Raw genomic sequence first — 72,089 nt, forward strand, 5'->3', positions numbered from 1 at the left:
CCAGGGAACGATCAAAGCGTAGACTGTTTGAGACATTACTCCAATGCAGGAAAGTGTGCATGGTGACTGTTGTATTCGATCCCGATGCAATATCTTTGTTTCATCAACACTTTAAAGGTCCACAGATTACAGATTGCCTAGAGATGTAAATCGGAAACTACTACTGGTCTTGCAGGGTACGATCAAAGCGTGGACTGGTTCAGACATTACTCCAATGGAGGAAAGTGTGCATGGTGACTGTTGTATTCAATCCCGATGCAATTTCTGTGTTTCATCAACACTCTGATAGTCCACAGATTTCAGAATCCCTCCAGATGTGCATCGGAAACTACTACTGGTCTTCCAGGGAACGATCAAATCGTAGACTGTTTAAGACGTTACTCCTATGAAGGAAAGTGCGAATATTGACTGTTTTAATCAATACCGATGGAATTTCTGTGTTTCATCAACAGTCTGATAGTCCACAGATTACAGAATGCCTCCTGATGTGCATCGGAAACTACTACTGGTCATCCAGGGAACGATCAAAGCGTAGACTGTTTGAGACATTATATACATGGAGGAATGTGTGCATGGTGACTGTTGTATTCAATCCCGATGCAATTTCTGTGTTTCATCAACACTTTGAAGGTCCACAGATTACAGTATGCTTCCAGATGTGCATCGGAAACTACTACTGGTCTTCCAGGGAACGATCAAAGCGTAGCCTGTTTCAGACTTTACTCCCATGGAGGTAAGTGCGGATGGTGAGTGTTGTATTAAATCCCGATGCATTTTCTGTGTTTCATCAACACTCTGATAGTCCACAGATTACAGATTGTCTCCAGATGTGCATCAGAAACTACTACTGGTCTTCCTGGGAACGATCAAAGCTTAGACTGTTTCAGACATTACTCCCATGGAGGAAAGTTGGCATGGTGACTGTTGTATTCAATCGCGATGCAATTTCTGTGTTTCATCAACACTCTGATAGTCCACAGATTACAGGTTGCCTCCAGATGTCCATCCGAAACTAATATTTGTCTTCCAGGGAACGATCAAAGCGTACACTGTTTGAGACATTACTCCCATGGAGGAAAGTGCGCATGGTGACTGTTGTATTCAATTCCAATGGCATTTCTGTTTTTCATCAACACTCTGATAGTCCACAGATTACAGAATGCCTCCAGATGTGCATCGGAAACTACTACTGGTCTTCCAGGGAACGATCAAAGCGTATACTGTTTTGAGACATTACTCATATTGAGGAAAGTGCGAATATTGACTGTTGTACTCAATCCAAATGGAATTTCTGTGTTTCATCAACACTCTGATAGTCCACAGATTACAGAATGCCTCCAGATGTGCATCGGAAACTACTACTGGGCTTCCAGGGAACGATCAAAGAATAGACTGTTTGAGACATTACTCCCATGGAGGAAAGTGAGCATGGTTACTGTTAAATATTCAATCCCGATGAAATTTCTGTGTTTCAACAACACTTTGTAGGTCCACAGATTACAGAATGCTTCCAGATGTGCATCGGAAACTACTACTGGTCTTCCAGGGAACGATCAAAGCGTAGCCTGTTTCAGACGTTACTCCCATGGAGGAAAGTGCTGATGGTGACTGTTGTATTCAATCCCGATGCAATATCTGTGTTTCATCAACACTGTGATTTTCCACAGATTACAGGTTGTCTCCAGATGTGCATCGGAGACTACTACTGGTATTCCTGGGAACGATCAAAGCTTAGACTGTTTCAGACATTACACCCACGGAGGAAAGTTCGCATTGCGACTGTTGTATTCTATCGCGATTAAATTTCTGTGTTTCATCAACACTCTGATAGTATACAGATTACAGATTGCATCCAGATGTGCATCGGAAACTACTATTGGTCTTTCAGGTAACGATCAAAGCGTAGACTGTTTGAGACATTACTCACATGGAGGAAAGTGTGCATGGTGACTGTTGTATCCAATCGCGATGCAATTTCTGTTTCATCAACACTCTGATAGTCCACAGATTACAGATTGCATCCAGATGAGCATCGGAAACTACTATTGGTCTTCCAGGGAATGATCAAAGCGTAGACTGTTTGAGACATTACTCCATTGGAGGAAAGTGCGCATGGTGACTGTTGTAATCAATCCCGATGGAATTTCTGTGTTTCATCAACACTCTGATAGTCCACAGATTACAGAATGCCTCCAGATGTGTATCTGAAACTACTACTGGGCTTCCAGGGAACGATCAAAGCGTAGACTGTTTGAGACATTACTAGCATGGTGGAAAGTGTGCGTAGTGACTGTTGTATTCAATCCCGATGCAATTTCCGTGTTTCATTAACACTCTGATAGTCCACAGATTACAGAATGCCTCCAGATGTGCATCGGAAACTACTACTGGTCTTCCAGGGAACGATCAAAATGTAGACTGTTTGAGACATTACTCCCATGGAGGAAAATGCGCATGGTGATTGTTGTATTCAATCCCGATACAATTTCTGTGTTTCATCAACACTTTGAAGGTCCACAGATTACAGAACGCCTCCAGATGTGCATCGGAAACTACTACTGGTCTTCCAGGGAACGATCAAATCGTAGACTGTTTCAGACGTTACTGAAATGGAGGAAAGTGCGGATGGTGAATGTTGTATTCAATCCCGATGCAATTTCTGTGTTTCATCAACACTCTGATAGTCCACAGATTACAGATTGCATCCAGATGTGCATCGTAAACTACTATTGGTCTTTCAGGTAACGATGAAAGCGTAGACTGTTTGAGACACTACTAGCATGGAGGAGAGTGTGCATGGTGACTGTTGTATTCTATCCCGATGCAATTTCATTGTTTCATCAACACTTTGAAGGTCCACAGATTACAGAATGCCTCCTGATGTGCATCGGAAACTACTACTGGTCTTCCTGGGAACGATCAAATCTTAGCCTGTTTGAGACATAACTCCCATGGAGGAAAGTGCGAATATTGACTGTTGTATTCAACCCCGATGCAATTTCTGTGTTACATCAACAGTCTGATAATCCACAGATTACAGAATGCATCCAGATGTGCATCGGAAACTACTACTGGTCTTCCAGGGAACGATCAAAGCGTAGACTGTTTGAGACATTACTCCAATGCAGGAAAGTGTGCATGGTGACTGTTGTATTCGATCCCGATGCAATATCTTTGTTTCATCAACACTTTAAAGGTCCACAGATTACAGATTGCCTACAGATGTAAATCGGAAACTACTACTGGTCTTGCAGGGTACGATCAAAGCGTGGACTGGTTCAGACATTACTCCAATGGAGGAAAGTGTGCATGGTGACTGTTGTATTCAATCCCGATGCAATTTCCGTATTTCATCAACACTCTGATAGTCCACAGATTTCAGAATCCCTCCAGATGTGCATCGGAAACTACTACTGGTCTTCAAGGGAACGATCAAATCGTAGACTAATTAAGACGTTACTCCTATGAAGGAAAGTGCGAATATTGACTGTTTTAATCAATACCGATGGAATTTATGTGTTTCATCAACAGTCTGATAGTCCACAGATTACAGAATGCCTCCTGATGTGCATCGGAAACTACTACTGGTCTTCCAGGGAACGATCAAAGCGTAGACTGTTTGAGACATTATATCCATGGAGGAAAGTACGCATGGTGACTATTGTATTCAATCCCGGTGCAATTTCTGTGTTTCATCAACACTCTGATAGTCCACAGATTACAGAATGCATCAAGATGTGCATCGGACAATACTACTGGTCATCCAGGGAACGATCAAAGCGTAGACTGTTAGAGACATTACTCCCATGGAGGAAAGTGTGCATGCTGACTGTTGTATTCAATCACGATGCAATTTCTGTGTTTCATCAACACTTTGAAGGTCCACAGATTACAGAATGCCTACAGATGTGCATCGGAAACTACCACTGGACTTCCAGGGAACGATCAAAGCGTAGACTGTTTGAGACATTACTCCCATGGAGGAGAGTGTGCACGGTGACTGTTGTATTCAATCTCGATGCAATTTCTGTGTTTCATCAACACTTTGTAGGTCCACAGATTACAGATTGCCTCCAGATGTGCATCGGAAACTACTACTGGTCTTCCTGGGAAAGATCAAACCATAGACTGTTTTAGACATTACTCCCATGGAGGAAAGTGCGGATGGTGACTGTTGTATTCAATCCCGATGCAATTTCTGTGTTTCATCAACACCTTGATAGTCCACAGATTACAGATTGCCTACAGATCTAAATCGGAAACTACTACTGGTCTTCCAGCAAACGATCAAAGCGTAGACTGTTTCAGACATTACTCCAATGGAGGAAAGTGTGCATGGTGACTGTTGTATTCAATCCCGATGCAATTTCTGTGTTTCATCAACACTTTGAAGGTCCACAGATTACAGAATGCCTTTAGATGTGCATCGGAATCTACTACTGGTCTTCCAGGGAACGATCAAATCGTAGACTGTTTCAGACGTTACTCCCATGGAGGAAAGTGCGAATATTGACTGTTGTACTCAATCCCGATGGAATTTCTGTGTTTCATCATCAGTCTGATAGTCCACAGATTACAGAATGCATCCAGATGTGCAACGGACAGTACTACTGGTCTTCCAGGGAACGATCGAAGCGTAGACTGTTAGAGACATTACTCCCATCGAGGGAAGTGTGCATGCTGACTGTTGTATTCAATCACGATGCAATTTCTGTGTTTCATCAACACATTGAAGGTCCACAGATTACAGAATGCCTCCAAATGTGCATCGGAAACTACCACTGGTCTTCCAGGGAACGATCAAAGCGTAGACTGTTTGAGACATTACTCCCATGGAGGAGAGTGTGCATCGTGACTGTTGTGTTCAATCCCGATGCAATTTCTTTATTTCATCAACACTTTGAAGGTTCACAGATTACAGGATGCCTCCAGATGTGCATCGGAAACTACTACTGGTCTTCCTGGCAACGATCAAATCTTAGACTGTTTGAGACATAACTCCCATGGAGAAAATTGCGAATATTGACTCTTGTATTCAATCCCGATGCAATTTCTGTGTTACATCAACAGTCTGATAATCCACGGATTACAGAATGCCTCCAGATGTGCATCCGAAACTACTACTGGTCTTCCAGGGAACGATCAAAGCGTAGACTGTTTGAGACATTACTCCCATGCAGGAAAGTGCGCATGGTGACAGTTGTATTCAATCGCGATGCAATTTCTGTGTTTCACCAACACTTTGAAGGCCCACAGATTACAGAGTGCCTCCAGATGTGCATCGGAAACTACTACAGGTCTTCCAGGGAACGATCAAAGCGTACACTGTTTGAGACATTACTCGCATGGAGGAAAATGCGCATGGTTACTGTTGTATCAATCCCGATGCTATTTCTGTGTTTCATCAACACTCTGAAAGTCCACAGATTATAGAATGCCTCCAGATGTGCATCGGAAACTACTATTGGTCTTCCAGGGAACGATCAAAGCGTAGACAGTTCAAGACAATACTCCCATGGAGGAAACTGCGCATGGTGACTGTTGTATTCAATCCCGGTGCAATTTCTGTGTTTCATCAACACTCGGATAGTCCTCAGATTACAGAATGCATCCAGATGTGCATCGGACAGTACTACTGGTCTTCTTGGGAAAGATCAAACAATAGACTGTTTTAGACATTACTCCCATGGAGGAGAGTGCGGATGGTGACTGTTGTATTCACTCCTGATGCAATTTCTGTGTTTCATCAACACTTTGAAGGTCCACACATTACAGATTGCCTCCATATGTAATTCGGAAACTACTACTGTTCTTCCAGGGAACGATCAAAACGTGGACTGTTTCAGACATTACTCCAATGGAGGAAAGTGTGCATGGTGACTGTTGTATTCAATCCCGATGCAATTTCTGTGTTTCATCAACACTCTGATAGTCCACAGATTACAGAATGCATCCAGATGTGCATCGGAAACAACTACTGGTCTTCCAGGGAACGATCAAATCGTAGACTCTTTCAGACGTTATTCCCATGGAGGAATGTGTGAATATTGACTGTTGTACTCAATCCCGATGGAATTTCTGTGTTTCATCAACAGTCTGATAGTCCACAGATTACAGAATGACTCCAGATGTGCATCGGAAACTGCTACTGGTGTTCCTGGGAACGATCAAAGTGTAGACTGGTTGAGACATTACTCCCATGGAGGAAAGTGTGCATGGTGACTGTTGTATTCAATCCCGATGCAATTTCTGTGTTTCATCAACACTTTGAAGGTCCACAGATTACAGAATGCCTCCAGATGTGCATCGGAAACTACTACTGGTCTTCCAGGGAACGATCAAAGCGTATACTGTTCGAGACATTACTCCCATCGAGGAAAGTGCGAATATTGACTGTTGTACTCATTCCCGATGCTATTTCTGTGTTTCATCAACAATCTGAAAGTCCACAGATTATAGAATGCCTCCAGATGTGCATCGGAAACAACTATTGGTCTTAAAGGGAACGATCAAAGCGTAGACAGTTCAAGACAATACTCCCATGGAGGAAACTGCGCATGGTGACTGTTGTATTCAATCCCGGTGCAATTTCTGTGTTTCATCAACACTCGGATAGTCCTCAGATTACAGAATGCATCCAGATGTGCATCGGACAGTACTACTGGTCTTCTTGGGAAAGATCAAACAATAGACTGTTTTAGACATTACTCCCATGGAGGAAAGTGCGGATGGTGACTGTTGTATTCAATCCCGATGCAATTTCTGTGTTTCATCAACACCTTGATAGTCCACAGATTACAGATTGCCTACAGATGTAAATCGGAAACTACTACTGGTCTTCCAGGAAACGATCAAAGCGTAGACTGTTTCAGACATTACTCCAATGGAGGAAAGTGTGCATGGTGACTGTTGTATTCAATCCCGATGCAATTTCTGTGTTTCATCAACACTCTGATAGTCCACGCATTACAGATTGTCTCCAGATGTGCATCGGAAACTACTACTCGTCTTCCTGGTAACGATCAAACCGTAGACTGTTTTAGACATTACTCCCATGAAGGAAAGTGCGGATGGTGACTGTTGTATTCACTCCTGATGCAATTTCTGTGTTTCATCAACACTCTGATAGTCCACAGATCACAGAATGCATCCAGATGTGCATCGGAAACTACTACTGGTCTTCCAGGGAACGATCAAAGCGTAGACTGTTCCAGCCATTACTCCAACGGAGGAAAGTGTGCATGGTGACTGTTGTATTCAATCCCGATGCAATTTCTGTGTTTCATCAACACTTTGAAGGTCCACAGATTACAGAATGCCTTTAGATGTGCATCGGAATATACTACTAATCTTCCAGGGAACGATCAAATCGTAGACTGTTTCAGACGTTACTCCCATGGAGGAAAGTGCGAATATTGACTGTTGTACTCAATCCCGATGGAATTTCTGTGTTTCATCATCAGTCTGATAGTCCACAGATTACAGATTGCCTCCAGATGTGCATCGAAAACTACTACTGGTCTTCCAGGGAACGATCAAAGCGTAGGCTGTTTGAGACATTATTCCCATGGGGGAAAGTGCGCATGGTGACTGTTGTATTCAATCCCGGTGCAATGTCTGTGTTTCATCAACACTTTGATAGTCCACAGATTACAGAATGCATCCAGATGTGTAACGGACAGTACTACTGGTCTTCCAGGGAACGATCGAAGCGTAGACTGTTAGAGACATTACTCCCATCGTGGAAAGTGTGCATGCTGACTGTTGTATTCAATCACGATGCAATTTCTGTGTTTCATCAACACTTTGAAGGTCCACAGATTACAGAATGCCTCCAGATGTGCATCGGAAACTACCACTGGTCTTCCAGGGAACGATCAAAGCATAGGCTGTTTGAGACATTACTCCCATGGAGGAGAGTGTGCATGGTGACTGTTGTGTTCAATCCCGATGCAATTTCTTTATTTCATCAACACTTTGAAGGTCCACAGATTACAGAATGCCTCTAGATGTGCATCGGAAACTACTACTGGTCTTCCTGGCAACGATCAAATCTTAGACTGTTTGAGACATAACTCCCATGGAGGAAAGTGCGAATATTGACTGTTGTGTTCAATCCCGATGCAATTTCTGTGTTACATCAACAGTCTGATAATCCACGGATTACAGAATGTCTCCAGATGTGCATCCGAAACTACTACTGGTCTTCCAGGGAACGATCAAAGCGTAGACTGTTTGAGACATTACTCGCATGGAGGAAAGTGCGCATGGTTACTGTTGTATTCAATCCCGATGCTATTTCTGTGAATCATCAACACTCTGATAGTCCTCAGATTACAGAATGCCTCCAGATGTGCATCGGAAACTGCTACTGGTGTTCCTGGGAACGATCAAAGTGTAGACTGTTTGAGACATTACTCCCATGGAGGAGAGTGCGGATGGTGACTGTTGTATTCACTCCTGATGCAATTTCTGTGTTTCATCAACACTTTGAAGGTCCACACATTACAGATTGCCTCCATATGTAAATCGGAAAGTACTACTGTTCTTCCAGGGAACGATCAAAGCGTGGACTGTTTCAGACATTACTCCAATGGAGGAAAGTGTGCATAGGGACTGTTGTATTCAATCCCGATGGAATTTCTGTGTTTCATCAACACTCTGATAGTCCACAGATTACAGAATGCCTCCCGATGTGCATCGGAAACTACAACTGGTCTTCCAGGGAACGATCAAATCGTAGACTGTTTCAGACGTTACTCCCATGGACGAAAGTGCGAATATTAACTCTTGTACTCAATCCCGATGGAATTTCTGTGTTTCATCAAGAGTCTGATAGTCCACAGATTACAGAATGCCTCCGGATGTGCATCGGATACCACTTCTGGTCTTCCAGGGAACGATCAAAGCGTAGACTGTTTGAGACATTACTCCCATGGAGGAAAGTGCGGATGGTGACTGTTGTATTCAATCTCGATGCAATTTCTGTGTTTCATCAACACTTTGTAGGTCCACAGATTACAGATTGCCTCCAGATGTGCATCGGAAACTACTACTGGTCTTCCTGGGAACGATCAAACCATAGACTGTTTTAGACATTACTCCCATGGAGGAAAGTGCGGATGGTGACTGTTGTATTCAATCTCGATGCAATTTCTGTTTTTCATCAACACCTTGATAGTCCACAGATTACAGATTGCCAACAGATGTAAATCGGAAACTACTACTGGTCTTCCAGGAAACGATCAAAGCGTAGACTGTTTCAGACATTACTCCAATGGAGGAAAGTGTGCATGGTGACTGTTGTATTCAATCCCGATGCAATTTCTGTGTTTCATCAACACTCTGATAGGCCACGCATTACAGATTGTCTCCAGATGTGCATCGGAAACTACTACTCGTCTTCCTGGTAACGATCAAACCGTAGACTGTTTTAGACATTACTCCCATGGAGGAAAGTGCGGATGGTGACTGTTGTATTCACTCCTGATGCAATTTCTGTGTTTCATCAACACTCTGATAGTCCACAGATCACAGAATGCATCCAGATGTGCATCGGAAACTACTACTGGTCTTCCAGGGAACGATCAAAGCGTAGACTGTTTCAGACATTACTCCAATGGAGGAAAGTGTGCGTGGTGACTGTTGTATTCATCCCGATGCAATTTCTGTGTTTCATCAACACTTTGAAGGTCCACAGATTACAGAATGCCTTTAGATGTGCATCGGAATCTACTACTGGTCTTCCAGGGAACGATCAAATCGTAGACTGTTTCAGACGTTACTCCCATGCAGGAAAGTGCGAATATTGACTGTTGTACTCAATCCCGATGCAATTTCTGTGTTTCATCAACACTCTGACAGTAAACACAATTACAGATTGTCTCCAGATGTGCAACGGAAACTACTACTGGTCTTATTGGGAACGATCAAACCGTAGACTGTTTTAGACATTACTCCCATGGAGGAAAGTGCGGATGGTGACTGTTGTATTCAATCCCGATGCAATTTCTGTGTTTCATCAACACTTTGATAGTCCACAGATAACAGATTGCCTCCAGATGTAAATCGGAAACTACTACTGGTCTTCCAGGAGACGATCAAAGCGTAGACTGTTTCAGACATTACTCCAATGGAGGAAAGTGTGCATGGTGAATGTTGTATTCAATCCCGATGTAATTTCTGTGTTTCATCAACACTCTGATAGTCCACAGATTACAGATTGTCTCCAGATGTGCATCGGAAGCTAATACTGGTCTTCCTGGGAGCGAGCAAAGCTTAGACTGTTTGAGACATTACTCCCATGGAGGAAAGTGCGCATGGTGACTGTTGTATTCAATTGCGATACTCTTTCTGTGTTTCATCAACACTCTGATAGTCCACAGATTACAGATTGCCTCCAGATGTGCATCGGAAACTACTATTGGTCTTCCAGGGAACGAGCAAAGCGTAGACTGTTTGAGAATTACTCCCATGGAGGAAAGAGCGGATGGTGACTGTTGTATTCAATCCCGATGCAATTTCTGTGTTTCATCAACACTCTGATAGTCCACACATTACAGATTGTCTCCAGATGTGCATCGGAAACTACTACTGGTCTTCCTGGGAACGATCAAACCGTAGACTGTTTTAGACATTACTCCTTTTTAGGAAAGTGCGGATGGTGACTGTTGTATTCACTCCTGATGCAATTTCTGTGTTTCATCAACACTTTGAAGGTCCACAGATTACAGATTGCCTCCAGATGAAAATCGGAAACTACTACTGGTCTTCCAGGGAACGATCAAAGCGTAGACTGTTTCAGACATTACTCCAATGGAGGAAAGTGTGCATGGTGACTGTTGTATTCAATCCAGATGCAATTTCTGTGTTTCATCAACACTTTGAAGGTCCACAGATTACAGAATGCCTCCAGATGTGCATCGGAATCTAATACTAGTCTTCCAGGGAACGATCAAATCGTAGACTGTTTCAGACGTTACTCCCATGGAGGAAAGAGAGGATGGTGACTGTTGTATTCAATCCCGATGCAATTCCTGTGTTTCATCAACACTCTGATAGTCCACAGATTAAAGACTGTCTGCAGATGTGAATCGGAAACTACTACTGGTCTTCCTGGGAACGATCAAAGCTTAGACTGTTTCAGACATTACTCCCATGGAGGAAAGTGCGCATGGTGACTGTTGTATTCATTCGCGATGCAATATCTGTGTTTCATCAACACTCTGATAGTCCACAGATTACAGATTGCCTCCAGATGTGCATCGGAAACTACTATTGATCTTCCAGGGAACGATCAATGTGTAGACTGTTTGAAAATTACTCTCATGGAGGAAAGTGCGCATGGTGACTGTTGTATTCAATCCCGATGCAATTTCTATGTTTCATCAACAGTCTGATAGCCCACAGATTACAGAATGCCTCCAGATGTGCATCGGAAACTATTACTGGTCTTCCAGGGAACGATTAAAGTGTAGACTGTTTGAGACATTACTCCAATGGAGGAAAGTGCGCATGGTCACTATTGTATTCAATCCCGATGGAATTTCTGTGTTTCATCAACACTTTGAAGGTCCACAGATTACAGAATGCCACCAGATGTGCATCGGAAACTCTTACTGGTCTTCCAGGGCACAATCAAATCGTAGACTGTTTCAGACGTTACTGCCATGGAGGAAAGTGCGGATGGTGAATGTTGTATTCAATCCCCATGCAATTTCTGTGTTTCATCAACACTCTGATAGTCCACACATTTCAGATTCACTCCAGAGGTGCATCGGAAACTACTACTGGTCTTCCTGGGAACGATCAAACCGAAGACTGTTTAAGATATTACTCCCATGGAGGTAAGTGCGGATGGTGACTGTTGTATTCACTCCTGATGCAATTTCTGTGTTTCAGCAACACTCTGATAGGCCACAGATTATAGAATGCCTCCAGATGTGCATCGGAAACTACTACTGGCCTTTCAGGGAACGATCAAAGCGTATACTGTTTGAGACATTACTCCCATGGAGGAAAGTGCGAATATTGACTGTTGTATTCAATCCCGATGCAATTGCTGTGTTTCATCAACAGTCTCATAGTCCACAGATTACAGAATGCCTCCAGATGTGCATCGGTAACTACTACTGGTCTTCCAGGGTTCGATCAAATCGCAGACTGTTTGAGACATTACTCCCATGGCGGGAAGAGCGGATGGTGACTGTTGTATTCAATCCCGATGCAATCTCTGTGTTTCATCAACACTCTGATAGTCCACACATTTCAGATTGTCTCCAGATGTGCATCAGAAACTACTACTGGTCTTCCTGGTAACGATCAAAGCTTCGACTCTTTCAGACATTACTCCCATGGATTAAAGTGCGCATGGTAACTGTTGTATTCAATCCCGATGCAATTTCTGTGTTTCATCAACACCTTGATAGTCCACAGATTACAGGTTGCCTACAGATGTAAATCGGAAACTACCATTGGACTTCCAGGGAACGATCAAAGCGTAGACTGTTTGAGACATTACTCCCATGGAGGAGAGTGTGCATGGTGACTGTTGTATTCAATCCCGATGCAATTTCTGTGTTTCATCAACACTTTGTAGGTCCACAGATTACAGATTGTCTCCAGATGTGCATCGGAAACTACTACTGGTCTTCCTGGGAACGATCAAACCATACACTGTTTTAGACATTACTCCCATGGAATAAAGTGCGGATGGTGACTGTTGTATTCAATCCCGATGCAATTTCTGTGTTTCATCAACACCTTGATAGTCCACAGATTACAGATTGCCTACAGATGTAAATCGGAAACTACTACTGGTCTTCCAGGAAACGATCAAAGCGTAGACTGTTTCAGACATTACTCCAATGGAGGAAAGTGTGCATGGTGACTGTTGTATTCAATCCCGATGCATTTTCTGTGTTTCATCAACACTCTGATAGTCCACGCATTACAGATTGTCTCCAGATGTGCATCGGAAACTACTACTCGTCTTCCTGGTAACGATCAAACCGTAGACTGTTTTAGACATTACTCCCACTGAGGAAAGTGCGGATGGTGACTGTTGTATTCACTCCTGATGCAATTTCTGTGTTTCATCAACACTCTGATAGTCCACAGAACACAGAATGCATCCAGATGTGCATCGGAAACTACTACTGGTCTTCCAGGGAACGATCAAAGCGTAGACTGTTTCAGACATTACTCCAATGGAGGAATGTGTGCATGGTGACTGTTGTATTCAATCCCGAAGCAATTTCTGTGTTTCATCAACACTTTGAAGGTCCACAGCTTACAAAATGCCTTTAGATGTGCATCGGAATCTACTACTGGTCTTCCAGGGAACGATCAAATCGTAGACTGTTTCAGACGTTACTCCCATGGAGGAAAGTGCGAATATTGACTGTTGTACTCAATCCCGATGCAATTTCTGTGTTTCATCAACACTCTGACAGTAAACACAATTACAGATTGTCTCCAGATGTGCATCGGAAACTGCTACTGGTCTTCCTGGGAACGATCAAACCGTAGACTGTTTTAGACATTACTCCCATGGAGGAAAGTGCGGATGGTGACTGTTGTATTCAATCCCGATGCAATTTCTGTGTTTCATCAACACTTTGATAGTTCACAGATTACAGATTGCCTCCAGATGTAAATCGGAAACTACTACTGGTCTTCCAGAAAACGATCAAAGCGTAGACTGTTTCAGACATTACTCCAATGGAGGAAAGTGTGCATGGTGAATGTTGTATTCAATCCCGATGCAATTTCTGTGTTTCATCAACACTCTGATAGTCCACAGATTACAGATTGTCTCCAGATGTGCATCGGAAGCAAATACTGGTCTTCCTGGGAACGATCAAAGCTTAGACTGTTTGAGACACTACTCCCATGGAGGAAAGTGCGCATGGTGACTGTTGTATTCAATCGCGATGCTATTTCTGTGTTTCATCAACACTCTGATAGTCTGCAGATTACAGATTGCCTCCAGATGTGCATCGGAAACTACTATTGGTCCTGCAGGGAACGAGCAAAGCGTAGACTGTTTGAGAATTACTCCCATGGAGGAAAGAGCGGATGGTGACTGTTGTATTCAATCCCGACGCAATTTCTGTGTTTCATCAACACTCTGATAGTCCACACATTACAGATTGTCTCCAGATGTGCATCGGAAACTACTACTGGTCTTCCTGGGAACGATCAAACCGTAGACTGTTTTAGACATTACTCCTATTTAGGAAAGTGCGGATGGTGACTGTTGTATACACTCCTGATGCAATTTCTGTGTTTCATCAACACTTTGAAGGTCCACAGATTACAGATTGCCTCCAGATTAAAATCGGAAACTACTACTGGTCTTCCAGGGAACGATCAAAGCGTAGACTGTTTCAGACATTACTCCCATGGAGGAAAGTGCGCATGGTGACTGTTGTATTCATTCGCGATGCAATATCTGTGTTTCATCAACACTCTGATAGTCCACAGACTACAGATTGCCTCCAGATGTGCATCGGAAACTACTATTGATCTTCCAGGGAACGATCAAAGCGTAGACTGTTTGAAAATTACTCCCATGGAGGAAAGTGCGCATGGTGACTGTTGTATTCTATCCCGATGCAATTTCTATGTTTCATCAACAGTCTGATAGCCCTCAGATTACAGAATGCCTCTAGATGTGCATCGGAAACTATTACTGGTCTTCCAGGGAACGATCAAAGCGTAGACTGTTTGAGACATTACTCCCATGGAGGAAAGTGCGCATGATGACTATTGTATTCAATCCCGATGGAATTTCTGTGTTTCATCAACACTTTGAATGTCCACAGATTACAGAATGCCACCAGATGTGCATCGGAAACTCTTACTGGTCTTCCAGGGCACAATCAAATCGTAGACTGTTTCAGACGTTACTGCCATGGAGGAAAGTGCGGATGGTGAATGTTGTATTCAATCCCGATGCAATTTCTGTGTTTCATCAACACTCTGATAGTCCACACATTTCAGATTGTCTCCAGATGTGCATCGGAAACTACTACTGGTCTTCCTGGGAACGATCAAACCGTAGACTGTTTTAGACATTACTCCTATTTAGGAAAGTGCGGATGGTGACTGTTGTATACACTCCTGATGCAATTTCTGTGTTTCATCAACACTTTGAAGGTCCACAGATTACAGATTGCCTCCAGATTAAAATCGGAAACTACTACTGGTCTTCCTGGGAACGATCAAACCGTAGACTGTTTTAGACATTACTCCCATGGAGGAAAGTGCGGATGGTGACTGTTGTATTCAATCCCGATGCAATTTCTGTGTTTCATCAACACTTTGATAGTTCACAGATTACAGATTGCCTCCAGATGTAAATCGGAAACTACTACTGGTCTTCCAGAAAACGATCAAAGCGTAGACTGTTTCAGACATTACTCCAATGGAGGAAAGTGTGCATGGTGAATGTTGTATTCAATCCCGATGCAATTTCTGTGTTTCATCAACACTCTGATAGTCCACAGATTACAGATTGTCTCCAGATGTGCATCGGAAGCAAATACTGGTCTTCCTGGGAACGATCAAAGCTTAGACTGTTTGAGACACTACTCCCATGGAGGAAAGTGCGCATGGTGACTGTTGTATTCAATCGCGATGCTATTTCTGTGTTTCATCAACACTCTGATAGTCCGCAGATTACAGATTGCCTCCAGATGTGCATCGGAAACTACTATTGGTCTTCCAGGGAACGAGCAAAGCGTAGACTGTTTGAGAATTACTCCCATGGAGGAAAGAGCGGATGGTGACTGTTGTATTCAATCCCGATGCAATTTCTGTGTTTCATCAACACTCTGATAGTCCACACATTACAGATTGTCTCCAGATGTGCATCGGAAACTACTACTGGTCTTCCTGGGAACGATCAAACCGTAGACTGTTTTAGACATTACTCCTATTTAGGAAAGTGCGGATGGTGACTGTTGTATACACTCCTGATGCAATTTCTGTGTTTCATCAACACTTTGAAGGTCCACAGATTACAGATTGCCTCCAGATTAAAATCGGAAACTACTACTGGTCTTCCAGGGAACGATCAAAGCGTAGACTGTTTTAGACATTACTCCCATGGAGGAAAGTGCGGATGGTGACTGTTGTATTCAATCCCGATGCAATTTCTGTGTTTCATCAACACTTTGATAGTTCACAGATTACAGATTGCCTCCAGATGTAAATCGGAAACTACTACTGGTCTTCCAGAAAACGATCAAAGCGTAGACTGTTTCAGACATTACTCCAATGGAGGAAAGTGTGCATGGTGAATGTTGTATTCAATCCCGATGCAATTTCTGTGTTTCATCAACACTCTGATAGTCCACACATTACAGATTGTCTCCAGATGTGCATCAGAAACTACTACTGGTCTTCCTGGTAACGATCAAAGCTTCGACTCTTTCAGACATTACTCCCATGGATTAAAGTTCGCATGGTAACTGTTGTATTCAATCCCGATGCAATTTCTGTGTTTCATCAACACCTTGATAGTCCACAGATTACAGGTTGCCTACAGATGTAAATCGGAAACTACCATTGGACTTCCAGGGAACGATCAAAGCGTAGACTGTTTGAGACATTACTCCCATGGAGGAGTGAGTGCATGGTGACTGTTGTATTCAATCCCGATACAATTTCTGTGTTTCATCAACACTTTGTAGGTCCACAGATTACAGATTGCCTCCAGATGTGCATCGGAAACTACTACTGGTCTTCCTGGGAACGATCAAACCATAGACTGTTTTAGACATTACTCCCATGGAGGAAAGTGCGGATGGTGACTTATGTATTCACTCCTGATGCAATTTCTGTGTTTCATCAACACTCTGATAGTCCACAGATCACAGAATGCATCCAGATGTGCATCGGAAACTACTTCTGGTCTTCCAGGGAACGATCAAAGCGTAGACTGTTTCAGACATTACTCCAATGGAGGAAAGTGTGTATGGTGACTGTTGTATTCAATCCCGATGCAATTTCTGTGTTTCATCAACACTCTGATAGTCCACGCATTACAGATTGTCTCCAGATGTGCATCGGAAACTAATACTCGTCTTCCTGGTAACGATCAAACCGTAGACTGTTTTAGACATTACTCCCATGGAGGAAAGTGCGGATGGTGACTTATGTATTCACTCCTGATGCAATTTCTGTGTTTCATCAACACTCTGATAGTCCACAGATCACAGAATGCATCCAGATGTGCATCGGAAACTACTTCTGGTCTTCCAGGGAACGATCAAAGCGTAGACTGTTTCAGACATTACTCCAATGGAGGAATGTGTGCATGGTGACTGTCGTATTCAATCCCGATGCAATTTCTGTGTTTCATCAACACCTTGATAATCCACAGATTACAGATTGCCTACAGATGTAAATCGGAAACCACCACTGGACTTCCAGGGAACGATCAAAGCGTAGACTGTTTGAGACATTACTCCCATGGAGGAGAGTGTGCATGGTGACTGTTGTATTCAATCCCGATGCAATTTCTGTGTTTCATCAACACTTTGTAGGTCCACAGATTACAGATTGCCTCCAGATGTGCATCGGAAACTACTACTGGTCTTCCTGGGAACGATCAAACCATAGACTGTTTTAGACATTACTCCCATGGAATAAAGTGCGGATGGTGACTGTTGTATTCAATCCCGATGCAATTTCTGTGTTTCATCAACACCTTGATAGTCCACAGATTACAGATTGCCTACAGATGTAAATCGGAATCTACTACTGGTCTTCCAGGAAACGATCAAAGCGTAGACTGTTTCAGACATTACTCCAATGGAGGAAAGTGTGCATGGTGACTGTTGTATTCAATCCCGATGCATTTTCTGTGTTTCATCAACACTCTGATAGTCCACGCATTACAGATTGTCTCCAGATGTGCATCGGAAACTACTACTCGTCTTCCTGGTAACGATCAAACCGTAGACTGTTTTAGACATTACTCCCATGGAGGAAAGTGCGGATGGTGACTGTTGTATTCACTCCTGATGCAATTTCTGTGTTTCATCAACACTCTGATAGTCCACAGATCACAGAATGCATCCAGAGGTGCATCGGAAACTACTACTGGTCTTCCAGGGAACGATCAAAGCGTAGACTGTTTCAGACATTACTCCAATGGAGGAATGTGTGCATGGTGACTGTTGTATTCAATCCCGAAGCAATTTCTGTGTTTCATCAACACTTTGAAGGTCCACAGATTACAGAATGCCTTTAGATGTGCATCGGAATCTACTACTGGTCTTCCAGGGAACGATCAAATCGTAGACTGTTTCAGACGTTAATCCCATGGAGTAAAGTGCGAATATTGACTGTTGTACTCAATCCCGATGCAATTTCTGTGTTTCATCAACACTCTGACAGTAAACACAATTACAGATTGTCTCCAGATGTGCATCGGAAACTGCTACTGGTCTTCCTGGGAACGATCAAACCGTAGACTGTTTTAGACATTACTCCCATGGAGGAAAGTGCGGATGGTGACTGTTGTATTCAATCCCGATGCAATTTCTGTGTTTCATCAACACTTTGATAGTTCACAGATTACAGATTGCCTCCAGATGTAAATCGGAAACTACTACTGGTCTTCCAGGAAACGATCAAAGCGTAGACTGTTTCAGACATTACTCCAATGGAGGAAAGTGTGCATGGTGAATGTTGTATTCAATCCCGATGCAATTTCTGTGTTTCATCAACACTCTGATAGTCCACAGATTACAGATTGTCTCCAGATGTGCATCGGAAGCTAATACTGGTCTTCCTGGGAACGATCAAAGCTTAGACTGTTTGAGACACTACTCCCATGGAGGAAAGTGCGCATGGTGACTGTTGTATTCAATCGCGATGCTATTTCTGTGTTTCATCAACACTCTGATAGTCCGCAGATTACAGATTGCCTCCAGATGTGCATCGGAAACTACTATTGGTCTTCCAGGGAACGAGCAAAACGTAGACTGTTTGAGAATTACTCCCATGGAGGAAAGAGCGGATGGTGACTGTTGTATTCAATCCCGATGCAATTTCTGTGTTTCATCAACACTCTGATAGTCCACACATTACAGATTGTCTCCAGATGTGCATCGGAAACTACTACTGGTCTTCCTGGGAACGATCAAACCGTAGACTGTTTTAGACATTACTCCTATTTAGGAAAGTGCGGATGGTGACTGTTGTATTCACTCCTGATGCAATTTCTGTGTTTCATCAACACTTTGAAGGTCCACAGATTACAGATTGCCTCCAGATGAAAATCGGAAACTACTACTGGTCTTCCAGGGAACGATCAAAGCATAGACTGTTTCAGACATTACTCCAATGGAGGAAAGTGTGCATGGTGACTGTTGTATTCAATCCAGATGCAATATCTGTGTTTCATCAACACTTAGAAGGTCCACAGATTACAGAATGCCTCCAGATGTGCATCGGAATCTAGTAGTGGTCTTCCAGGGAACGATCAATTCGTAGACTGTTTCAGACGTTACTCCCATGGAGGAAAGAGCGGATGGTGACTGTTGTATTCAATCCCGATGCATTTCCTGTGTTTCATCAACACTCTGATAGTCCACAGATTACAGATTGCCTCCAGATGTGCATCTGAAACTACTATTGATCTTCCAGGGAACGATCAAAGCGTAGACTCTTTGAAAATTACTCCCATGGAGGAAAGTGCGCATGGTGACTGTTGTATTCAATCCCGATGCAATTTCTATGTTTCATCAACAGTCTGATAGCCCACAGATTACAGAATGCCTCCAGATGTGCATCGGAAACTATTACTGGTCTTCCAGGGAACGATCAAAGCGTAGACTGTTTGAGACATTACTCCCATGGAGGAAAGTGCGCATGGTGACTATTGTATTCAATCCCGATGCAATTTCTGTGTTTCATCAACACTTTGAAGGTCCACAGATTACAGAATGCCACCAGATGTGCATCGGAAACTCTTACTGGTCTTCCAGGGCACAATCAAATCGTAGACTGTTTCAGACATTACTCCCATGGAGGGAAGTGTGCATGGTGACTGTTGTATTCAATCCCGATGCAATTTCTGTGTTTCATCAACACTTGGATAGTCCACAGAATACAGAATGCCTCCAGATGTGCATCGGAAACTACTACTGGTCTTCCACGGAACGATCAAAGCGTAGACTGTTTCAGACGTTACTCCCATGGTGGAAAGTGCAGATGGTGACTGTTGTATTAAATCGCGAAACAATTTCTGTGTTTCAGCAACACTTTGAAAGTCCACAGATTTTAGATTGCCTCCAGATGTGCATCGGAAACTACTACTGGTCTTCCAGGGAACGATCAACGTGTAGACAGTATGAGAATTACTCCCATGGGGGAAAGTGCGCATGGTGACTGTTGTATTCAATTCCCATGCAATTTCTGTGTTTCAACAACACTCTGATAGTCCACAGATTATAGAATGCCTCCAGATGTGCATCGGAAACTACTACTGGCCTTTCAGGGAATGATCAAAGCGTATACTGCTTGAGACATTACTCCCATGGAGGAAAGTGCGGATATTGACTGTTGTATTCAATCCCGATGCAATTGCTGTGTTTCATCAACAGTCTGATAGTCCACAGATTACAGAATGCCTCCAGATGTGCATCGGAAACTTCTACTGGTCTTCCAGGGAACGATCAAAGCGTGGATTGTTTCAGACATTACTCCCATGGAGAACAGTGCGGATGGTGAGTGTTGTATTCAATCATTATGCAATTTCTGTGTTTCATCAACACTCTGATAGTCCACAGATTACAGAATGCCACCAAATGTGCATCGGAAACTACTACTGGTCTTCCTGGGAACGATGAAAGCATAGACTGTTCGAGTCAACACTCCTATGGAGGAAAGTGAATATGGTGACTCTTGTATTAAATCAGAATGCAATTTCTGTGTTTCAACAACACTCTGATAGTCCACAGATTACTGAATGCCTCCAGATGTGTATCGGAAATTACTACTGGTCTTCCAGGGAACGATTAAAGCGTAGACTGTTTCAGACTTTACTCCCATGGAGGAAAATGCGGATGGTGACTGTTGTATTCAATCCCGATGCGATTTCTGTGTTTCATCAACACTCTGATAGTCCACAGATTACAGATTGTCTCCAGATGTGCATCGGAAACTACTACTGGTCTTCCTAGGAATGATCAACCGTAGACTGTTTCAGACATTCCTCCCATGGAGGAAAGTGCGGATGGGGACTGTTGTCCTCACTCCTGATGCAATTTCTGTGCTTCATCAACACTCTGATAGTTTACAGATTACAGATTGTCTCCAGATGTGCATCGGAAACTACTACTGGTCTTCCAGGGAACGATCAAACCGTAGACTTTTTGAGACATTACTCCCGTGGAGGAAAGTGCGCATGGTGACTGTTGTTATCAATCCCCATGCCATTTCGGTGTTTCATCAACACTGGGATAGTCCACAGATTACAGAATGCCATCCGATGTGCACCGTAAACTACTACTGGTCTTCCTGGGAACGATCAAAGCGTAGACTGTTTGTGAATTACTCCCATATAGGAAAGTGCGCATAGTGACTGTTGTTTTCAATCCCGATGCAATTTCTTTGTTTCATCAACACTCGGTTAGTCCACAGATTACAGAATGCCTCCAGATGTGCGTCGGAAACTACTCCTGGACTTCAGGGAACGATCAAAGCGATGACAGTTTGAGACATTACTCCCATCGAGAAATGTAGGCATGGTGCCTGTTGTATTCAATCCCGATGCAATTTCTGTGTTTCATCAACACTTTGAAGGTCCATAGATTACAGAGTGCCTCCAGATGTGTATCGGAAAGTACTACTGGTCTTCCAGGGAACGATCAAAGCGTAGACTGTTTGAGACATTACTCCTATGGAGGAATGTGCGCTTGGTGACTGTTGTATTCAATCCCGGTGCAATTAAAGTGTTTCATCAACACTCTGATAGTCGACAGATTACAGAATGCAACCAGATGTGCATCGGACAGTTTTACAGGTCTTCCAGGGAACGATCAAAGCGTAGACTGTTTGAGACATTACTCCCATGGAGGAAAGTGCTCATGGTGACTGTTGTATTAAATCCCGATGCAATTTCTGTGTTTCATCAACACTTTGAAGGTCCACAGATTACATAATGCCTCCAGATGTGCATCGGAATCTTCTACTGGTCTTCCAGGGAACGATCAAAGCGTAGACTGTTAGAGTCATTACTCCCATGGAGGAAATTGTGAATGGTGACTTTTGTATTGAACGAACTGCTTGAGACATTACTCCCATGGAGGAAAGTGCGCATGGTGACTGTTGTATTCAATCCCGATGCAATTTCTGTGTTTCATCAACACTTCGAAGGTCCACAGATTACAGAATGCCTCCAGATGTGCATCGGAACTACTACAGGTCTTTCAGGGAACGATCAAAGCGTAGACTGTTTGAGACATTACTCCCATGGAGGAAAGTGTGCATGGTGACTGTTGTATTCAATCCCGATGCAATTTCGGTGTTTCATCAACTCTCTGATAGCCCACAGATTACAGAATGCCACCAGATGTGCATCGGAAACTACTACTGGTCTTCCAGGGAACGATCAAGTTGTAGACTGTTTCAGTCATTACTCCCATGTAGGAAAGTGCGGATTGTGACTGTTGTATTCACTCCCGCTGCAATTTCTGTGTTTCATCGACACATTGCAGGTCCACAGATTACAGAATGCCACCAGTTTTTCATCGGAAACTACTACTGGTCTTCCAGGGAACGATCAAAGCGTAGACTGTTTGGGACATTACTTCCAAGGAGGAAAGTGCGGATGGTGACTGTTGTATTCAATGCCGATGCAATTTCTGTGTTTCGTCAACACTCTGATAGTCCACTAAATACACAATGCCACCAGATGTACACCCGGAACTACTACTGGTCTTCCAGGGAACGATCAAAGCGTAGACTGTTTGAGACATTACTCCCATGGAGGAAAGTGCGCATGGTGACTGTTGTATTCAATCCCGATGCAATTTCGGTGGTTCATGAACACTCTGATAGTCCACAGATTACAGAATGCCTCCAGATGTGTATCGGAAACTACTACTGATATTCCAGGGAACGATCAAATCGCAGACTGTTTGAGACATTACTCCCATGGCGGAAAGAACGGATGGTGACTGTTGTATTCAATCCCGATGCAATTTCTGTGTTTCATCAACACTCTGATAGTCCACACATTACAGATTGTCTCCAGATGTGCATCAGAAACTACTACTGGTCTTCCTGGTAACGATCAAAGCTTCGACTCTTTCAGACATTACTCCCATGGATTAAAGTGCGCATGGTGACTGTTGTATTCAATCCCGAGGCAATTTCTGTGTTTCATCAACACTTTGAACGTCCACATATTATAGAATGCCTCCAGATGTGCATCGGAAACTACGACTGGTCTTCCTAGGAACGATCAACCGTAGACTGTTTCAGACATTACTCCCATGGAGGAAAGTGCGGATGGGGACTGTTGTCTTCACTCCTGATGCAATTTCTGTGTTTCATCAACACTCTGATAGTTTACAGATTACAGATTGTCTCCAGATGTGCATCGGAAACTACTACTGGTCTTCCAGGGAACGATCAAACCGTAGACTGTTTCAGACATTACTCCCATGGAGGAAAGTGCGGATGGGGACTGTTGTCTTCACTCCTGATGCAATTTCTGTGTTTCATCAACACTCTGATAGTCCACAGATTACAGATAGTCTCCAGATGTGCATCGGAAACTACTCCTGGACTTCAGGGAACGACTAAAGCGATGACAGTTTGAGACATTACTCCCATCGAGAAATGTAGGCATGGTGCCTGTTGTATTCAATCCCGATGCAATTTCTGTGTTTCATCAACACTTTGAGGGTCCATAGATTACAGCGTGCCTCCAGATGTGCATCGGAAACTACTACTGGTCTTCCAGGGAACGATCAAAGCGTAGACTGTTTGAGACATTACTCCTATGGAGGAAAGTGCGCTTGGTGACTGTTGTATTCAATCCCGGTGCAATTACTGTGTTTCATCAACACTCTGATAGACGACAGATTACAGAATGCAACCAGATGTGCATCGGACAGTTTTACTGGTCTTCCAGGGAACGATCAAAGCGTAGACTGTTTGAGACATTACTCCCATGGAGGAAAGTGCTCATGGTGACTGTTGTATTAAATCCCGATGCAATTTCTGTGTTTCATCAACACTTTGAAAGTCCACAGATTACAGAATGCCTCCAGATGTGCATCGGAATCTTCTACTGGTCTTCCAGGGAACGATCAAAGCGTAGACTGTTAGAGTCCTTACTCCCATGGAGGAAATTGTGAATGGTGACTGTTGTATTGAACGAACTGTTTGAGACATTACTCCCATGGAGGAAAGTGCGCATGGTGACTGCTGTATTCAATCCCGATGCAATTTCTGTGTTTCATCAACACTTCGAAGGTCCACAGATTACAGAATGCCACCAGTTTTTCATCGGAAACTACTACTGGTCTTCCAGGGAACGATCAAAGCATAGACTGTTTGAGACATTACTTCCAAGGAGGAAAGTGCGGATGGTGACTGTTGTATTCAATGCCGATGCAATTTCTGTGTTTCGTCAAACTCTGATAGTCCACTAATTACACAATGCCACCAGATGTACACCCGGAACTACTACTGGTCCTCCAGGGAACGATCAAAGCGTAGACTGTTTGAGACATTACTCCCATGGAGGAAAGTGCGCATGGTGACTGTTGTATTCAATCCCGATGCAATTTCTGTGATTCATGAACACTCTGATAGTCCACAGATTACAGAATGCCTCCAGATGTGTATCGGAAACTACTACTGATATTCCAGGGAACGATCAAGTCGTAGACTGTTTGAGACATTACTCCCATGGAGGAAAGTGCGCATGGTGACTGTTGTATTCAATCCCGATGCAATTTCTGTGTTTCATCAACACTCTGATAGTCCACTGATTACAGAATGCCTTCAGATGTGAATTGGAAACTACCACTGGTCTTCCAGGGAATGATCAAAGCGTAGACTGTTTGAGACATTACTAACATGGAGGAAAGTGCGCATGGTGACTGTTGTATTCAATCCCGATGCAATTACTGTGTTTCATCAACACTCTGTTAGTGCACAGATTACAGAATGACTCTAGATGTGCATCGGAAACTACTACTGGTCTTCCAGGGAACGATCAAAGCGTAGACTGTTAGGGACAATACTCATATGGAGGAAAGTGCGCATGGTGACTGTTGTATTCAATCCCGATGCAATATCTGTGTTTCATCAAGACTTTTAAGGTCCACAGATTACAGAATGCCTCCAGATGTGCATCGGAAACTACTACTGGTTTTCCAGGGAACGATCAAATCGTAGACTGTTTGAGACATTACTCCTATGGAGGAAAGTGTGCATGGTGACTGTTGTATTCAATCCCGATGCAATTTCTGTGTTTCATCAACTCTCTTGTAGCCCACAGATTACAGAATGCCACCAGATGTGCATCGGAAACTACTACTGGTCTTCCAGGGAACGATCAAATTGTAGACTGTTTCAGACATTACTCCCATGTAGGAAAATGCGGATTATGACTGTAGTATTCACTGCCGGTGCAATTTCTGTGTTTCATCAACACATTTAACGTCCACAGATTACAGAATGCCACCAGATTTTCATCGGAAACTACTACTGGTCTTCCAGGGAACGATCAAAGCGTAGACTGTTTGAGACATTACTCCCATGGAGGAAAGTGGGCATGGTGACTGTTGTATTCAATCCCGATGCAATTTCTGTGATTCATTAACACTCTGATAGTCCACAGATTACAGAATGCCACCAGATGTGCATCGGAAACTACTACTGGTCTCCCAGGGAACGATCAAATTGTAGACTGTTTCAGACATTACTCCGATGTAGGAAAATACGGATTGTGACTGTTGAATTCACTGCCGGTGCAATTTCTGTGTTTCATCAACACATTGAAGGTCCGCAGATTACAGAATGCCACCAGATGTTCATCGGAAACTACTACTGGTCTTCCAGGGAACGATCAAAGCATAGACTGTTTGAGACACTACTTCCATGGAGGAATATGCGGATGGTGACTGTTGCATTCAATCCCGATGCAATATCTGTGTTTCATCACCACTCTGATAGTCCACAAATTGCAAAATGCCACCAGATGTACATCCGGAATTACTACTGGTCTTCCAGGGAACGATCAAAGCGTAGACTGTTTGAGACATTACTCCCATGGAGGAAAGTGCGCATGGTGACTGTTGTATTCAATCCCGATGCAATTTCTGTGTTTCATCAACACTCTGATAGTCCACAGATTACAGAATGCCTCCAGATGTGAATTGGAAACCACTACTGGTCTTCCAGGGAACGATCAAAGCGTAAACTCTTTGAGATATGACTCCCATGGAGGAAGGTGCGCATGGTGACTGTAGTATTCAATCCCAATGCAATTACTGTGTTTCATCAACACTCTGATACTCCACAGATTACAGAATGGCTCCAGATGTGCATCGGAAACTACTACTGGTCTTCCAGCTAACAATCAAACTGTAGACTGTTTCAGACATTACTCCGATGTAGGAAAATGCGGATTGTGACTGTTGTATTCACTGCCCGTGCAATTTCTGTGTTTCATCAACACATTGAAGGTCCACAGATTACAGAATGCCACCAGATTTTCATCGGAAACTACTACTGGTCTTCCAGGGAACGATCAAAGCGTAGACTGTTTGAGACATTAGTTCCATGGAGGAAAGTGCGGATCGTGACTGTTGCATTCCATCCCGATGCAATATCTGTGTTTCATCAACACTCTTATAGTCCACAAATTACACAATGCCACCAGATGTACATCCGGAACTACTACTGGTCTTGTAGGGAACGATCAAAGCGTAGACTGTTTGAGACATTACTACCGTGGAGGAAAGTGCGCATGGTGACTGTTGTATTCAATCCCGAGGCAATTTCTGTGATTCATGAACACTCTGATAGTCCACAGATTACGGAATGCCAGCAGATGTGCATCGGAAGCTACTACCGGTCTTCCAGGGAACGATCAAAGCGTAGACTGTTTAAGACATTACTCCCATGGAGGAAAGTGAGGATGCTGACTGTTGTCTTCACTCCCGATGCAATATTTGTGTTTCATCAACACTCTGATAGTCCACAGATTACAGATGTGCATCGGAAACTACTACTGGTCTTCCAGGGAACGATCAAAGCGTAGACTGTTTGAGACGTTACTCCCATGGAGGAAAGTGCGCATGGTGACTGTTGTATTCAATCCCGATGCAATTTCTGTGTTTCATCAACACTCTGATAGTCCACAGATTACAGAATGCCTCCAGATGTGAATTGGAAACTACCACTGGTCTTCCAGGGAACGATCAAAGCGTAGACTGTTTGAGACATTACTAACATGGAGGAAAGTGCGCATGGTGACTGTTGTATTCAATCCCGATGCAATTTCCATGTTCCATCAACACTCTGATACTCCACAGATTACAGAATGGCTCCAGATGTGCATCGGAAACTACTACTGGTCTTCCTGGGAACGATCCAAGCGTAGACTATTAGAGACATTACTCCCATGGGAGAAAGTGCGCATGGTGACTGTTGTAATCAATCCCAATGCAATTTCTGTGTTTCATCAACAATCAGTTAGTCCACAGATTTCAGAATGCCTCCAGATGTGCATCGGAAACTACTACTGGTCTTCCAGGTAACAATCAAAGCGTAGACTGTTTGAGACATACCTCCCGTGGAGGAAAGTGCGCATGGTAACTGTCGTATTAGATCCCGATGCAATTTCTGTGTTTCATCAACACTCTGATAGTCCACGGATTACAGAATGCCACCAGAATTGCATCGGAAAGTACTACTGGTCTTCCAGGGAACGATCAAAGCGTGGACTGTTTCAGACATTACTCCCATGGAGGAAAGTGCGCATGGTGACTGTTGTTTTCAATCCCGATGGAATTTCTGTGTTTCATCAACTCTCTGATAGTCCACAGATTACAGAATGCCACCAGATGTGCATCGGAAACTACTACTGGTCATCGAGGGAACGATCAAGGCGTAGACTGTTTAAGACGTTACTCCTGTGGAGGAAAGTGCGCATGGTGACTGTTGTGTTCAATACCGATGCAATTTATGTGTTTCGTCAACACTCTGATAGTCCACAGATTACAGAATGCCACCAGATGTGCATTGGAAACTACTACTGGTCTTCCAGGGAACGATCAAAGCATAGTCTGTTTGAGACATACCTCCCGTGGAGGAAAGTGCGCATGGTTACTGTCGTATTCAATACCGATGCAATTTCTGTGTTTCGTCAACACTCTGATACTCCACAGATTACAGAATGCCACCAGATGTGCATCGGAAACAACTACTTGTGTTCCAGGGAACGATCAAAGCGTAGACTGTTTGAGACGTTACTCCTGTGGTGGAAAGTGTGCATGGTGACTGTTGTAATCAATCCCGATGCAATTTCTGTGTTTCATCAACACTCTGATATTCCACAGATTACAGAGTGCCACAAGTTGTGCATCGGAAACTACTACTGGTCTCCCAGGGAACGATCAAAGCGTAGACAGTTTGAGACATACCTCCCGTGGAGGAAAGTGCGCATGGTAACTGTCGTATTAGATCCCGATGCAATTTCTGTGTTTCATCAACACTCTGATAGTCCACGGATTACAGAATGCCACCAGAATTGCATCGGAAAGTACTACTGGTCTTCCAGGGAACGATCAAAGCGTGGACTGTTTCAGACATTACTCCCATGGAGGAAAGTGCGCATGGTGACTGTTGTTTTCAATCCCGATGGAATTTCTGTGTTTCATCAGCTCTCTGATAGTCCACAGATTACAGAATGCCACCAGATGTGCATCGGAAACTACTACTGGTCATCGAGGGAACGATCAAGGCGTAGACTGTTTAAGACGTTACTCCTGTGGAGGAAAGTGCGCATGGTGACTGTTGTGTTCAATACCGATGCAATTTATGTGTTTCGTCAACACTCTGATAGTCCACAGATTACAGAATGCCACCAGATGTGCATTGGAAACTACTACTGGTCTTCCAGGGAACGATCAAAGCATAGACTGTTTGAGACATTACTAACATGGAGGAAGTGCGATTGGTGACTGTTGTATTCAATACGGATGCAATTACTGTGTTTCATCATTACCTTGATAGTCCACAGATTACAGAATGCCTCCAAATGTGCATCGGAAACTACTACTGGTCTTCCAGGAAAATATCGAACCGTAAACTCTTTGAGATATTACCCCCATGGAGGTAGGTGCGCGTGGTGACTGTTGTATTCAATCCCGATGCAATTTCTGTGTTTCATGACACTCTGATACTCCACATATTACAGAACGGCTCCAGATGTCATCGGAAACTACTACTGGTCTTCCTGGGAACGATCCAAGCGTAGACTGTTAGGGACATAACTCACATGGAGGAATATGCGCATGGTGACTGTTGTAATCAATCCCAATGCAATTTCTGCGTTTCATCAACAATCTGTTAGTCCACAGATTTCAGAATGCCTCCAGATGTGCATCGGAAACTACTATTGGTCTTCCAGGGAACAACCAAAGCGTAGACAGTTTGTGAATTTAGTTCCATGGAGAAAGTGCGCATGGTGACTGTTGTATTCAATCCCGATGCAATTTCTGTGTTTCATCAACACTCTGATAGTCCACAGATTACAGAATGCCTTCAGATGTGCATCGGAAACTACTACTGGTCTTCCAGGGAACGATCAAAGCGTAGACAGTTTGAGACATACCTCCCATGGAGGAAAGTGCGCATGGTTACTGTCGTATTCAATCCTGATGCAATTTCTGTGTTTCATCAACACTCTGATAGGCCACGGATTACAAAATGCCACCAGAAGTGCATCGGAAACCACTACTGGTCTTCCAGGGAACGATCAAAGCGTGGACTGTTTCAGACATTACTCCTATGGAGGAAAGTGCGCTTGGTGACTGTTGTATTCAATCCCGATGCAATTTCCGTGTTTCATCAACACTCTGTTAGTCCACAGATTACAGAATGCCTCCAGATGTGAATTGGAAACTACCACTGGTCTTCCAGGGAACGATCAAAGCGTAGACTGCTTGAGACATTACTACCATGGAGGAAAGTGCTAATGGTGACTGTTGTATTCAATCCCGATGCAGTTTCTGTGTTTCTTCAACACTCTGATAGTCCACAGATTACAGAATGCCACCAGATGTGCATCGGCAACAACTACTGGTGTTCCAGGGAACGATAAAAGCGTAGACTGTTTGAGACATTACTACCATGGAGGAAAGTGCTAATGGTGACTGTTGTATTCAATCCCGATGCAGTTTCTGTGTTTCTTCAACACTCTGATAGTCCACAGATTACAGAATGCCACCAGATGTGCATCGGCAACAACTACTGGTCTTCCAGGGAACGATCAAAGCGTAGAATGTTTGAGACATTACTCCCGTGGAGGAAAGTGCACATGGTGACTGTTGTATTCAATCCCAATTCAATTTCAGTGTTTCATCAACACTCTGATAGGCCACAGATTACAGAATGCCACCAGATGTGCATCGGAAACTACTACTGGTCTTCCAGTGAACGATCAAAGCGTAGACTGTCTGAGACATTACTCCCATGGAGGAAAGTGAGGATGGTGACTGTTGTATTCACTCCCGATGCAATTTTTGTGTTTCATCAACACTCTGATAGTCCACAGATTACAGATGTGCATCGGAAACTACTACTGGTCTTCCAGGGAACGATCAAAGCGTAGACTGTTTGACACATTACTCCCATGGAGGAAGGTGCGCATGGTGACTGTTGTATTCAATCCCGATGCAATTTCTGTGTTTCATCAACACTCTGGTACTCCACAGATTACAGAATGCCTCCAGATGTGCATTTGAAACAACTACTGGTTTTCCTGGGAACGATCCTAGCGTAGACTGTTAGAGACATTACTCCCATGGAGGAAAGTGCGCATGGTGACTGTTGTAATCTATCCCGATGCAATTTCTGTGTTTCATCAACACTCTGATAGTCCACAGATTACAGAATGCCTCCAGATGTGCATCGGAACTAATACTGGTCTTCCAGGGAACGATCAAAGCGTAGAATGTTTGAGACATTACTCCCGTGGAGGAAAGTGCACATGGTGACTGTTGTATTCAATCCCGATGCAATATCTGTGTTTCATCAACACTCTGATAGTCCACAGATTACAGAATGCCACCAGATGTGCATCGGAAACAACTACTTGTGTTCCAGGGAACGATTAAAGCGTAGACTGTTTGAGACTTTACTCCTGTGGTGGAAAGTGTGCATGGTGACTGTTGTATTCAATCCCAATTCAATTTCAGTATTTCATCAACACTTTGATAGGCCACAGATTACAGAATGCCACCAGATGTGCATCGGAAACTACTACTGGTCTTCCAGGGAACGATCAAAGCGTAGACTGTTTGAGACATTACTCCCATGGAGGAAAGTGCGCATGGTGACTGTTGTATTCAATCCCGATGCAATTTCTGAATTTCATCAACACTCTGATAGTCCACAGATTACAGAATGCCTCCAGATGTGAATTGGAAACTACCACTGGTCTTCCAGGGAACGATCAAAGCGTAAACTCTTTGAGATATGACTCCCATGGAGGAAGGTGCGCATGGTGACTGTTGTATTCAATCTCAATGCAATTTCTGTGTTTCATCAACAATCAGTTAGTCCACAGATTTCAGAATGCCTCCAGATGTGCATTGGAAACTACTACTGGTCTTCCAGGGAACAATCAAAGCGTAGACTGTTTGAGACATTACTTCCGTGGAGAAAGGGCGCATGGTGACTGTTGTATACAATCCCGATGCAATTTCTGTGTTTCATCAACACTCAGATATTCCACAGATTACAGAATGACTCCAGATGTGCATCGGAAACTACTACTGGTCTTCCTTGGAACGATCAAAAAGTAGACTGTTAGGGACATTACTCATATGGAGGAAAGTGCGCATAGTGACTGTTGTATTCAATCCCGATGCAATATCTTTGTTTCATCAACACTTTGAAGGTCCACAGATTACAGAATGCCTCCAGATGTGCGTCGGAAACTACTACTGGTTTTCCAGGGAACGATCAAAGCATAGACTGTTTGAGACATTACTCATGTGGAGGGAAGTGCGCATATTCACTGTTGTATTCAATCCCGATGCAATTTCTGTGTTTCATCAACACTCTGATAGCCCACAGATTACAGAATGCCACCAGATGTGCATCGGAAACTACTACTGGTCTTCCAGGGAACGATCAAATTGTAGACTGTTTCAGACATTACTCCGATGTAGGAATAGCGGATTTTGACTGTTGTATTCACTGCCGGTGCAATTTCTGTGTTTCATCAACACATTGATGGTCCACAGATTACAGAATGCCACCAGATTTTCATCGGAAACTACTACTGGTCTTCCAGGGAACGATCAAAGCGTAGACTGTTTGAGACATTAGTTCCATGGAGGATAGTGCGGATCGTGACTGTTGCATTCAATCCCGATGCAATATCTGTGTTTCATCAACACTCTGATAGTCCACGGATTACAGATGTGCATCGGAAACTACTACTGGTCTTCCAGGGATCGATCAAAGCGTAGACTGTTTGAGACGTTACTCCCATGGAGGAAAGTGCGCATGGTGACTGTTGTATTCAATCCCGTTGCAATTTCTGTGTTTCATCAACACTCTGATAGTCCACAGATCACAGAGTGCCTCCAGATGTGAATTGGAAACTACCACTGGTCTTCCAGGGAACGATCAAAGCGTAGACTGTTAGAGACATTACTAACATGGAGGAAAGTGCGCATGGTGACTGTTGTATTCAATCCCGATGCAATTTCCGTGTTTCATCAACACTCTGATACTCCACAGATTACAGAATGGCTCCAGATGTGCATCGGAAACTACTACTGGTCTTCCTGGGAACGATCCAAGCGTAGATTGTTAGAGACATTACTCCCATGGAGGAAAGTGCGCATGGTGACTGTTGTAATCAATCCCAATGCAATTTCTGTGTTTCATCAACAATCAGTTAGTCCACAGATTTCAGAATGCCTCCAGATGTGCATCGGAAACTACTACTGGTGTTCCAGGGAACAATCAAAGCGTAGACTGTTTGAGACATTACTCCCATGGATGAAAGTGAGCATGGTGACCGTTGTATTCAATCCGGATGCAATTGCTGTGTTTCGTCAACACTCTGATAGTCCACAGATTACAGAATGCCACCAGATGTGCATCGGAAATAACTACTTGTGTTCCAGGGAACGATCAAAGCGTAGACTGTTTGAGACATTACTCCTGTGGTGGAAAGTGTGCATGGTGACTGTTGTATTCAATCCCGATGCAATTTCTGTGTTTCATCAACACTCTGATAGCCCACAGATTACAGAATGCCACCAGATGTGCATCCCAAACTACTACTGGTCTTCCAGGGAACGATCAAAGCGTAGACAGTTTGAGACATACCTCCCGTGGAGGAAAGTGCGCATGGTGACTGTCGTATTCAATCCCGATTCAAATTCTGTGTTTCATCAACACTCTGATAGTCCACGGATTACAGAATGCCACCAGAATTGCATCGGAAAGTACTACTGGTCTTGCAGGGAACGATCAAAGCGTGGACTGTTTCAGACATTACTCCCATGGAGGAAAGTGCGAATGGTGACTGTTGTATTTAATCCCGATGCAATTTCTGAGTTTCATCAACTCTCTGATAGTCCACAGATTACAGAATGCCACCAGATGTGCATCGGAAACTACTACTGGTCATCGAGGGAACGATCAAAGCGTAGACTGTTTAAGACGTTACTCCTGTGGAGGAAAGTGCGCATGGTGACTGTTGTATTCAATACCGATGCAATTTATGTGTTTCGTCAACACTCTGATAGTCCACAGATTACAGAATGCCACCAGATGTGCATCGGAAACTACTACTGGTCTTCCAGGGAACGATCAAAGCGTAGACTGTTTGAGACATTACTAACATGGAGGAAAGTGCGATTGGTGACTGTTGTATTCAATACGGATGCAATTACTGTGTTTCATCAACACCTTGATAGTCCACAGATTACAGAATGCCTCCAAATGTGCATCGGAAACTACTACTGGTCTTCCAGGAAAATATCGAACCGTAAACTCTTTGAGACATTACCCCCATGGAGGTAGGTGCGCGTGGTGATTGTTGTATTCAATCCCGATGTAATTTCTGTGTTTCATGACACTCTGATACTCCACATATTACAGAATGGCTCCAGATGTCATCGGAAACTACTACTGGTCTTCCTGCGAACGATCCAAGCGTAGACTGTTATTGACATAACTCACATGGAGGAAAGAGCGCATGGTGACTGTTGTAATCAATCCCAATGCATTTTCTGTGTTTCATCAACAATCAGTTAGTCCACAGATTTCAGAATGCCTCCAGATGTGCATCGGAAACTACTACCGGTCTTCCAGGGAACGATCAAAGCGTAGACAGTTTGAGACATACCTGCCGTGGAGGAAAGTGCGCATGGTTACTGTCGTATTCAATCCCGATGCAATTTCTGTGTTTCATCAACACTCTGATAGTCCACGGATTACACAATGCCACCAGAAGTGCATCGGAATCTACTACTGGTCTTCCAGGGAACGATCAAAGCGTGGACTGTTTCAGACATTACTCCCATGGAGGAAAGTGCGCATGGTGACTGTTGTATTCAATCCCGATGCAATTTCCGTGTTTCATCAACACTCTGGTACTCCACAGGTTACAGAATGCCTCCAGATGTGCATTTGAAACAACTACTGGTTTTCCTGGGAACGATCCTAGCGTAGACTGTTAGAGACATTACTCCCATGGAGGAAAGTGCGCATGGTGACTGTTGTAATCTATCCCGATGCAATTTCTGTGTTTCATCAACACTCTGATAGTCCACAGATTACAGAATGCCACCAGATGTGCATCGGAAACAATTACTTGTGTTCCAGGGAACGATTAAAGCGTAGACTGTTTGAGACTTTACTCCTGTGGTGGAAAGTGTGCATGGTGACTGTTGTATTCAATCCCAATTCAATTTCAGTGTTTCATCAACACTCTGATAGGCCACAGATTACAGAATGCCACCAGATGTGCATCGGAAACTACTACTGGTCTTCCAGGGAACGATCAAAGCGTAGACTGTTTGAGACATTACTCCCATGGAGGAAAGTGCGCATGGTGACTGTTGTATTCAATCCCGATGCAATATCTGAATTTCATCAACACTCTGATAGTCCACAGATTACAGAATGCCTCCAGATGTGAATTGGAAACTACCACTGGTCTTCCAGGGAACGATCAAAGCGTAAACTCTTTGAGATATGACTCCCATGGAGGAAGGTGCGCATGGTGACTGTTGTATTCAATCCCGATGCAATTTCTGTGTTTCATCAACACTCTGATACTCCAACGATTACAGAATGGCTCCAGATGTGCATCGGAAACTACTACTGGTCTTCCTGGGAACGATCCAAGCGTAGACTGTTAGAGACGTTACTCCCATGGAGGAAAGTGCGCATGGTGACTGTTGTAATCAATCCAAATGCAATTTCTGTGTTTCATCAACAATCAGTTAGTCCACAGATTTCAGAATGCCTCCAGATGTGCATTGGAAACTACTACTGGTCTTCCAGGGAACAATCAAAGCGTAGACTGTTTGAGACATTACTTCCGTGGAGAAAGGGCGCATGGTGACTGTTGTATACAATCCCGATGCAATTTCTGTGTTTCATCAACACTCAGATATTCCACAGATTTCAGAATGCCTCCAGATGTGCATTGGAAACTACTACTGGTCTTCCAGGGAACGATCAAATTGTAGACTGTTTCAGACATTACTCCGATGTAGGAATAGCGGATTGTGACTGTTGTATTCACTGCCGGTGCAATTTCTGTGTTTCATCAACACATTGATGGTCCACAGATTACAGAATGCCACCAGATTTTCATCGGAAACTACTACTGGTTTTCCAGGGAACGATCAAAGCGTAGACTGTTTGAGACATTAGTTCCATGGAGGAAACTGCGGATCGTGACTGTTGCATTCAATCCCGATGCAATATCTGTGTTTCATCAACACTCTTATAGTCCACAAATTACACAATGCCACCAGATGTACATCCGGAACTACTACTGGCCTTGTAGGGACCGATCAAAGCGTAGACTGTTTGAGACATTACTCCCGTGGAGGAAAGTGCGCATGGTGACTGTTGTATTCAATCCCGAGGCAATTTCTGTGATTCATGAACACTCTGATAGTCCACAGATTACAGAATGCCAGCAGATGTGCATCGGAAACTACTACTGGTCTTCCAGGGAACGATCAAAGCGTAGACTGTTTGAGACGTTACTCCCATGGAGGAAAGTGAGGATGCTGACTGTTGTCTTCACTCCCGATGCAATATTTGTGTTTCATCAACACTCTGATAGTCCACAGATTACAGATGTGCATCGGAAACTACTACTGGTCTTCCAGGGATCGATCAAAGCGTAGACTGTTTGAGACGTTACTCCCATGGAGGAAAGTGCGCATGGTGGCTGTTGTATTCAATCCCGTTGCAATTTCTGTGTTTCATCAACACTCTGATAGTCCACAGATTACAGAGTGCCTCCAGATGTGTATTGGAAACTACCACTGGTCTTCCAGGGAACGATCAAAGCGTAGACTGTTAGTGACATTACTAACATGGAGGAAAGTGCGCATGGTGACTGTTGTATTCAATCCCGATGCAATTTCCGTGTTTCATCAACACTCTGATACTCCACAGATTACAGAATGGCTCCAGATGTGCATCGGAAACTACTACTGGTCTTCCTGGGAACGATCCAAGCGTAGATTGTTAGAGACATTACTCCCATGCAGGAAAGTGCGCATGGTGACTGTTGTAATCAATCCCAATGAAATATCTGTGTTTCATCAACACTCTGATAGTCCACGGATTACAGAATGCCACCAGAATTGCATCGGAAAGTACTACTGGTCTTGCAGGGAACGATCAAAGCGTGGACTGTTTCAGACATTACTCCCATGGAGGAAAGTGCGCATGGTGACTGTTGTATTTAATCCCGATGCAATTTCTGTGTTTCATCAACTCTCTGATAGTCCACAGATTACAGAATGCCACCAGATGTGCATCGGAATCTACTACTGGTCATCGAGGGAACGATCAAAGCGTAGACTGTTTAAGACGTTACTCCTGTGGAGGAAAGTGCGCATGGTGACTTTTGTATTCAATACCGATGCAATTTATGTGTTTCGTCAACACTCTGATAGTCCACAGATTACAGAATGCCACCAGATGTGCATCGGAAAATACTACTGGTCTTCCAGGGAACGATCAAAGCGTAGACTGTTTGAGACATTACTAACATGGAGGAAAGTGCGATTGGTGACTGTTGTATTCAATACAGATGCAATTACTGTGTTTCATCAACACCTTGATAGTCCACAGATTACAGAATGCCTCCAAATGTGCATCGGAAACTACTACTGGTCTTCCAGGAAAATATCGAACCGTAAACTCTTTGAGACATTACCCCCATGGAGGTAGGTGCGCGTGGTGACTGTTGTATTCAATCCCGATGTAATTTCTGTGTTTCATGACACTCTGATACTCCACAGATTACAGAATGCCACCAGATGTGCATCGGAAACTACTACTGGTCTTCCAGGGAACGATCAAAGCGTAGACTGTCTGAGACATTACTCCCGTGGAGGGAAGTGCACATGGTGACTGTTGTATTCAATGCCGATGCAATTTCTGTGTTTCATCAACACTCTGATAGTCCACAAATTACAGAATGCCTCCAGATCTGCATTGGAAACTACCACTGGTCTTCCAGGGAACGATCAAGTCGTAGACTGTTTGAGATATTACTAACATGGAGGAAAGTGCCCATGGTGACTGTTGTATTCAATACCAATGCAATTTCTGTGTTTCATCAACACTCTGATAGTCCACAGATTACAGAATGCCTCCAGATGTGCATCGGAAACTACTACAGGTCTTCCAGGGACCGATCAAACCGTAAACTCTTTGAGACATTACTCCCATGGAGGAAGGTGCGCATGGTGACTGTTGAATTCAATCCCGATGCTATTTCTGTGTTTCATCAACAGTCTGTTAGTTCACAGATTTCAGAATGCCTCCAGATGTGCATTGGAAACTACCACTGGTCTTCCAGGGAACGACTAAAGCGTAGACTGTTTGAGATATTACTAACATGGAATAAAGTGCGCATGGTGACTGTTGTATTCAATACCGATGCAATGTCTGTGTTTCATCAACACTCTGATAGTCCACAGATTACAGAATGCCACCAGATGTGCATCGGAAACAACTACTTGTGTTCCAGGGAACGATTAAAGCGTAGACTGTTTAAGACATTACTCATGTGGTGGAAAGTGTGCATGGTGACTGTTGTATTCAATCCCAATTCAATTTCAGTGTTTCATCATCACTCTGATAGGCCACAGATTACAGAATGCCACCAGATGTGCATCGGAAACTACTACTGGTCTTCCAGGGAACGATCAAAGCATAGACTGTCTGAGACATTACTCCCATGGAGGGAAGTGCACATGGTGACTGTTGTATTCAAACTCGATGCAATTACTGTGTTTCATCAACACTCTGATAGTCCACAGATTACAGAATGCCACCAGATGTGCATCGGAAACTACTACTGGTCATCGAGGGGAAGATCAATGCGTAGACCGTTTGAGACATTACTCCTGTGGAGGAAAGTGCGCATGGTGACTGTTGTATTCAATACCGATGCAATTTCTGTGTTTTTCGTCAACACTCTGATAGTCCACAGATTACAGAATGCCACCAGATGTGCATCGGAAACAACTACTTGTGTTCCAGTGAACGATTAAAGCGTAGACTGTTTGAGAAATTACTCCTGTGGTGGAAAGTGTGCATGGTTTACAGTTGTATTCAATCCCAATGCAATTTCAGTGTTTCATCAACACTCTGATAGTCCACAGATTACAGAATGCCACCAGATGTGCATCGGAAACTACTACTGGTCTTCCAGGGAACGATCAAAGCGTATACTGTTTGAGACATTACTCCAGTGGAGGAAAGTGCGCATGGTGACTGTTGTATTCAATACCGATGCAATTTCTGTGTTTTTCGTCAACACTCTGATAGTCCACAGATTACAGAATGCCACCAGATGTGCATCGGAAACAACTACTTGTGTTCCAGTGAACGATTAAAGCGTAGACTGTTTGAGAAATTACTCCTGTGGTGGAAAGTGTGCATGGTTTACAGTTGTATTCAATCCCAATGCAATTTCAGTGTTTCATCAACACTCTGATAGTCCACAGATTACAGAATGCCACCAGATGTGCATCGGAAACTACTACTGGTCTTCCAGGGAACGATCAAAGCGTATACTGTTTGAGACATTACTCCCGTGGAGGGAGGTGCACATGGTGACTGTTGTATTCTAACTCGATGCAATTTCTGTGTTTCATCAACACTCTGATAGTCCACAGATTACAGAATGCTACCAGATGTGCATCGGAAACTACTACTGGTCTTCCAGGGAACGATCAAAGCGTGGACTGTTTGAGACATTACTAACATGGAGGAAAGTTCGCATGGTGACTGTTGTATTCAATACCGATGCAATTACTGTGATTCATCAAATCTCTGATAGTCCACAGATTACAGAATGCCTCCAAATGTGCATCGAAACTACTACTGGTCTTCCAGGGAACAATCAAAACGTAGACTGTTTGAGACATTACTTCCTTGGAGAAAGTGCGCATGGTGACTGTTGTATTCAATCCCGATGCAATTTCTGTGTTTCATCAACACTCTGATAGTCCACAGATTACAGAATGCCTCCAGATGTGCATCGGAAACTACTACTGGTCTTCCAGGGAACGATCAATGCGTAGACTGTTAGGGACATTACTCATATGGAGGAAAGTGCGCATGGTGACTGTTGTATTCAATCCCAATGCAATATCTGTGTTTCATCAACACTTTGAAGGTCTACAGATTACAGAATGCCTCCAGATGTCCATCGGAAACTACTACTGATTTTACAGTGAACGATCAAAGCGTAGACTGTTTGAGACATTACTCCTGTGGAGCAAAGTGCGCATGGTAACTGTTGCATTCAATCCCGATGCAATTTCTGTGTTTCATCAACACTCTGATAGTCCACAGATTACAGATTGCCACCAGATGTGCATCGGCAACAACTACTGGTGTTCCAGGGAACGATCAAAGCGTAGACTGTTTGAGACATTACTCCCATGGAGGAAAGTGCGCATGGTGACTGTTGTATTCGATCCCGATGCAATTTCTGTGTTTCATCAACACTCTGGTACTCCACAGATTACAGAATGCCTCCAGATGTGCATTTGAAACAACTACTGGTTTTCCTGGGAACGAACCTAGCGTAGACTGTTAGAGACATTACTCCCATGGAGGAAAGTGCGTATGGTGACTGTTGTAATCTATCCCATTGCAATTTCTGTGTTTCATCAACACTCTGTTAGTCCACAGATTACAGAATGCCTCCAGATGTGCATCGGAACTAATACTGGTCTTCCAGGGAACGATCAAAGCGTAGAATGTTTGAGACATTACTCCCGTGGAGGAAAGTGCACATGGTGACTGTTGTATTCAATCCCGATGCAATTTCTGTGTTTCATCAACACTCTGATAGTCCACAGATTACAGAATGCCACCAGATGTGCATCGGAAACAACTACTTGTGTTCCAGGGAACGATTAAAGCGTAGACTGTTTGAGACATTACTCCTGTGGTGGAAAGTGTGCATGGTGACTGTTGTATTCAATCCCAATTCTATTTCAGTGTTTCATCGACACTCTGATAGGCCACAGATTACAGAATGCCATCAGATGTGCATCGGAAACTACTACTGGTCTTCCAGGGAACGATCAAAGCGTAGACTGTCTGAGACATTACTCCCGTGGAGGGAACTGCACATGGTGACTGTTGTATTCAAACTCGATGCAAGTTCTGTGTTTCATCAACACTCTGATAGTCCACAGATTACAGAATGCCACCAGATGTGCATCGGAAACTACTACTGGTCTTCCAGGGAACGATCAAAGCGTGGACTGTTTCAGACATTAATCCCATGGAGGGAAGTGCGCATTGTGACTGTTGTATTCAATGCCGATGCAATTTCTGTGTTTCATCAACACTCTGATAGTCCACAAATTACAGAATGCCTCCAGATCTGCATTGGAAACTACCACTGGTCTTCCAGGGAACGATCAAGGCGTAGACTGTTTGAGATATTACTAACATGGAGGAAAGTGCCCATGGTGACTGTTGTATTCAATACCAATGCAATTTCTGTGTTTCATCAACACTCTGATAGTCCACAGATTACAGAATGCCTCCAGATGTGCATCGGAAACTACTACAGGTCTTCCAGTCACCGATCAAACCGTAAACTCTTTGAGACATTACTCCCATGGAGGAAGGTGCGCATGGTGACTGTTGAATTCAATCCCGATGCAATTTCTGTGTTTCATCAACAGTCTGTTAGTTCACAGATTTCAGAATGCCTCCAGATGTGCATTGGAAACTACCACTGGTCTTCCAGGGAACGATTAAAGCGTAGACTGTTTGAGACATTACTAACATGGAATAAAGTGCGCATGGTGACTGTTGTATTCAATACCGATGCAATGTCTGTGTTTCATCAACACTCTGATAGTCCACAGATTACAGAATGCCACCAGATGTGCATCGGAAACAACTACTTGTGTTCCAGGGAACGATTAAAGCGTAGACTGTTTAAGACATTACTCATGTGGTGGAAAGTGTGCATGGTGACTGTTGTATTCAATCCCAATTCAATTTCAGTGTTTCATCATCACTCTGATAGGCCACAGATTACAGAATGCCACCAGATGTGCATCGGAAACTACTACTGGTCTTCCAGGGAACGATCAAAGCGTAGACTGTCTGAGACATTACTCCCGTGGAGGGAAGTGCACATGGTGACTGTTGTATTAAAACTCGATGCAATTACTGTGTTTCATCAACACTCTGATAGTCCACAGATTACAGAATGCCACCAGATGTGCATCGGAAACTACTACTGGTCATCGAGGGGAAGATCAAAGCGTAGACCGTTTGAGACATTACTCCTGTGGAGGAAAGTGCGCATGGTGACTGTTGTATTCAATACCGATGCAATTTCTGTGTTTCGTCAACACTCTGGTAGTCCACAGATTACAGAATGCCACCAGATGTGCATCGGAGACAACTACTTGTGTTCCAGGGAACGATTAAAGCGAAGACTGTTTGACACATTACTCCTGTGGTGGAAAGTGTGCATGGTGACTGTTGTATTCAATCCCAATGCAATTTCTGTGTTTCATCAACACTCCGATAGTCCACAGATTACAGAATTCCTCCAGATGTGCGTCGGATACTACTATTGGCATTCCAGGGAACGATCAAAGCGTAGACAGTTTGAGACATTACTCCTGTGGAGGAAAGTGCGCATGGTGACTGTTGTATTCAATACCGATGCAATTTCTGTGTTTTTCGTCAACACTCTGATAGTCCACAGATTACAGAATGCCACCAGATGTGCATCGGAAACAACTACTTGTGTTCCAGGGAACGATTAAAGCGTAGACTGTTTAAGACATTACTCATGTGGTGGAAAGTGTGCATGGTGACTGTTGTATTCAATCCCAATTCAATTTCAGTGTTTCATCATCACTCTGATAGGCCACAGATTACAGAATGCCACCAGATGTGCATCGGAAACTACTACTGGTCTTCCAGGGAACGATCAAAGCGTAGACTGTCTGAGACATTACTCCCGTGGAGGGAAGTGCACATGGTGACTGTTGTATTCAAACTCGATGCAATTACTGTGTTTCATCAACACTCTGATAGTCCACAGATTACAGAATGCCACCAGATGTGCATCGGAAACTACTACTGGTCTTCCAGGGAACGATCAAAGCGTATACTGTTTGAGACATTACTCCCGTGGAGGGAGGTGCACATGGTGACTGTTGTATTCTAACTCGATGCAATTTCTGTGTTTCATCAACACTCTGATAGTCCACGGATTACAGAATGCCACCAGAATTGCATCGGAAACTACTACTGGTCTTCCAGGGAACGATCAAAGCGTGGACTGTTTCAGACATTACTCCCATGGAGAAAAGTGCGCATGGTGACTGTTGTATTCAATCCCGATGCAATTTCCGTGTTTCATCAACACTCTGATAGTCCACAGATTAAAGAATGCCTCCAGATGTGAATTGGAAACTACCACTGGTCTTCCAGTTAACGATCAAAGCGTACACTGCTTGAGAAATTACTAACATGGAGGAAAGTGCGCATGGTGACTGTTGTATTCAATCACGATGCAATTACTGTGTTTCATCAACACTCTGAGAGTCCACAGTTTACAGAATGCCACCAGATGTGCATCGGAAACAACTACTGGTTTTCCTGGGAACGATCCAAGCGTAGACTGTTAGAGACATTACTCCCATGGAGGAAAGTGCGCATGGTGACTGTTGTATTCAATCCCGATGCAATTTCTGTGTTTCATCAACACTCTGATAGTCCACAGATTACAGAATGCCTCAAGATGTGCATCGGAAACTACCACTGGTCTTCCAGGGAATGATCAAAGCGTAGACTGTTTGAGACCTTACTAACATGGAGGCAAATGCGAATGGTGACTGTTGTACTCAATCCCGACGCAATTTCTGTGTTTCGTCAACACTCTGATTGTCCACAGATTACAGAATGCCACCAGATGTGCATCGGAAACATCTACTGTTGTTCCAGGGAACGATCAAAGCGTAGACTCTTTGAGACATTATTCCCATGGAGGAAAGTGTGCATGGTGACTGTTGTAATCAATCCCGATGCAATTTCGATGTTTCATCAACTCTCTGATAGCCCACAGATTACAGAATGCCACCAGATGTGCATCGGAAACTACTACTGGTCTTCCAGGGAACGATCAAGTCGTAGACTGTTTGAGACATTACTCCCATGGAGGAAAGTGCGCATGGTGACTGTTGTATTCAATCCCGTTGCAATTTCTGTGTTTCGTCAACACTCTGTTAGTCCACGGATTACAGAATGCCTTCAGATGTGAATTGGAAACTACCACTGGTCTTCCGGGGAACGATCGAAGCGTAGACTGTTTGAGACATTACTAACATGGAGGAAAGTGCGCATGGTGACCGTTGTATTCAATCCCGAAGCAATTTCTGTGTTTCATCAACACTCTGATAGTGCACTGATTACAGAATGACTCTAGATGTGCATCGGAAACTACTACTGGTCTTCCAGGAACGATCAAAGCGTAAACTCTCTGACACGTTACTCCCATGGAGGAAAGTGTGCATGGTGACTGTTGTATTCAATCCCGATGCAATTTCTGTGTTTCATCAACTCTCTGATAGTCCACAGATTACATAATGCCACCAGATGTGCATCGGAAACTGCTACTGGTCTTCCAGGTAACGATCAAAGCGTAGACAGTTTGAGACATACCTCCCATGGAGGAAAGTGCGCATGGTGACTGTCGTATTCAATCCCGGTGCAATTTCTGTGTTTCATCAACACTCTGATAGTCCACGGATTACAGAATGCCACCAGAATTGCATCGGAAACTACTACTGGTCTTCCTGGGAACGATCAAAGCGTGGACTGTTTCAGACATTACTCCCATGGAGAAAAGTGCGCATGGTGACTGTTGTATTCAATCCCGATGCAATTTCCGTGTTTCATCAACACTCTGATAGTCCACAGATTACAGAATGCCTCCAGATGTGTATTGGAAACTACCAGTGGTCTTCCAGGGAACGATCAAAGCGTACACTGCTTGAGACATTACTAACATGGAGGAAAGTGCGCATGGTGACTGTTGTATTCAATCCCGATGCAATTTCTGTGTTTCATCAACACTCTGATAGTCCACAGATTACAGAATGCTACCAGATGTGCATCGGAAACTACTCCTGGTCTTCCAGGGAACGATCAAAGCGTGGACTGTTTCAGACATTTTTCCCATGGAGGAAAGTGCGTATTGTGACTGTTGTATTCAATCCCGATGCAATTTCTGTGTTTCATCAACACTCTGATGGTCCACAGATTACAGAATGCCTCCAGATGTGCATTGGAAACTACCACTGGTCTTCCAGGGAACGATCAAAGCGTAGACTGTTTGAGACATTACTAACATGGAGGAGAGTACGCATGGTGACTGTTGTATCCAATACCGATGCAATTACTGTGTTTCATCAAAACTCTGATAGTCCACAGATTACAGAATGCCTCCAAATGTGCATCGAAACTACCTCTGGTCTTCCAGGGAACGATCAAACCATAAACTCTTTGAGACCTTACCCCCATGGAGGAAGATGCGCATGGTGACTGTCGTATTCAATCCCGATGCAATTTTTGTGTTTCATGACACTCTGATACTATAAAGATTACAGAATGGCTCCAGATGTGCATCGGAAACTACTACTGGTCTTCCTGGGAACGATCAAAGCGTAGACTGATAGAGACATTACTCCTATGGAGGAAAGTGCACATGGTGACTGTTGTAATCAATCCCTATGCAATTTCTGCGTTTCATCAACAATCAGTCAGTCCACAGATTTCAGAATGCCTCCAGATGTTCATCGGAAACTACTACTGGTCTTCCAGGGAACAATAAAATCGTGACTGTTTGAGACATTACTTCGTGGAGAAAGTGCGCATGGTGACTGTTGTATTCAATCCCGATGCAATTTCTGTGTTTCATCAACACTCTGATAGTCCACAGATTACGGAATGCCTCCAGATGTGCATCGGAAACTACTACTGGGCTTCCAATGAACGATCAAAGCGTAGACTGTTAGGGACATTACTCATATGGAGGAGAGTGCGCATGGTGACTGTTGTATTCAATCCCGATGCAATATCTGTGTTTCATCAACACTCTGATAGTCCACAGATTACAGAATGCCACCAGATGTGCATCGGAAACTGCTACTGGTCTTCCAGGGAACGATCAAAGCGTAGACAGTTTGAGACATACCTCCCGTGGAGGAGAGTGCGATTGGTGACTGTCGTATTCAATCCCGATGCTATTTCTGTGTTTCATCAACACTCTGATAGTCAACGGATTACAGAATGCCACCAGAATTGCATCGGAAACTACTACTGGTCTTCCAGGGAACGATCAAAGCGTGGACTGTTTCAGACATTACTCCCATGGAGGAAAGTGTGCATGGTGACTGTGATATTCAATCCCGATGCAATTTCTGTGTTTCATCAACACTCTGATAGTCCACAGTTTACAGATTGCCTCCAGATGTGCATCGGAAACTACTACTGGTCTTCCAGGGAACGATCAAAGCGTGGACTGTTTCAGTCATTACTCCCATGGAGGAAAGTGAGAATGGTGACTGTTGTATTCAATCCCGATGCAATTTATGTGTTTCATCAACACTCTGATAGTCCACAGATTACAGAATGCCACCAGATGTGCATCGGAAATTACTACTGGTCATCGAGGGAACGATCAAAGCGTAGACTGTTTGAGACATTACTCATGTGGAGAAAGTGCTCATGGTGACTGTTGTATTCAATTCCGATGCAATTTCTGTGTTTCGTCAACACTCTGATACTAAACAGATTACAGAATGCCACCAGAAGAGCATCGGAAACAACTACTTTTGTTCCAGGGAACGATTAAAGCGTAGACTGTTTGAGACATTACTCCTGTGGTGGAAAGTGTGCATGGTGACTGTTGTATTCAATCCCAATGCATTTTCAGTGTTTCATCAACACTCTGATAGTCCACAGATTACAGAATGCCTCCAGATGTGCATTGGAAACTACCACTGGTCTTCCAGGGAACGATAAAAGCGTAGACTGTTTGAGACATTACTAACATGGAGGAAAGTGCGCATGGTAACTGTTGTAATCAGTCCCAATGCAATTTCTGTGTTTCATCAACAATCAGTCAGTCCACAGATTTCAGCATGCCTCCAGATGTGCATCGGAAACTACTACTGGTCTTCCAGGGAACAATCAAAACGTAGACTGTTTGAGACATTACTTCCTTGGAGAAAGTGCGCATGGTGACTGTTGTATTCAATCCCGATGCAATTTCTGTGTTTCATCAACACTCTGATAGTCCACAGATTACAGAATGCCTGCAGATGTGCATCGGAATCTACTACTGGTCTTCCAGGGAACGATCAAAGCGTAGACTGTTAGGAACATTACTCATACGGAGGAAAGTGCGCATGGTGACTAATGCATTGAATCCCGATGCAATTTCTGTGTTTCATCAACACTCTGATAGTAAACAGATTACAGAATGCCACCAGATGTGCATCGGAAACTGCTACTGGTCTTCCAGGGAACGATCAAAGCGTAGACAGTTTGAGACATACCTCCCGTGGAGGAAAGTGCGCATGGTGACTGTCGTATTCAATCCCGATGCAATTTCTTTGTTTCATCAACACTCTGATAGTCCACGGATTACAGAATGCCACCAGAATTGCATCGGAAACTACTACTGGTCTTCCAGGGAACGATCAAAGCGTGGACTGTTTCAGACATTACTCCCATGGTGAAAAGTGCGCATGGTGACTGTTGTATTTAATCCCGATGCAATTTCCGTGTTTCATCAACACTCTGATAGTCCACAGATTACAGAATGCCACCAGATGTGCATCGGAAACATCTACTGTTGTTCCAGGGAACGATCAAAGCGTAGACTCTTTGAGACATTATTCCCATGGAGGAAAGTGTGCATGGTGACTGTTGTAATCAATCCCGATGCAATTTCGATGTTTCATCAACTCTCTGATAGCCCACAGATTACAGAATGCCACCAGATGTGCATCGGAAACTACTACTGGTCTTCCAGGGAACGATCAAGTCGTAGACTGTTTGAGACATTACTCCCATGGAGGAAAGTGCGCATGGTGACTGTTGTATTCAATCCCGTTGCAATTTCTGTGTTTCGTCAACACTCTGTTAGTCCACAGATTACAGAATGCCTTCAGATGTGAATTGGAAACTACCACTGGTCTTCCAGGGAACGATCGAAGCGTAGACTGTTTGAGACATTACTAACATGGAGGAAAGTGCGCATGGTGACCGTTGTATTCAATCCCGAAGCAATTTCTGTGTTTCATCAACACTCTGATAGTGCACAGATTACAGAATGACTCTAGATGTGCATCGGAAACTACTACTGGTCTTCCAGGAACGATCAAAGCGTAAACTCTCTGACACGTTACTCCCATGGAGGAAAGTGTGCATGGTGACTGTTGTATTCAATCCCGATGCAATTTCTGTGTTTCATCAACTCTCTGATAGTCCACAGATTACATAATGCCACCAGATGTGCATCGGAAACTGCTACTGGTCTTCCAGGTAACGATCAAAGCGTAGACAGTTTGAGACATACCTCCCATGGAGGAAAGTGCGCATGGTGACTGTCGTATTCAATCCCGGTGCAATTTCTGTGTTTCATCAACACTCTGATAGTCCACGGATTACAGAATGCCACCAGAATTGCATCGGAAACTACTACTGGTCTTCCTGGGAACGATCAAAGCGTGGACTGTTTCAGACATTACTCCCATGGAGAAAAGTGCGCATGGTGACTGTTGTATTCAATCCCGATGCAATTTCCGTGTTTCATCAACACTCTGATAGTCCACAGATTACAGAATGCCTCCAGATGTGTATTGGAAACTACCAGTGGTCTTCCAGGGAACGATCAAAGCGTACACTGCTTGAGACATTACTAACATGGAGGAAAGTGCGCATGGTGACTGTTGTATTCAATCCCGATGCAATTTCTGTGTTTCATCAACACTCTGATAGTCCACAGATTACAGAATGCTACCAGATGTGCATCGGAAACTACTCCTGGTCTTCCAGGGAACGATCAAAGCGTGGACTGTTTCAGACATTTTTCCCATGGAGGAAAGTGCGTATTGTGACTGTTGTATTCAATCCCGATGCAATTTCTGTGTTTCATCAACACTCTGATGGTCCACAGATTACAGAATGCCTCCAGATGTGCATTGGAAACTACCACTGGTCTTCCAGGGAACGATCAAAGCGTAGACTGTTTGAGACATTACTAACATGGAGGAGAGTACGCATGGTGACTGTTGTATCCAATACCGATGCAATTACTGTGTTTCATCAAAACTCTGATAGTCCACAGATTACAGAATGCCTCCAAATGTGCATCGAAACTACCTCTGGTCTTCCAGGGAACGATCAAACCATAAACTCTTTGAGACCTTACCCCCATGGAGGAAGGTGCGCATGGTGACTGTCGTATTCAATCCCGATGCAATTTTTGTGTTTCATGACACTCTGATACTATAAAGATTACAGAATGGCTCCAGATGTGCATCGGAAACTACTACTGGTCTTCCTGGGAACGATCAAAGCGTAGACTGATAGAGACATTACTCCTATGGAGGAAAGTGCACATGGTGACTGTTGTAATCAATCCCAATGCAATTTCTGCGTTTCATCAACAATCAGTCAGTCCACAGATTTCAGAATGCCTCCAGATGTTCATCGGAAACTACTACTGGTCTTCCAGGGAACAATAAAATCGTGACTGTTTGAGACATTACTTCGTGGAGAAAGTGCGCATGGTGACTGTTGTATTCAATCCCGATGCAATTTCTGTGTTTCATCAACACTCTGATAGTCCACAGATTACGGAATGCCTCCAGATGTGCATCGGAAACTACTACTGGGCTTCCAATGAACGATCAAAGCGTAGACTGTTAGGGACATTACTCATATGGAGGAGAGTGCGCATGGTGACTGTTGTATTCAATCCCGATGCAATATCTGTGTTTCATCAACACTTTGAAAGTCCACAGATTACAGAATGCCTAAAGATGTGCATCGAAACTACTACTGGTTTTCCAGGGAACGATCAAAGCGTAGACTGTTTGAGACATTACTCCTGTGGAGGAAAGTGCGCATGGTGACTGTTGCATTCAATCCCGATGCAATTTCTGTGTTTCATCAACACTCTGATAGTCCACAGATTACAGAATGCCACCAGATGTGCATCGGAAACTGCTACTGGTCTTCCAGGGAACGATCAAAGCGTAGACAGTTTGAGACATACCTCCCGTGGAGGAGAGTGCGATTGGTGACTGTCGTATTCAATCCCGATGCTATTTCTGTGTTTCATCAACACTCTGATAGTCAACGGATTACAGAATGCCACCAGAATTGCATCGGAAACTACTACTGGTCTTCCAGGGAACGATCAAAGCGTGGACTGTTTCAGACATTACTCCCATGGAGGAAAGTGTGCATGGTGACTGTGATATTCAATCCCGATGCAATTTCTGTGTTTCATCAACACTCTGATAGTCCACAGTTTACAGATTGCCTCCAGATGTGCATCGGAAACTACTACTGGTCTTCCAGGGAACGATCAAAGCGTGGACTGTTTCAGTCATTACTCCCATGGAGGAAAGTGAGAATGGTGACTGTTGTATTCAATCCCGATGCAATTTATGTGTTTCATCAACACTCTGATAGTCCACAGATTACAGAATGCCACCAGATGTGCATCGGAAATTACTACTGGTCATCGAGGGAACGATCAAAGCGTAGACTGTTTGAGACATTACTCATGTGGAGAAAGTGCTCATGGTGACTGTTGTATTCAATTCCGATGCAATTTCTGTGTTTCGTCAACACTCTGATACTAAACAGATTACAGAATGCCACCAGAAGAGCATCGGAAACAACTACTTTTGTTCCAGGGAACGATTAAAGCGTAGACTGTTTGAGACATTACTCCTGTGGTGGAAAGTGTGCATGGTGACTGTTGTATTCAATCCCAATGCATTTTCAGTGTTTCATCAACACTCTGATAGTCCACAGATTACAGAATGCCTCCAGATGTGCATTGGAAACTACCACTGGTCTTCCAGGGAACGATAAAAGCGTAGACTGTTTGAGACATTACTAACATGGAGGAAAGTGCGCATGGTAACTGTTGTAATCAGTCCCAATGCAATTTCTGTGTTTCATCAACAATCAGTCAGTCCACAGATTTCAGAATGCCTCCAGATGTGCATCGGAAACTACTACTGGTCTTCCAGGGAACAATCAAAACGTAGACTGTTTGAGACATTACTTCCTTGGAGAAAGTGCGCATGGTGACTGTTGTATTCAATCCCGATGCAATTTCTGTGTTTCATCAACTCTCTGATAGTCCACAGATTACAGAATGCCTGCAGATGTGCATCGGAATCTACTACTGGTCTTCCAGGGAACGATCAAAGCGTAGACTGTTAGGAACATTACTCATACGGAGGAAAGTGCGCATGGTGACTAATGCATTGAATCCCGATGCAATTTCTGTGTTTCATCAACACTCTGATAGTAAACAGATTACAGAATGCCACCAGATGTGCATCGGAAACTGCTACTGGTCTTCCAGGGAACGATCAAAGCGTAGACAGTTTGAGACATACCTCCCGTGGAGGAAAGTGCGCATGGTGACTGTCGTATTCAATCCCGATGCAATTTCTTTGTTTCATCAACACTCTGATAGTCCACGGATTACAGAATGCCACCAGAATTGCATCGGAAACTACTACTGGTCTTCCAGGGAACGATCAAAGCGTGGACTGTTTCAGACATTACTCCCATGGTGAAAAGTGCGCATGGTGACTGTTGTATTCAATCCCGAAGCAATTTCTGTGTTTCATCAACACCCTGATAGTCCACGGATTACAGAATGCCTCCAGATGTGCAACGGAAACTACTACTGGTCTTCCAGGGAACGATCGAAGCGTAGACTGTTAGGGACATTACCCATATGGAGGAAAGTGCGCATAATGACTGTTTTATTCAATCCCGATGCAATATCTGTGTTTCATCAACACTTTGAAGGTCCACAGATTACAGAATGCCTCCAGATGTGCATCGGAAACTACTACTGGTTTTCCAGGGAACGATCAAAGCGTCGACTGTTTGAGACATTACTCATGTGGAGGAAAGTGCGCATGGTGACTGTTGTATACAATCCCGATGCAATTTCTGTGTTTCATCAACACTCTGATAGCCCACAGATTACAGAATGCCACCAGAAGTGCATCGGAAACTACTACTGGTCTTCCAGGGAACGATCGAATTGTAGACTGTTTCAGACATTACTCAAATGTAGGAAAATGCGGATTGTGACTATTGTATTCACTGCCGCTGCAATTTCTGTGTTTCATCGACACATTGAAGGTCCACAGATTACAGAATGCCACCAGATTTTCATCGGAAACTACAACTGGTCTTCCAGGGAACGATCAAAGCGTAGACTGTTTGAGACATTACTTCCATGAAGGAAAGTGCGGATCGTGACTGTTGCATTCAATCCCGATGCAATATCTGTGTTTCATCAACACTCTGATAGTCCACAGATTACAGAATGCCACCAGATGTGCATCGGAAACAGCTACTGGTCTTCCAGGGAACGATCAAAGCGTAGACAGTTTGAGACATACCTCCCGTGGAGGAAAGTGCGCATGGTGACTGTCGTATTCAATCCCGATGCAATTTCTGTGTTTCATCAACACTCTGATTGTCCACGGATTACAGAATGCCACCAGAATTGCATAGGAAACTACTACTGGTCTTCCAGGGAACGACCAAAGCGTGGACTGTTTCAGACATTACTCCCATGAAGAAAAGTGCGCATGGTGACTGTTGTACTCAATCCCGATGCAATTTCCGTGTTTCATCAACACTCTGATAGTCCACAGATTACAGAATGCCTCCAGATGTGAATTGGAAACTACCACTGGTCTTCCAGGGAACGATCAAAGCGTACACTGCTTGAGACATTACTAACATGGAGGAAAGTGCGCATGGTGACTGTTGTATTCAATCCCGATGCAATTTCTGTGTTTCATCAACACTCTGATAGTCAACAGATTACTGAATGCCACCAGATGTGCATCGGAAACAACTACTGGTTTTCCTGGGAACGATCCAAGCGTAGACTGTTAGGGACATTACTCCCATGGAGGAAAGTACGCATGTTGTCTGTTGTATTCAATCCCGATGCAATTTCTGTGTTTCATCAACACTCTGATAGTTCACAGATTACAAAATGCCTCAAGATGTGCATCGGAAACTACCACTGGTCTTCCAGGGAATGATCAAAGCGTAGACTGTTTGAGACATTACTAACATGGAGGCAAGTGCGAATGATGACTGTTGTACTCAATCCCGATGCAATTTCTGTGTTTCGTCAACACTCTGATAGTCCACAGATTACAGAATGCCACCAGATGTGCATCGGAAACAACTACTGGTATTCCAGGGAACGATCAAAGCGTAGACTGTTTGAGACATTATTCCCATGGAGGAAAATGTGCATGGTGACTGTTGTATTCAATCCCGCTGCAATGTCGGTCTTTCATCAACTCCCTGATAGCCCACAGATTACAGAATGCCACCAGATGTGCATCGGAAACTACTACTGGTCTTCCAGGGAACGGTCAAGTCGTAGACTGTATGAGACATTACTCCCATGGAAGAAAGTGCGCATGGTGACTGTTGTATTCAATCCCGATGCAATTTCTGTGTTTCATCAACACTCTGTTAGTCCACAGATTACACAATGCCTTCAGATGTGAATTGGAAACTACCACTGGACTTCCAGGGAACGATCGAAGCGTAGACTGTTTGAGACATTAGTAACATAGAGGAAAGTGCGCATGGTGACCGTTGTATTCAATCCCGAAGCAATGTCTGTGTTTCATCAACACTCTGATAGTGCACAGATTACAGAATGCCTCTAGATGCGCATCGGAAACTACTACTGGTCTTCCAGGAACGATCAAAGCGTAAACTCTTTGAGACATTACTCCCATGGAGGAAGGTGCGCATGGTGACTGTTGTATTCAATCCCGATGCAATTTCTGTGTTTCATCAACACTCTGATACTCCACAGATTACAGAATGGCTCCAGATGTGCATCGGAAACTACTACTGGTCCTCCTGGGAACGATCCAAGTGTAGACTGTTAGAGACGTTACTCCCATGGAGGAAAGTGCGCATGGTGACTGTTGTAATCAATCCCAATGCAATTTCTGTGTTTCATCAACAATCATTTAGTCCACAGATTTCAGAATGCCTCCAGATGTGCATCGGAAACTACTACTGGTCTTCCAGGGAACGATCGAAGCGTAGACTGTTAGGGACATTACTCATATGGAGGAAAGTGCGCATGGTGACTGTTGTATTCAATCCCGATGCAATATCTGTGTTTCATCAACACTTTGAAGGTCCACAGATTACAGAATGCCTCCAGTTGTGCATCGGAAACTACTACTGGTTTTCCAGGGAACGATCAAAGCGTAGACTGTTTGAGACATTACTCATGTGGAGGAAAGTGCGCATGGTGACTGTTGTATACAATCCCGATGCAATTTCTGTGTTTCATCAACACTCTGATAGCCCACAGATTACAGAATGCCACCAGATGTGCATCGGAAACTGCTACTGGTCTTCCAGGGAACGATCAAAAACGTAGACTGTTTGAGACATTACTCCCATGGAGGAAAGTGTGCATGGTGACTTTTGTATTCAATCCCGATGCAATTTCTGTGTATCATCAACTCTCTGATAGCCCGAAGATTACAGAATGCCACCAGATGTGCATCGGAAACTACTACTGGTCTTCCAGGAAACGATCAAATTGTAGACTGTTTCAGTCATTACTCCCATGTAGGAAAATGCGGATTGTGACTGTTGTATTCACTGCCGGTGCAATTTCTGTTTTTCATCAACACATTGAAGGTCCACAGATTACAGAATGCCACCAGATTTTCATCGGAAACTACTACTGGTCTTCCAGGGAACGATCAAAGCGTAGACTGTTTGAGACATTACTTCCATGGAGGAAAGTGCGGATGGTGACTGTTGCATTCAATCCCGATGCAATATCTGTGTTTCATCAACACTCTGATAGTCCACAAATTACACAATGCCACCAGATGTACATCCGGAACTACCACTGGTTTTCCAGGGAACGATCAAAGCGTAGACTGTTTGAGACATTGCTCCCGTGGAGGAAAGTGCGCATGGTGACTGTCGTATTCAATCCCGATGCAATTTCTGTGATTCATGAACACTCTGATAGTTCACAGATTACTGAATGCCACCAGATGTGCATCGGAAACTACTACTGGTCTTCCAGGGAACGAATAAAGCGTAGACTGTTTGAGACATTACTCCCATTGAGGAAAGTGAGGATGGTGACTGTTGTATTCACTCCCGATGCAATTTTTGTGTTTCATCAACTCTCTGATAGTCCACAGATTACAGATGTGCATCGGAAACTACTACTGGTCTTCCAGGGAACAATCAAAGCGTAGACTGTTTGAGACATTACTCCCATGGAGGAAAGTGCGCATGGTGACTGTTGTATTCAATCCCGATGCAATTTCTGTGATTCATGAACACTCTGATAGTCCACAGATTACAGAATGCCTCCAGATGTGTATCGGAAAGTACTACTGATATTCCAGGGAGCGATCAAATCGTAGACTGTTTGAGACATTACTCCCATGGATTAAAGTGCGCATGGTGACTGTTGTATTCAATCCCGATGCAAATCTGTGTTTCATCAACACTCTGATAGTCCACAGATTACAGAATGCCTCCAGATGTGAATTGGAAACTACCACTGGTCTTCCAGGGAACGATCAAAGCGTAGACTGTTTGAGACATTACTAACATGGAGGAAAGTGCGCATGGTGACTGTTGTATTCAATCCCGATGCAATTTCTGTGTTTCATCAACACTCTGATAGTGCACAGATTACAGAATGACACTAGATGTGCATCGGAAACTACTACTGGTCTTCCAGGGAACGATCAAAGCGTAAACTCTTTGAGACATTACTCCCATGGAGGAAGGTGCGCATGGTGACTGTTGTATTCAATCCCGATGCAATTTCTGTGTTTCATCAACACTCTGATACTCCACAGATTACAGAATGGCTCTAGATGTGCATCGGAAACTACTAATGGTTTTCCTGGGAACGATCCAAGCGTAGACAGTTAGAGACATTACTCCCATGGAGGAAAGGGCGAATAGTGACTGTTGTAATCAATAACAATGCAATTTCTGTGTTTCATCAACAATCAGTTAGTCCACAGATTTCAGAATGCCTCCAGATGTGCATCGGAAACTACTACTGGTCTTCCAGGGAACGATCAAAGCGTAGACTGTTAGGGACATTACTCATATGGAGGAAAGTGCGCATGGTGACTGTTGTATTCAATCCCGATGCAATATCTGTGTTTCATCAACACTTTGAAGGTCCACAGATTACAGAATGCCTCCAGATGTGCATCGGAAACTACTACTGGTTTTCCAGGGAACGATCAAAACGTAGACTGTTTGAGACATTACTCATGTGGAGGAAAGTGCGCATGGTGACTGTTGTATTCAATCCCGATGCAATTTCTGTGTTTCATCAACACTCTGATAGCCCACAGATTACAGAATGCCACCAGATGTGCATCGGAAACTGCTACTGGTCTTCCAGGGAACGATCAAAGCGTAGACTGTTTGAGACATTACTCCCATGGAGGAAAGTGTGCATGGTGACTGTTGTATTCAATCCTGATGCAATTTCTGTGTTTCATCAACTCTCTGATAGCCCACAGATTACAGAATGCCACCAGATGTGCATCGGAAACTACTACTGGTCTTCCAGGGAACGATCAAATTGTAGACTGTTTCAGACATTACTCCGATGTAGGAAAATGCGGATTGTGACTGTTGTATTCACTGCAAGTGCAAATTCTGTGTTTCATCAACACATTGAAGGTCCACATATTACAGAATGCCACCAGATTTTCATCGGAAACTACTACTGGTGTTCCAGGGAACGATCAAAGCGTAGACTGTTTGAGACATTTCTTCCATGGAGGAAAGTGCGGATGGTGACTGTTGCATTCAATCCCGATGCAATATCTGTGTTTCATCAACACTCTGATAGTCCACAAATTACACAGTGCCACCAGGTGTACATCCGGAACTACTACTGGTCTTCCAGGGAACGATCAAAGCGTAGACTGTTTGAGACATTACTCACGTGGAGGAAAGTGCGCATGGTGACTGTTGCATTCAATCCCGATGCAATTTCTGTGATTCATGAACAATCTGATAGTCCACAGATTACAGAATGCCACCAGATGTGCATCGGAAACTACTACTGGTCTTCCAGGGAACGATCAAAGCGTAGACTGTTTGAGACATTATTCCCATGGAGGAAAGTGAGGATGGTGACTGTTGTATTCACTCCCGATGCAATTTTTGTGTTCATCAACACTCTGATAGTGCACAGATTACAGATGTGCATGGGAAACTACTACTGGTCTTCCAGGGAACGATCAAATCGTAGACTGTTTGAGACATTACTTCCATGGAGGAAAGTGTGCATGGTGACTGTTGTATTCAATCCCGATGCAATTTCTGTGTTTCATCAACACTCTGATAGTCCACAGATTACAGAATAACTCCAGATGTGCATCGGAAACTACTACTGGTTTTCCAGGGTACGATCAAAGCGTAGACTGTTAGGGACATTACTCATATGGAGGAAAGAGCGCATGGTGACTGTTGTATTCAATCCCGATGCAATTTCTGTGTTTCATCAATAATCAGTTAGTCCACAGATTTCAGAATGCCTCCAGATGTGCATCGGAAACTACTACTGGTCTTCCAGGGAACAATCAAAGCGTAGACTGTTTGAGACATTACTTCCGTGGAGAAAGTGCGCATGGGGACTGTTGTATTCAATCCCGAAGCAATTTCTTTGTTTCATCAACACTCTGATAGTCCACAGATTACAGAATGCCTCCTGATGTGCATCGGAAACTACTACTGGTCTTCTAGGGAACGATCAAATCGTAGACTGTTTGAGACATTACTCCCATGGAGGAAAGTGAGGATGGTGACTGTTGTATTCACTCCCGATGCAATTTTTGTGTTTCATCAACACTCTGATAGTCCACAGATTACAGATGTGCATCGGAAACTACTACTGGTCTTCCAGGGAACGATCAAAGCGTAGACTGTTTGAGACATTACTCCCATGGAGGAAAGTGCGCATGGTGACTGTTGTATTCAATCCCGATGCAATTTCTGTGATTCATGAACACTCTGATAGTCCACAGATTACAGAATGCCACCTGATGTGTATCGGAAACTACTACTGATATTCCATTGAGCGATCAAATCGTAGACTGTTTGAAACATTACTCCCATGGAGGAAAGTGCGCATGGTGACTGTTGTATTCAATCCCGATGCAAATCTGTGTTTCATCAACACTCTGACAGTCCACAGATTACAGAATGCCTCCAGATGTGAATTGGAAACTACCACTGGATTTCCAGGGAACGATCAAAACGTAGACTGTTTGAGACATTACTAACATGGAGGAAAGTGCGCATGGTGACTGTTGTATTCAATCCCGATGCAATTTCTGTGTTTCATCAACACTCTGATAGTGCACAGATTACAGAATGACACTAGATGTGCATCGGAAACTACTACTGGTCTTCCAGGGATCGATCAAAGCGTAAACACTTTGAGACATTACTCCTATGGAGGAAGGTGCGCATGGTGACTGTTGTATTCAATCCCGATGCAATTTCTGTGTTTCATCAACACTCTGATACTCCACAGATTACAGAATGGCTCCAGATGTGCATCGGAAACTAGTACTGGTCTTCCTGGGAACGATCCAAGCGTAGACAGTTAGAGACATTACTCCCATGGAGGAATGGGCGAATAGTGACTGTTGTATTCAATCCCAATGCAATTTCTGTGTTTCATCAACAATCAGTTAGTCCACAGATATCAGAATGTCTCCAGATGTGCATCGGAAACTACTACTGGTCTTCCAGGGAACGATCAAAGCGTAGACTGTTAGGGACATTACTCATATGGAGGAAAGTGTGCATGGTGACTGTTGTATTCAATCCCGATGCAATATCTGTGTTTCATCAACACTTTGAAGGTCCACAGATTACAGAATGCCTCCAGATGTGCATCGGAAACTACAACTGTTTTTCCAGGGAACGATCAAAGCGTAGACTGTTTGAGACATTACTCATGTGGAGGAAAGTGCGCATGGTGACTGTTGCATTCAATCCCGATGCAATATCTGTGTTTCATCAACACTCTGATAGTCCACAAATTATACAATGGAACCAGATGTACATCCGGAACTACTACTGGTCTTCCAGGGAACGATCAAAGCGTAGACTGTTTGAGACATTGCTCCCGTGGAGGAAAGTGCGCATGGTGACTGTTGTATTCAATCCCGATGCAATTTCTTTGATTCATGAACACTCTGATAGTCCACAGATTACAGAATGCCACCAGATGTGCATCGGAAACTACTACTGGTCTTCCAGGGAACGAATAAAGTGTGGACTGTTTGAGACATTACTCCCATGGAGGAAAGTGAGGATGGTGACTGTTGTATTCACTCCCGATGCAATTTTTGTGTTTCATCAACACTCTGATAGTCCACAGATTACAGATGTGCATCGGAAACTACTACTGGTCTTCCAGGGAACAATCAAAGCGTAGACTGTTTGAGACATTACTCCCATGGAGGAAAGGGCGCATGGTGAATGTTATATTCAATCCCGATGCAATTTCTGTGATTCATGAACACTCTGATAGCCCACAGATTACAGAATGCCTCCAGATGTGTATCGGAAAGTACTACTGATATTCCAGGGAGCGATCAAATCGTAGACTGTTTGAGACATTACTCCCATGGATTAAAGTGCGCATGGTGACTGTTGTACTCAATCCCGATGCAAATCTGTGTTTCATCAACACTCTGATAGTCCACAGATTACAGAATGCCTCCAGATGTGAATTGGAAACTACCACTGGTCTTCCAGGGAACGATCAAAGCGTAGACTGTTTGAGACATTACTAACATGGAGGAAAGTGCGCATGGTGACTGTTGTATTCAATCCCGATGCAATTTCTGTGTTTCATCAACACTCTGATAGTGCACAGATTACAGAATGACACTAAATGTGCATCGGAAACTACTACTGGTCTTCCAGGGAACGATCAAAGCGTAAACTCTTCGAGACATTACTCCCATTGAGGAAGGTGTGCATGGTGACTGTTGTATTCAATCCCGATGCAATTTCTGTGTTTCATCAACACTCTGATACTCCACAGATTACAGAATGGCTCTAGATGTGCATCGGAAACTACTAATGGTTTTCCTGGGAACGATCCAAGCGTAGACAGTTAGAGACATTACTCCCATGGAGGAAAGTGCGCATGGTGACTGTTGTATTCAATCCCAATGCAATTTCTGTGTTTCATCAACAATCAGTTAGTCCACAGATTTCAGAATGCCTCCAGATGTGCATCGGAAACTACTACTGGTCTTCCAGGGAGCGATCAAAGCGTAGACTGTTAGGGACATTACTCATATGGAGGAAAGTGCGCATGGTGACTGTTGTATTCAATCCCGATGCAATTTCTGTGTTTCATCAACACTCTGATAGCCCACAGATTTCAGAATGCCACCAGATGTGCATCGGAAACTACTACTGGTCTTCCAGGGAACGATCAAAGCGTAGACTGTTTGAGACATTTCTTCCATTGAGGAAAGTGCGGATGGTGACTGTTGCATTCAATCCCGATGCAATATCTGTGTTTCATCAACACTCTGATAGTCCACAAATTACACAATGCCACCAGATGTACATCCGGAACTACTACTGGTCTTCCAGGGAACGATCAAAGCGTAGACTGTTTGAAACATTACTCACGTGGAGGAATGTGTGCATGGTGACTGTTGTATTCATTCCCGATGCAATATCTGTGTTTCATCAACACTTTGAAGGTCCACAGATTACAGAATGCCTCCAGATGTGCATCGGAAACTACTACTGGTTTTCCAGGGAACGATCAAAACGTAGACTGTTTGAGACATTACTCATGTGGAGGAAAGTGCGCATGGTGACTGTTGTATTCAATCCCGATGCAATTTCTGTGTTTCATCAACACTCTGATAGCCCACAGATTACAGAATGCCACCAGATGTGCATCGGAAACTGCTACTGGTCTTCCAGGGAACGATCAAAGCGTAGACTGTTTGAGACATTACTCCCATGGAGGAAAGTGTGCATGGTGACTGTTGTATTCAATCCTGATGCAATTTCTGTGTTTCATCAACTCTCTGATAGCCCACAGATTACAGAATGCCACCAGATGTGCATCGGAAACTACTACTGGTCTTCCAGGGAACGATCAAATTGTAGACTGTTTCAGACATTACTCCGATGTAGGAAAATGCGGATTGTGACTGTTGTATTCACTGCAAGTGCAAATTCTGTGTTTCATCAACACATTGAAGGTCCACATATTACAGAATGCCACCAGATTTTCATCGGAAACTACTACTGGTGTTCCAGGGAACGATCAAAGCGTAGACTGTTTGAGACATTTCTTCCATGGAGGAAAGTGCGGATGGTGACTGTTGCATTCAATCCCGATGCAATATCTGTGTTTCATCAACACTCTGATAGTCCACAAATTACACAGTGCCACCAGGTGTACATCCGGAACTACTACTGGTCTTCCAGGGAACGATCAAAGCGTAGACTGTTTGAGACATTACTCACGTGGAGGAAAGTGCGCATGGTGACTGTTGCATTCAATCCCGATGCAATTTCTGTGATTCATGAACAATCTGATAGTCCACAGATTACAGAATGCCACCAGATGTGCATCGGAAACTACTACTGGTTTTCCAGGGTACGATCAAAGCGTAGACTGTTAGGGACATTACTCATATGGAGGAAAGAGCGCATGGTGACTGTTGTATTCAATCCCGATGCAATTTCTGTGTTTCATCAATAATCAGTTAGTCCACAGATTTCAGAATGCCTCCAGATGTGCATCGGAAACTACTACTGGTCTTCCAGGGAACAATCAAAGCGTAGACTGTTTGAGACATTACTTCCGTGGAGAAAGTGCGCATGGGGACTGTTGTATTCAATCCCGAAGCAATTTCTTTGTTTCATCAACACTCTGATAGTCCACAGATTACAGAATGCCTCCTGATGTGCATCGGAAACTACTACAGGTCTTCTAGGGAACGATCAAATCGTAGACTGTTTGAGACATTACTCCCATGGAGGAAAGTGAGGATGGTGACTGTTGTATTCACTCCCGATGCAATTTTTGTGTTTCATCAACACTCTGATAGTCCACAGATTACAGATGTGCATCGGAAACTACTACTGGTCTTCCAGGGAACGATCAAAGCGTAGACTGTTTGAGACATTACTCCCATGGAGGAAAGTGCGCATGGTGACTGTTGTATTCAATCCCGATGCAATTTCTGTGATTCATGAACACTCTGATAGTCCACAGATTACAGAATGCCACCTGATGTGTATCGGAAACTACTACTGATATTCCATTGAGCGATCAAATCGTAGACTGTTTGAAACATTACTCCCATGGAGGAAAGTGCGCATGGTGACTGTTGTATTCAATCCCGATGCAAATCTGTGTTTCATCAACACTCTGACAGTCCACAGATTACAGAATGCCTCCAGATGTGAATTGGAAACTACCACTGGATTTCCAGGGAACGATCAAAGCGTAGACTGTTTGAGACATTACTAACATGGAGGAAAGTGCGCATGGTGACTGTTGTATTCAATCCCGATGCAATTTCTGTGTTTCATCAACACTCTGATAGTGCACAGATTACAGAATGACACTAGATGTGCATCGGAAACTACTACTGGTCTTCCAGGGATCGATCAAAGCGTAAACACTTTGAGACATTACTCCTATGGAGGAAGGTGCGCATGGTGACTGTTGTATTCAATCCCGATGCAATTTCTGTGTTTCATCAACACTCTGATACTCCACAGATTACAGAATGGCTCCAGATGTGCATCGGAAACTAGTACTGGTCTTCCTGGGAACGATCCAAGCGTAGACAGTTAGAGACATTACTCCCATGGAGGAATGGGCGAATAGTGACTGTTGTATTCAATCCCAATGCAATTTCTGTGTTTCATCAACAATCAGTTAGTCCACAGATATCAGAATGTCTCCAGATGTGCATCGGAAACTACTACTGGTCTTCCAGGGAACGATCAAAGCGTAGACTGTTAGGGACATTACTCATATGGAGGAAAGTGTGCATGGTGACTGTTGTATTCAATCCCGATGCAATATCTGTGTTTCATCAACACTTTGAAGGTCCACAGATTACAGAATGCCTCCAGATGTGCATCGGAAACTACAACTGTTTTTCCAGGGAACGATCAAAGCGTAGACTGTTTGAGACATTACTCATGTGGAGGAAAGTGCGCATGGTGACTGTTGCATTCAATCCCGATGCAATATCTGTGTTTCATCAACACTCTGATAGTCCACAAATTATACAATGGAACCAGATGTACATCCGGAACTACTACTGGTCTTCCAGGGAACGATCAAAGCGTAGACTGTTTGAGACATTGCTCCCGTGGAGGAAAGTGCGCATGGTGACTGTTGTATTCAATCCCGATGCAATTTCTGTGATTCATGAACACTCTGATAGTCCACAGATTACAGAATGCCACCAGATGTGCATCGGAAACTACTACTGGTCTTCCAGGGAACAAATAAAGTGTAGACTGTTTGAGACATTACTCCCATGGAGGAAAGTGAGGATGGTGACTGTTATATTCACTCCCGATGCAATTTTTGTGTTTCATCAACACTCTGATAGTCCACAGATTACAGATGTGCATCGGAAACTACTACTGGTCTTCCAGGGAACAATCAAAGCGTAGACTGTTTGAGACATTACTCCCATGGAGGAAAGGGCGCATGGTGACTGTTATATTCAATCCCGATGCAATTTCTGTGATTCATGAACACTCTGATAGTCCACAGATTACAGAATGCCTCCAGATGTGTATCGGAAAGTACTACTGATATTCCAGGGAGCGATCAAATCGTAGACTGTTTGAGACATTACTCCCATGGATTAAAGTGCGCATGGTGACTGTTGTACTCAATCCCGATGCAAATCTGTGTTTCATCAACACTCTGATAGTCCACAGATTACAGAATGCCTCCAGATGTGAATTGGAAACTACCACTGGTCTTCCAGGGAACGATCAAAGCGTAGACTGTTTGAGACATTACTAACATGGAGGAAAGTGCGCATGGTGACTGTTGTATTCAATCCCGATGCAATTTCTGTGTTTCATCAACACTCTGATAGTGCACAGATTACAGAATGACACTAAATGTGCATCGGAAACTACTACTGGTCTTCCAGGGAACGATCAAAGCGTAAACTCTTCGAGACATTACTCCCATTGAGGAAGGTGTGCATGGTGACTGTTGTATTCAATCCCGATGCAATTTCTGTGTTTCATCAACACTCTGATACTCCACAGATTACAGAATGGCTCTAGATGTGCATCGGAAACTACTAATGGTTTTCCTGGGAACGATCCAAGCGTAGACAGTTAGAGACATTACTCCCATGGAGGAAAGTGCGCATGGTGACTGTTGTATTCAATCCCAATGCAATTTCTGTGTTTCATCAACAATCAGTTAGTCCACAGATTTCAGAATGCCTCCAGATGTGCATCGGAAACTACTACTGGTCTTCCAGGGAGCGATCAAAGCGTAGACTGTTAGGGACATTACTCATATGGAGGAAAGTGCGCATGGTGACTGTTGTATTCAATCCCGATGCAATTTCTGTGTTTCATCAACACTCTGATAGCCCACAGATTTCAGAATGCCACCAGATGTGCATCGGAAACTACTACTGGTCTTCCAGGGAACGATCAAAGCGTAGACTGTTTGAGACATTTCTTCCATTGAGGAAAGTGCGGATGGTGACTGTTGCATTCAATCCCGATGCAATATCTGTGTTTCATCAACACTCTGATAGTCCACAAATTACACAATGCCACCAGATGTACATCCGGAACTACTACTGGTCTTCCAGGGAACGATCAAAGCGTAGACTGTTTGAAACATTACTCACGTGGAGGAAAGTGCGCATGGTGACTGTTGTATTCAATCCCGATGCAATTTCTGTGTTTCATCAATAATCAGTTAGTCCACAGACTTCAGAATGCCTCCAGATGTGCATCGGAAACTACTACTGGTCTTCCAGGGAACAATCAAAGCGTAGACTGTTTGAGACATTACTTCCGTGGAGAAAGTGCGCATGGTGACTGTTGTATTCAATCCCGATGCAATTTCTGTGTTTCGTCAACACTCTGATAGTCCACAGATTACAGAATGCCTCCAGATGTGCGTCGGAATCTACTACTGGTCTTCCAGGGAACAATCAAAGCGTAGACTGTTTGAGACATTACTTCCGTGGAGAAAGTGCGCATGGGGACTGTTGTATTCAATCCCGAAGCAATTTCTGTGTTTCATCAACACTCTGATAGTCCACAGATTACAGAATGCCTCCAGATGTGCATCGGAAACTACTACTGGTCTTGCAGGGAACGATCGAAGCGTAGACTGTTAGGGACATTACTCATATGGAGGAAAGTGCGCATGGTGACTGTTGTATACAATCCCGATTCAATTTCTGTGTTTCATCAACACTCTGATAGCCCACAGATTACAGAATGCCACCAGATGTGCATCGGAAGCTGCTACTGGTCTTCCAGGGAACGATCAAAAACGTAGACTGTTTGAGACATTACTCCCATGGAGGAATGTGTGCATGGTGACTGTTGTATTCATTCCCGATGCAATTTCTGTGTTTCATCAACTCCCTGATGGCCCACAGATTACAGAATGCCACCAGATGAGCATCGGAAACTACTACTGGTCTTCCAGGGAACGATCAAATTGTAGACTGTTTTAGACATTACTCCCATGTAGGAAAATGCGGATTGTGACCGTTGTATTCACTGCCGGTGCAATTTCTGTGTTTCATCAACACTTTGAAGGTCCACAGATTACAGAATGCCTCCAGATGTGCATCGGAAACTACTACTGGTTTTCCAGGGAACGATCAAAGCGTAGACTGTTTGAGACATTACTCATGTGGAGGAAAGTGCGCATGGTGACTGTTGTATACAATCCCGATGAAATTTCTGTGTTTCATCAACACTCTGATAGCCCACAGATTACAGAATGCCACCAGATGTGCATCGGAAACTGCTACTGGTCTTCCAGGGAACGATCAAAAACGTAGACTGTTTGAGACATTACTCCCATGGAGGAATGTGTGCATGGTGACTGTTGTATTCATTCCCGATGCAATTTCGGTGTTTCATCAACTCCCTGATAGCCCACAGATTACAGAATGCCACCAGATGTGCATCGGAAACTACTACTGGTCTTCCAGGGAACGATCAAATTGTAGACCGTTTCAGACATTACTCCGATGTAGGAAAATGCGGATTGTGACCGTTGTATTCACTGCCGGTGCAATTTCTGTGTTTCATCAACACATTGAAGGTCCACAGATTACAGACTGCCACCAGATTTTCATCGGAAACTACTACTGGTCTTCCAGGGAACGATCAAAGCGTAGACTGTTTGAGACATTACTTCCATTGAGGAAAGTGCGGATGGTGACTGTTGCATTCAATCCCGATGCAAATCTGTGTTTCATCAACACTCTGATAGTCCACAGATTACAGAATGCCTCCAGATGTGAAATGGAAACTACCACTGGTCTTCCAGGGAACGATCAAAGCGTAGACTGTTTGAGACATTACTAACATGGAGGAAAGTGCGCATGGTGACTGTTGTATTCAATCCCGATGCAATTTCTGTGTTTCATCAACACTCTGATAGTGCACAGATTACAGAATGACACTAGATGTGCATCGGAAACTACTACTGGTCTTCCAGGGAACGATCAAAGCGTACACTCTTTGAGACATTACTCCCATGGAGGAAGGTGCGCATGGTGACTGTTGTATTCAATCCCGATGCAATTTCTGTGTTTCATCAACACTCTGATACTCCACAGATTACAGAATGGCTCCAGATGTGCATCGGAAACTAGTACTGGTCTTCCTGGGAACGATCCAAGCGTAGACAGTTAGAGACATTACTGCCATGGAGGAATGGGCGTATAGTGACTGTTGTATTCAATCCCAATGCAATTTCTGTGTTTCATCAACAATCAGTTAGTCCACAGATTTCAGAATGCCTCCAGATGTGCATCGGAAACTACTACTGGTCTTCCAGGGAACGATCAAAGCGTAGACTGTTAGGGACATTACTCATATGGAGGAAAGTGCGCATGGTGACTGTTGTATTCACTCCCGATGCAATTTTTGTGTTTCATCAACACTCTGATAGTCCACAGATTACAGATGTGCATCGGAAACTACTACTGGTCTTCCAGGGAACGATCAAAGCGTAGACTGTTTGAGACATTACTCCCATGGAGGAAAGTGCGCATGGTGACTGTTGTATTCAATCCCGATGCAATTTCTGTGATTCATGAACACTCTGATAGTCCACAGATTACAGAATGCCTCCAAATGTGTATCGGAAACTACTACTGATATTCCAGGGAGCGATCAAATCGTAGACTGTTTGAGACATTACTCCCATGGAGGAAAGTGCGCATGGTGACTGTTGTATTCAATCCCGATGCAAATCTGTGTTTCATCAACACTCTGATAGTCCACAGATTACAGAATGCCTCCAGATGTGAATTGGAAACTACCACTGGTCTTCCAGGGAACGATCAAAGCGTAGACTGTTTGGGACATTACTAACAAGGAGGAAAGTGCGCATGGTGACTGTTGCATTCAATCCCGATGCAATTTCTGTGTTTCATCAACACTCTGGTAGTGCACAGATTACAGAATCACACTAGATGTGCATCGGAAACTACTACTGGTCTTCCAGGGAACGATCAAAGCGTAGACTGTTTGAGACATTACTTCCGTGGAGAAAGTGCGCATGGTGACTGTTGTATTCAATCCCGATGCAATTTCTGTGTTTCGTCAACACTCTGATAGTCCACAGATTACAGAATGCCTCCAGATGTGCGTCGGAATCTACAACTGGTCTTCCAGGGAACAATCAAAGCGTAGACTGTTTGAGACATTACGTCCGTGGAGAAAGTGCGCATGGGGACTGTTGTATTCAATCCCGAAGCAATTTCTGTGTTTCATCAACACTCTGATAGTCCACAGACTACAGAATGCCTCCAGATGTGCATCGGAAACTACTACTGGTCTTGCAGGGAACGATCGAAGCGTAGACTGTTAGGGTCATTACTCATATGGAGGAAAGTGCGCATGGTGACTGTTGTATTCAATCCCGATGCAATATCTGTGTTTCATCAACACTTTGAAGGTCCACAGATTACAGAATGCCTCCAGATGTGCATCGGAAACTACTACTGGTTTTCCAGGGAACGATCAAAGCGTAGACTGTTTGAGACATTACTCATGTGGAGGAAAGTGCGCATGGTGACTGTTGTATTCATTCCCGATGCAATTTCTGTGTTTCATCAACTCCCTGATAGCCCACAGATTACAGAATGCCACCAGATGTGCATCGGAAACTACTACTGATCTTCCAGGGAACGATCAAATTGTAGCCTGTTTCAGACATTACTCCCATGTAGGAAAATGCGGATTGTGACCGTTGTAGTCACTGCCGGTGCAATTTCTGTGTTTCATCAACACATTGAAGGTCCACAGATTACAGAATGCCACCAGATTTTCATCGGAAACTACTACTGGTCTTCCAGGGAACGATCAAAGCGTAGACTGTTTGAGACATTAGTTCCATTGAGGAAAGTGCGGATGGTGACTGTTGCATTCAATCCCGATGCAATATCTGTGTTTCATCAACACTCTGATAGTCCACAGATTACAGAATGCCTCCTGATGTGTATCGGAAACTACTACTGATATTCCAGGGAGCGATCAAATCGTAGACTGTTTGAGACATTACTCCCATGGAGGAAAGTGCGCATGGTGACTGTTGTATTCAATCCCGATGCAAATCTGTGTTTCATCAACACTCTGATAGTCCACAGATTACAGAATGCCTCCAGATGTGAATTGGAAACTAACACTGGTCTTCCAGGGAACGATCAAAGCGTAGACTGTTTGAGACATTACTAACATGGAGGAAAGTGCGCATGGTGAATGTTGTATTCAATCCCGATGCAATTTCTGTGTTTCATCAACACTCTGATAGTGCACAGATTACAGAATGACACTAGATGTGCATCGGAAACTACTACTGGTCTTCCAGGGAACGATCAAAGCGTAAACTCTTTGAGACATTACTCCCATGGAGGAAGGTGCGCATGGTGACTGTTGTATTCAATCCCGATGCAATTTCTGTGTTTCATCAACACTCTGATACTCCACAGATTACAGAATGGCTCCAGATGTGCATCGGAAACTAGTACCGGTCTTCCTGGGAACGATCCAAGCGTAGACAGTTAGAGACATTACTGCCATGGAGGAATGGGCGTATAGTGACTGTTGTATTCAATCCCAATGCAATTTCTGTGTTTCATCAACAATCAGTTAGTCCACAGATTTCAGAATGCCTCCAGATGTGCATCGGAAACTACTACTGGTCTTCCAGGGAACGATCAAAGCGTAGACTGTTAGGGACATTACTCATATGGAGGAAAGTGCGCATGGTGACTGTTGTATTCAATCCCGATGCAATATCTGTGTTTCATCAACGCTTTGAAGGTCCACAGATTACAGAATGCCTCCAGATGTGCATCGGAAACTACTACTGTTTTTCCAGGGAACGATCAAAGCGTAGACTGTTTGAGACATTACTCGTGTGGAGGAAAGTGCGCATGGTGACTGTTGCATTCAATCCCGATGCAATATCTGTGTTTCATCAACACTCTGATAGTCCACAAATTACACAATGCCACCAGATGTACATCCGGAACTACTACTGGTCTTCCAGGGAACGATCAAAGCGTAGACTGTTTGAGACATTACTCCCGTGGAGGAAAGTGCGCATGGTGACTGTTGTATTCAATCCCGATGCAATTTCTCTGATTCATGAACACTCTGATAGTCCACAGATTACAGAATGCCACCAGATGTGCATCGGAAACTACTACTGGTCTTCCAGGGAACGATTAAATCGTAGACTGTTTGAGACATTACTCCCATGGAGGAAAGTGAGGATGGTGACTGTTGTATTCACTCCCGATGCAATTTTTGTGTTTCATCAACACTCTGATAGTCCACAGATTACAGATGTGCATCGGAAACTACTACTGGTCTTCCAGGGAACGATCAAAGCGTAGACTGTTTGAGACATTACTCCCATGGAGGAAAGTGCGCATGGTGACTGTTGTATTCAATCCCGATGCAATTTCTGTGATTCATGAACACTCTGATAGTCCACAGATTACAGAATGCCTCCAGATGTGTATCGGAAGCTACTACTGATATTTCAGGGAGCGATCAAATCGTAGACTGTTTGAGACATTACTCCCATGGAGGAAAGTGCGCATGGTGACTGTTGTATTCAATCCCGATGCAAATCTGTGTTTCATCAACACTCTGATAGTCCACAGATTACAGAATGCCTCCAGATGTGAATTGGAAACTACCACTGGTCTTCCAGGGAACGATCAAAGCGTAGACTGTTTGAGACATTACTAACATGGAGAAAGTGCGCATGGTGACTGTTGTATTCAATCCCGATGCAATTTCTGTGTTTCATCAACACTCTGGGAGTGCACAGATTACAGAATCACACTAGATGTGCATCGGAAACTACTACTGGTCTTCCAGGGAACGATCAAAGCGTAAACTCTTTGACACATTACTCCCATGGAGGAAGGTGCGCATGGTAACTGTTGTATTCAATCCCGATGCAATTTCTGTGTTTCATCAACACTCTGATACTCCACAGATTACAGAATGGCTCCAGATGTGCATCGGAAACTAGTACTGGTCTTCCTGGGAACGATCCAAGCGTAGACATTTAGAGACATTACTCCCATGGAGGAATGGGCGAATAGTGACTGTTGTATTCAATCCCAATGCAATTTCTGTGTTTCATCAACAATCAGTTAGTCCACAGATTACAGAATGCCTCCAGATGTGCGTCGGAATCTACAACTGGTCTTCCAGGGAACAATCAAAGCGTAGACTGTTTGAGACATTACGTCCGTGGAGAAAGTGCGCATGGGGACTGTTGTATTCAATCCCGAAGCAATTTCTGTGTTTCATCAACACTCTGATAGTCCACAGACTACAGAATGCCTCCAGATGTGCATCGGAAACTACTACTGGTCTTGCAGGGAACGATCGAAGCGTAGACTGTTAGGGTCATTACTCATATGGAGGAAAGTGCGCATGGTGACTGTTGTATTCAATCCCGATGCAATATCTGTGTTTCATCAACACTTTGAAGGTCCACAGATTACAGAATGCCTCCAGATGTGCATCGGAAACTACTACTGGTTTTCCAGGGAACGATCAAAGCGTAGACTGTTTGAGACATTACTCATGTGGAGGAAAGTGCGCATGGTGACTGTTGTATTCATTCCCGATGCAATTTCTGTGTTTCATCAACTCCCTGATAGCCCACAGATTACAGAATGCCACCAGATGTGCATCGGAAACTACTACTGATCTTCCAGGGAACGATCAAATTGTAGCCTGTTTCAGACATTACTCCCATGTAGGAAAATGCGGATTGTGACCGTTGTAGTCACTGCCGGTGCAATTTCTGTGTTTCATCAACACATTGAAGGTCCACAGATTACAGAATGCCACCAGATTTTCATCGGAAACTACTA

Source organism: Schistocerca gregaria, chromosome 10 (assembly GCF_023897955.1).
Source record: "Schistocerca gregaria isolate iqSchGreg1 chromosome 10, iqSchGreg1.2, whole genome shotgun sequence".
NCBI classification, from domain to species: Eukaryota; Metazoa; Arthropoda; class Insecta; order Orthoptera; family Acrididae; genus Schistocerca; species Schistocerca gregaria.